Genomic DNA, 72,089 nt, shown 5'->3' with positions numbered 1-72,089 from the left:
GAAGGTGAGCGAGGAGCTTCCGGATGTGAATTGCCCTCACATTACACCATTTTTATTTCGTGAAAGACTGAAGATATCGAAACGAGGTTTTCGCCAAATGATAGTAGAGGGAGGAGCACGTAATTTTGTCGTGTGGGTTATGCTCTTATCTCAAACCGAGATATTGAAGAAGTTTTATTTGTTTTGTTTTATTATGGAAGAATATACCTTTTAATGGAATTCGAAAACACTTGAAATATGAGTACAGTGACATAACGCTTTTGGTAAAGGTATCCGAGAAACGTACAAAAGTTGAAAGGCAAGGCGACCGGAATCAGATACGGCTGTGTAAACTCCGCCACATGGAGGTCTCTTGTCAGGCTACGTCGTTATATGCTGCAAGAAGACGGGCCTACAGCACGGAGATAAAACGTACATTATCTGATCAAAAGTATCCAGACACTTGTTAGTGGACATTACTATGGGGTGTATTTTGTGGTGTCACCGCCAGACACCACACTTGCTAGGTGGTAGCTTAAATCGGCCGCGGTCCATTAGTACATGTCGGACCCGCGTGTCGCCACTGTCAGGATCGCAGACCGAGCGCCACCACAAGGCAGGTCTCGAGAGACTTACTAGCACTCGCCCCAGTTGTACGGACGACATTGCTAGCGACTACACGTACGAAGCCTTTCTCTCATTTGCCGAGAGACAGTTAGAATAGCCTTCAGCTAAGTCCATGGCTACGACCTAGCAAGGCGCATTAACCATATCTGGAGAGAGTCTCACTTGTATTATCAAGAGCGATGTACCGCAGAAGTGAATAAAAGTTAAGTATACGAGAAGCTCCGTTCTTTTCTTTATAGCTTTCATCACGTATCCTGTTTCAGACTTCACGCCAGTCGGCGTGTGTGTACGTGTGCCTTTCGGCTACCCGTCACTGTGGACTGGCTGCCTTGTCAGTCCACTACATATTTAACCTTTTCCTTAATGGCGGCTTGAATTCCGCTGGGTATAATATTTTGGGGTAACTCTTCAAGTCAAACAAAAGTTTTCAGAGTCAAAAAGCGTATAATAGGTATTATTTGTGGAGTAAATTCACGGACGTCCTGTAGAAACCTCTTCAAAGAACTGGGTATACTAACTACTGCCTCTCAGTATATTTACTCCTTAATGAAATTTGTCCTAAATAATATATCTCTTTTTCCAACAAACAGCTCAGTTCATACATACAATACCAGGAACAAAAATGATCTGCACAAGGACTTAAAAGCACTTACTTTAGTTCAAAAATGGGTCCACTACTCAGGAACACTAATCTTCAATAATTTGCCAGCAAACACAAAAAAGTTAGTTACAAATAGTTTAAAAGGAGCCTGAAAGACTTACTAGTGGCCAACTCCTTCTACTCAACTGACGAATTTTTTAATAGAAACAAATGATTTATTGTATATATTCATACTATTAGTATTGTTATTTCAGCTAAAAAAAATTACATGTTCCACATTGACGAGGATCTCCTCAGCACGGATCTATGGAACAAAAAACTAATCTAATTTAATCTAAGGGACATATTCTTTGAGGTGTCTCAATGTCTGGGGAGGAATGGCTCCTCAGAAATCGAAACCACATTAGTAGTGATGTTGGACTCTGACATCTGGAACGGTGTCGATGTTTTAACTCATACCAAAGACGTTCCATTGGGTTCAGATCGGAGCTCTGGGTACTCCAGTCCATTACAGGATTAATATTGTCTACAGACCATTGCCTCACAGACGCTGCTTTATGACAGGGAGCACTGTGCTGCTGATACAAACATCACCGTCTCTCAGCTGTTCCTCTACTGTACGCAATACACAATGTGGTAAAATGTGTTGATACCCTTCCGAATTTTGCGTTTTCTTAAGCGCAATAAGGAGACAACACCTAAACGACGAAATACAGCCCCGTACGGTAACACCACCTACTGCACATACCACTGCTGGCGCTACGCATGATGGGAAGCGACTTTCTCCAGACATTGGCGAAGCCCAAATCTTTCCATCGGATTGCCACAGGGTACAGCGTGATTCATTACTGCAAATCACTCGTTTCTAGTCGCGCACTGTCCAGTAGCGCCGCTATTTACAGTACCATAAGCATCGCTTAACACTGGCTAAAGAAGAATATGGCTTACTAGACGTTGCTCGACCTTTGTATCCCATTCTTTTTTACTCGTTACGCATAATATTAACATCAATATAATCAGAATATTAAAGTACTGTGCTGCACATTTTAGCCCTGTATTTAGCCATATTTGTAATTTTTCCTTTAGGAATGGTCAGTTTCCTGAACGATTAAAGTACTCAGTAGTAAAGCCGCTTTATAAAAAGGGAGAAAGGGATATTGTAGATAATTTTAGACCTATTTCTATGCCATCAGTGTTTGCAAAAGTTATCGAAAAGGCTGTGTATGTAAGGTTAATTGATCATTTTATATCACACAATTTGCTATCAAATGTACAGTTCGGCTTTAGAAGTCGTTTGACAACTGAAAATGCTATATTCTCTTTTCTCTGTGAGGTGCTGGATGGGCTAAACAAAAAGTTTCGAATGCTTGGCGTATTTTTTTGATTTAACAAAGGCATTTGACCGTGTTGATCTCACAATATTGCTCCAGAAGTTGGACCATTACAGAATAAGGGGAGTAGCTCACAATTAGTTCACCTCTTACTTTAGCAACAGGCAGCAAAAGGTCATTATTCACAATGTTGATAACGGCTGTGATGTGGGATCTGAGTGGGGTACTGTCAAGTGGGGGGTGCCCCAGGGATCAGTGTTGGGGTCGCTCCTGTTCCTTATTTATATAAATGATATGCCCTCTAGTATTATGGGTAACTCTAAAATATTTCTGTTTGCTGATGACACTAGCTTGGTAGTAAAGGATGTTGTGTGCAACACTGACACGGTTTCAAGTAGTGCAGTACATGACCGAAGTTCATGGCTTGTAGAAAATAAACTAACGTTAAATCACAGTAAGACTCAGTTTTTACAGTTTCTGACACACAATTCAACAAAACCTGACGTTTTAATCTCACAGAACGGGCAAATGATTAGTGAAACTGAACAGTTCAAATTTCTAGGTGTTCAAATAGATAGTAAGCTGTCGTGGAAAGCCCACGTTCAGGATCTTGTTCAAAGACTTAATACTGCCATTTTCACTATTCGAAGTGTATCAAAAGTGAGTGATACTTCGACACGTAAATTAGTCTACTTTGCTTATTTTCATACACTTATGTCGTATAGTATTATGTTTTAGGGTAACTCTTCCCATTCTATAAGGATATTTTTGGCTCAGAAACGGGCGGTTCGGGCAATAAGTGGTGTGAGTTCACGAACCTCTTGTCGACCTCTGTTCACGAGTCTGGGTATTTTGACATTGGCCTCTCAATGTGTATATTCCTTATTGTCGTTTCTTGTTACCAATATTAGTTTATTTCCAAGCATAAGCAGCTTTCACTCGGTTAATACTCGGCAGAAATCAAACCTCCATTTGGATCGGACTTCCTTAACTCTTGTGCAAAAAGGTGTGCAGTATACTGCTGCATTCATTTTCAATAAGCTGCCACTTGAATTTAAAAATCTTAGCAGTAATCCACGCGCTTTCAAATCGAAACTGAAGGGTTTCCTCATGGGTCACTCCTTCTATTCTATCGAGAAGTTCCTTGAAAAATTAAGCTGATTCTTATTTTATTGCAGATAGCGTTTACTTAAACTTATGGACTGACTTTTTTTCAGGTTCATGAACATTTATTTTTATCTGTTATTACTTTCATGTTGTAAGTTCATGTACTGACACGTTGCATGACCTTGGAGGTTTGCCCCTCAATTTGGTCCTACGGAACTTGACGTGTAAATAAAAATAAATAAAACAGTTTTGGTAGTGGACTGCTAATAGCACTTTGGAACTCACTACGGTCCATGTCAGGCAATACATGAGGTCTGCTCGGTCTCAGTGTAGCTGGGGCCGTTCCTTCGCGTTTCCGCTTCACAATCACATCACCAACAGTCGACATGAGCAGTTTTAGAAGGGTTGAAATGTACATGATGGATTTGTTACTGAAGTGTAATCCAGTTACTTGTCCGTGTTCCAAGACACTTGAGCTCTCTTGCTGTTACTGCTTCTCTGGTGACAACGCTATACTCCCCGCCACATGTTATTCGTCTGCCTCTCGTGACATCCAGCGGTTACTTCCGCATTACATACATGTATTCGAATACCTTCGATCAGATACTGTACTTCCTCGTGTCCCTACTAAGTACGACACAGATATAGACAGCTTCTATGATTGTTGTAAATTGAGCTATATGAGTCAATGGTATCAGAAGGGACTGAGGAAAATTATTTCAAATATCTGTTCGCACTCATATTTAGGTTAGCAACTTTTGCGAAAACAAGTACGCAGCCGAAAGGCACGGTAAAACGAGCAAGCCTCGTCACTATTCCAACGGCTATGCTGTACAATTTGTGCACATTCCTCGAACTTTTTTGTGACAAGTTTCAACACCAACATTAACAAGCGTTATATCACTGCTATCGTCTTTTTGCTACAGTTTTCGAATGTCATTCAAAAAAGTACTTCGTTCCATTTAACTTCATTCATTTACTCGTTCGGGAGCACACACTTGTGATTCTATAAATTTACAACTTTAGGTAAGAAGAAAAGGAATGTATACATACACACACATACAAAATTGAAATAAAGCAGTCTTTGTCCAGCAACGAGCAACTGCAACAGCATTTTCCTGTGCCTTGAACAACTCCTCCTTGTAGCAAGAGTCAGGGTAATGTGGTAATGTAAACAATGACACACTTGTTTCGTTATCTGTACATCCCCAACTCCACACAGTGTTGGTCCTTCTAAGTATCCCTATTTCATTAGGTTTCCATTCGCAGTTTACTTTTCTCCTGGATACCGAAAAACACTGGAGAGTTTAGAGGGTTCCAGGAGAGAAATAAACTGCAAATGGAAACCTCTGTCCAAAATCTACATCCACCGAGGCAACAGAGAATCCCATTTGTAGGAGACAAGGCCTGTCTATGCGCCAGCAAGCTCCATTATCTCCACGGGCGATAGTCGCAGTCAGCAGTAATCACTGAAGAACAAAAACATTGCGAGACGTTCCTCCTATAGTCCGTCTGCGTACAAAGTCACGTTATATGCCGAAGGGGTGGCCTAGCGGCCGGGACTGGCGCCTATAACTTCGATGCCCTGTGGCGTCGTCTGATGACTTTTCCTTACACAGGTTTCTATCCTCCGTTAGTTCCTCACGGCACCTGTAAAAACCCTTGAAGGTTGTTTCTATCATTTTGTACCTGTATACATACGGGGTGAACGTCAATAAAACCGACAAACTGCACAGACTGGAAATGAAGGAAAAAATGTCCTATGTGCATGTGTCCAGAAATGCATCTTTGCCACAGTAGATGACGCTGACGTACGAAAGTTCCTCTGACAACATGCCGTGTGTTCCTTGTGTGTTGCAGGTTACGTGGTTAACGCAGTGTACTGTAAGCAGCAGAATGGTCTAGTATTCATGTCAGGAACAAGCTAAATGATGCTCGAACAGTCCACGGGTATACTGCCTGTTCATAGTGTCCAATGGGCACAATATTTCGGCGATCAGACATGTCGCCATCGTCAGGTGCGCTGACGAACTGAGCTCCTGAGGGCGGGCGGCTCTCTTCGCCGTCCGCGCCCGCGCCCGCGCGCCGGCGGTCGCGAAGACGTGGGCGTCGGAATCTGTAATAGCGTCGATGTGGTTGCTACGTCCGCCCTGGTCGCCAGTTCGTACTTCTTGATTTCGATGTGGTTGCTACGTCCGCCCTGGTCGCCAGTTCGTACTTCTTGATTACAGTCTTCTTAACTACATTCAATGCCGGGTCCCAAGCCTTTTTGAGATTGTAGCCGCAATCTCGGTGGATAAGATCTTCCCTGGTGCGAATTTCGATAGCCTCCCTTATAACGCTGTCCCAATATTTAGAGGTCTGAGCCAGGATCTTGGTACCCGTGGACTGTTCGAGCAACAAATACGCCGGGAGCAACTGAAGAATCACAAGCCAAATGATGTTTGTGTACGGCAAGGATATATATATATATATATATATATATATATATATATATATATATATATATATATATATATGTGTGTGTGTGTGTGTGTGTGTGTGTGTGCTTGTGCGTTGTTGGCTTTATGGCTTTACGAAAACAGGTTCTTATTTACATTATGCCTCCCAGGCAGTGGCGACTGTTGTGTATAAGCACGAGAGCACGTGAACACCCTGACTTTTGACACCTTGCGGGTTAATTGGTTATTTTTCTTTGAATGCTGTTAAACGTAAAGTAGATGCGGTAATCTGAAATACGCAGTACTAAATCTACCGCGCTATGCTACATTGCACCTCTACACTCAGCAAAACCTGGTATCAGTACCAGGGTCGCGAGCACTCCTTGCACTTGTGCACGTTCTAAGGACCGCGGTTCTAGGCGCTTCAGTCCGGAACCGCGCGCCTGCTACGGTCGCAGGTTCGAATCCTGCCTCAGGCACGGATGTGTGTGATGTCCTTAGGTTAGTTAGGTTTAAGTAGTTCTAAGTCTAAGGGACTGATGACCTCAGATGTTAAGTCCCATAGTGCTTAGAGTCTATTTTTAAGCAGCTTTCGCGCACCCCCAGCCGGTGTGACGTAATTGCCTTATGGCTAGGTGGTAGCTTTAAATCGGCCGCGGTCCATTAGTACAGGTCGGACCCGCGTGTCGCCACTGTCAGTGATCGCAGACCGAGCGCCACCACACGGCAGGTGTAGAGAGACGTACTAGCACTCGCCCCAGTTGTACGGACGACGTAGCTAGCGATGCACACTGACGAAGCCTCGCTCATTTGCAGAGCAGATAGTTAGAATAGCCTTCAGCTAAGTCCATGGCTACGACCTAGCAAGGCGCCATTAGCCTTACATAGCTTGTATCTAAAGAGTCTCACTTGTATCGTCAAGAGCGATGTACCACAAGGATGGATTAAAGTTAAGTATTCCAGAAGCTACGTACTTTTCTTTATAGCATTCATTACGTATCCTGTTTCAGACCTATCTCTAGCCTGCGTCAGTAACGCGTGCCTTTCGGCTACTTCCGAGTGGCGTGGCTGTCTTGTTATGCCACAACAGTTGGCGACGAGGCTTAAAAGAGGATTTAGCGTTCGAATTGCTCTAATTTGCTTGTGTCATGGCTTCGCCACAATCTCCAGATGTACTGTCCGAATTTTATCGCTTGCAGAATCAGCAGACGCAGGCGTTATTGGATGCCCTTGGACAGCTCGTCCAGGGTCAACGTGCAATGCACAACGATGCGGCAGCCGCCGCTTCACCGCTACCGCAGCCACAACATGCAGTTGCACCCCCGTTCCGGCCATTTGACCTGGCCAAGGAATCCTGGACGGAGTGGTCACGCCAATTTGGATTTCATCTCGCCGCCTACAGAACTCAAGGTAATGAGCGGCAGCCTCACTTACTGTCGTGTGTAGGGGTGCAAACGTACCGTGTGATAGTGAAATTATTTCCCCGACGCGACGTAGCAACTCTGTCCTACGAAGAAATTTTGTCGGCATTAGATGCCTATTTCAAAGAAACAGTCAATGTCGTTGCAAAAAGGTATACGTTCTTTCGTACGCAACGTACGGCCGGTCAGACTAATAGGGAGTGGGTTGCAACATTGCAAGGCCTTACTAGGGATTGTGCTTTTGAGTGTGAATGTGGACTCCCTTATTCAGATACAATGGTACGTGATGCAATAGCACAGAACGTTTCTGATGTTCGTATACGGGAGCAAATTTTGAAACTAGTCAATCCCTCCCTTCAACAAGTGATAGACATATTGCATAGGCAAGACACACTTGACTTTGCTCAGGAATCATTTGAAACTTCGCCAGCCGTGTGTCACATTAACCGGCCCACCGGGCGCGCTGCACGGAACGATAAACAGCCCTCGCGCTCGTCCGCGCAGCTGCCGCCTCGCTCTCCACGTGTGCTGCGTAAGCGAGCAAATGCAGTGAAATCATGCCCGCAGTGTGCTACTAGACATTCGCGTGACAATTGCCCGTCACGCCAAGCTATTTGCTTTTACTGTCATAAGAAAGGACATGTTCAAAGTGTTTGCCAGAAAAAGCTTAGATCAGACATTCACAACCATTCCAGGCCCTTTGCTTCACGCCGGAATCGAGCCACGAATACTCAGGCTCGTGAACCTTCGCCCATGGACATTCATGTAGTTAATTCCACTCCGCCCAGTGCCACTTTCTCAAACAATGACTGTGTTCGTCCCACGAAAAGTGTGCGTCGACGTCGCCGGAAATCTCGTCAGGTCGCAAGTGCTTCTGTACCTGTATCAGTTCAACTTGCACGAGAAAGTCGCTCTTGTCGTCGGCAGGTCAATAAACTTTTTGTAGACTTGGACCTTGGAGGCAACATGATCCCATTCCAGCTCGATACCGGAGCTGCAGTTTCCTTGATCAATCACGACACGTACAAACAACTGGGCAAACCTCCGTTGCATGCCGCAAATGTTCAGCTCACTAGTTATTCAGGACAGCATATCCCTGTGTTAGGACAGTGCACTCTTCTTGCAACATACTAGGGACAAACAAAACTTGTGTCATTTTACGTTCTTCGTTCTTCTACTGCAGTGAACTTGTTTGGTTTAGATTTATTTCAGTTGTTTAACTTGTCAATAGTCAATCAGGTACTATCAGTGAACGAGACTGTGCCTTCAGACAGTGTTTCTCGTCTGTGTGAAGAATTTGCAGACATTTTTGCACCGGGCCTTGGTTGCACTAAGAACTATGAAGCACATTTGGAACTGAAAGTAAACGCGCAACCGAAATTTTTCAAGGCGCGCAATGTTCCCCAAGCATTGCGTGATGAGGTCGCAAGAACATTACACGATTTAGAATCACAAGGTGTAATTGAACGTGTGCAGGCTTCTCTCTGGGCCTCACCCTTAGTAATTTTGCCAAAACCTTCAAGAAAATTGAGACTTTGTGTGGACTTCAAGGCAACAGTGAATCCACAATTAGTGATTGCAACTTATCCTTTACCCCGCCCGGAAGATCTTTTTGACAAACTGTGCCCGGGTAAATATTTTTCAAAGTTGGACCTAGCAGATGCGTACTTGCAAATCCCAGTGGACGAGGAATCCCAGCGCGTCTTGGTGGTTAACACGCATCTTGGGTTGTATCGCTTCAAAAGACTGCCATTCGGGTGCGCTTCCGCCCCTGCATTGTTTCAGCAATATCTGCAAACTGTTTGTGCGTCGGTCCCTACGGCAGCAAACTATCTGGACGATATTGTGATCTCCGGAAAGACAGAAGACGAACATTTAGCCAACCTACGCACATTATTTCAGGTCTTGCGACAAAATGGTCTTCGCTTGCGGAAGGACAAATGTGTGTTTTTTGCTCGTGACTTACCATATCTGGGACATGTAATCAATGCCCAAGGCATACATCCGAGTCCACGGCATCTCTGTGCCATACAAGACTTGCCTTCGCCGCAGAATTTGAAGCAGCTACAGAGTGTGTTCGGAAACATTAACTATTATCATAACTTTCTCCCGCATGCATCTTCCATTTCAGCTCCGCTTCATCGCTTACGCCGTAAAGGTGTTCCGTTCGTCTGGACGACGGAATGCGAACGCGCCTTTCGCCAGTTGAAATCGGCGTTGCTTTCAAATACTTGCCTTACGCCATTCGATCCCCAGAAACCCCTTTTGTTGATGGTAGATGCATCGGATTTCGGGATCAGTGCTGTGCTTGCGCACAAAGATGGCTCGCAGGATCGCCCTATTGCCTTTGCGTCAAAATTGCTCTCGTCTGCGCAAAGCAATTATTCACAGATCGAGAAAGAAGCTTTGGCTCTCGTATTTGGTGTTACCAAGTTTCACGATTTCTTGTATGGTCGTCACTTTACCATCATCACAGACCACAAACCTTTGACGTCGCTTTTTCATCCGCACAAGCCTGTACCTCCACGTACAGCGCAGAAATTCATTCGCTGGTCTATTTTCCTCTCGCAGTACCGCTACGATATCTTGTATCGGTCCACTGCTAAGCACGGAAACGCTGATGCGTTGTCCCGTTTGCCTGTTGCTGAGGATAAAGCATTCGATTCTTCCGAACTTGCTTGCATGTTCATTGATTCGGAAACCGATGACGTGGCCGAATCGTTTCCGATTGATTTTCGTCGTGTAGCTACAGCCACAGCTGCTGACCCTGTCCTTGCTACCGTTTTGCGTTTTGTTGCCACACAATGGCCCTTGTCAAAGTCACGGATCGAGGATCCATTGGTTCGCCGATTTTTTGCTCACAAGGAGAGACTTTTTGTACGACGTGGTGTTTTGTTGTTGCGTTCCGATAATGATCAGTCCAGAGTCGTGGTCCCACGTTCGTTACAGTCCTCTGTCTTACGGCTTCTTCACCAAGGACATTGGGGTATAGTGCGAACGAAACCACTTGCTCGTCAGCACTGTACTTGGTTCGGAATCGATGCTGCGATTACGAATATGTGCTCTCCTTGCATGGCGTGTGCCGAACAACAATCCGCACCGCCGCGGAAATTCTTTGCATGGCCGACAGCCACTTCCCCTTGGCAACGCTTACACATCGATTTTGCTGGTCCCTTCTGGAATGCTAGATGGTTGGTTGTGGTCGATTCTTTCAGTAATTTTCCTTTTGTTATCAGGATGTCTTCCACGACGTCATCTGCCACCATCCAAGCGTTATCTGCTACTTTTTGCATTGAAGGTCTTCCACAGACTATTGTTTCCGACAATGGCCCACAATTCATGTCTGCAGAATTTCAGTCATTCTGCAAGGCCAATGGTATTCGACACAACCGCGCCGTTTTCGCCTCAGTCAAACGGTACCGCTGAACGATTGGTCCGGACTTTCAAGTCACAGATGTTGAAGTTGAAAGAGTCGCACTCTCGGGAGGACGCGTTGTTGCTCTTTTTGCCTTCGTATCGCTCTCAGCCCCGAGATGGTCGCTCGCCGGCTGAGTTGCTCCACGGTCGTCCTCATCGAACCTTGATGTCTTTGCTGCATCCGCCGCATCAGGTTCCTGTGCAGCGGCAGACTCCTGCTTTTGGTCCAGGCGACGTTGTATTCTATCGCAACTATAGCGGTTCACGGCGTTGGCTCGCAAGGCGCATTCTTCGCTGCCTCGACCGCGCGATGTACACTCCTGGAAATTGAAAAAAGAACACATTGACACCGGTGTGTCAGACCCACCATACTTGCTCCGGACACTGCGAGAGGGCTGTACAAACAATGATCACACGCACGGCACAGCGGACACACCAGGAACCGCGGTGTTGGCCGTCGAATGGCGCTAGCTGCGCAGCATTTGTGCACCGCCGCCGTCAGTGTCAGCCAGTTTGCCGTGGCATACGGAGCTCCATCGCAGTCTTTAACACTGGTAGCATGCCGCAACAGCGTGGACGTGAACCGTATGTGCAGTTGATCGACTTTGAGCGAGGGCGTATAGTGGGCATGCAGGAGGCCGGGTGGACGTACCACCGAATTGCTCAACACGTGGGGCGTGAGGTCTCCACAGTACATCGATGTTGTCGCCAGTGGTCGGCGGAAGGTGCACGTGCCCGTCGACCTGGGACCGGACCGCAGCGACGCACGGATGCACGCCAAGACCGTAGGATCCTACGCAGTGCCGTAGGGGACCGCACCGCCACTTCCCAGCAAATTAGGGACACTGTTGCTCCTGGGGTATCGGCGAGGACCATTCGCAACCATCTCCATGAAGCTGGGCTACGGTCCCGCACACCGTTAGGCCGTCTTCTGCTCACGCCCCAACATCGTGCAGCCCGCCTCCAGTGGTGTCGCGACAGGCGTGAATGGTGGGACGAATGGAGACGTGTCGTCTTCAGCGATGAGAGTCGCTTCTGCCTTGGTGCCAATGACGGTCGTATGCGTGTTTGGCGCCGTGCAGGTGAGCGCCACATCAGGACTGCATACGACCGAGGCACCCAGGGCCAACACCCGGCATCATGGTGTGGGGAGCGATCTCCTACACTGGCCGTACACCACTGGCGATCGTCGAGGGGCCACTGAATAGTGCACGGTACATCCAAACCGTCATCGAACCCATCGTTCTACCATTCCTAGACCGGCAAGGGAACTTGCTGTTCCAAGAGGACAATGCACGTCCGCATGTATCCCGTGCCACCCAACGTGCTCTAGAAGGTGTAGGTCAACTACCCTGGCCAGCAAGATTTCCGGATCTGTCCCCCATTGAGCATGTTTGGGACTGGATGAAGCGTCGTCTCACGCGGTCTGCACGTCCAGCACGAACGCTGGTCCAACTGAGGCGCCAGGTGGAAATGGCATGGCAAGCCGTTCCACAGGACTACATCCAGCATCTCTACGATCGTCTCCATGGGAGAATAGCAGCCTGCATTGCTGCGATAGGTGGATATACACTGTACTAGTGGCGACATTGTGCATGCTCTGTTGCCTGTGTCTATGTGCCTGTGGTTCTGTCAGTGTGATCATGTGATGTATCTGACCCCAGGAATGTGTCAATAAAGTTTCCCCTTCCTGGGACAATGAATTCACGGTGTTCTTATTTCAATTTCCAGGAGTGTATTTGGTTTTGGGGGCCTCTGGTGAGGTGCGTCGGCATCTCAATCAGCTGCGCCTCTGTCGTCGCCCGGGTTCTGCCGCTCCCCGTCTGCTTTCAGCGACGGGGCCGTCCGGTCAGCGCCCTGGGGCCCATCTACTGGATCGCCTCATCCCCAGGTGTTACCGACGCTGCCTTCCATTTTGCCTCATGGCGACGCGCCGCCGCCGCCGCCGCCGCCTGTTCTCCCGGGGGCGCCGCCCGCAGTGGACGCGTCGCTGCAACGGCCTGGCGCCTCCCTGGGTCACGCGCCGCCGATCGCTTCCCGTGACCAGCCGTCCTCCGCCATGGAACTCTTGCCCGCTCCGGACCAGACGTCGTCTTCGCCCGTCGGGTGCCCCGACCTAATGGAGGTCGACCCTTCGGCCCCTCCTGTCTCTCTACGGGCGCATACACCGCATGTTGACGTGCACCCTGGACTAGGTTTTCAGGCGTTTCCTAGCTCCCCTCGGACCGAATGGCAGGGTGCGGTTGGCACAGCCTCGCCTGTTGTTAGGCTCCCCACCTCGTCGCATACGTCAACATGGGGTCCTCCCCACGGCGGGCGGAACCCTTATAACACGACCGTTCGCCGATTTGCGGGGGAAGAATGTGATGTCACCGCCAGACACCACACTTGCTAGGTGGTAGCTTTAAATCGGCCGCGGTCCATTAGTACAGGTCGGACCCGCGTGTCGCCACTGTCAGTGATCGCAGACCGAGCGCCACCACACGGCAGATCTCGAGAGACTTACTAGCACTCGCCCCAGTTGTACGGACGGCGTAGCTAGCGATGCACACTGACGAAGCCTCGCTCATTTGCAGAGCAGGTAGTTAGAATAGCCTTCAGCTAAGTCCATGGCTACGACCTAGCAAGGCGCCATTAGCCTTACATAGCTTGTATCTAAAGAGTCTCACTTGTATCGTCAAGAGCATTGTACCACAAGGATGGATTAAAGTTAAGTATTCCAGAAGCTACGTACTTTTCTTTATAGCATTCATTACGTATCCTGTTTCAGACCTATCTCTAGCCTGTGTCAGTAACGCGTGCCTTTCGGCTACTTCCGAGTGGCGTGGCTGTCTTGTTACGCCACAACAATTTTGTTCTTGCCAAAAACTGTACTTGACTATGTATAAAATAACAAAATTCCACAAAAAAACAATTCTTTCTTTTTTCAAACAAGTTACACATACTATTATTATTATCACCCAGAATGTATACTTACGAGCCGCCATTTCCCCCAGGAAAACTGTAAAGATTTCATGTCATGTGTGTGTCTCTGTAAACTGTGGTAAAAATGTATTCCAAACTGCTGAAAATATTTCTGGTATCTCAACTGCAGATTTTTCAGCGCTCATTTAACATTAAGACTCTGTATCTCAGAATGAACAAAAATGGACTTGTGCAACTATTGAAATAAGGCCTTCATATAAGTGCTTCAGTACGTCGAAAACAAATTAACATTTGACCCCTGTTTGATATATAGTTTTTGCACACTGTTAGATTATTTTTTATAAGTATTTGATACCGTTTTGTACCTTGTTTTTCTGACAAAACGTATAATTATTAAGTGAACGGTAAAACTGTATGAACTGATCCTACTTGTGCGACATACACAGTAAAACTTGATCAAAGTGGAACGTGTATAATTTAGAAATCTGCCCAAAACGTACAACTGTTTCTGTCTCGACGCATTCAGTACAGTTTTATGCGCTATTTTTTTTTTTTTTTTTTATAAATCGGAACGTGCCTAACGTTAAAACGGAAGGCAAATTTTAAGACTTTATTAATATTTCATTGTATTATGTGGAAAAGAGGTTATACAGTACTGCTGTATTACAGTATGCATTAGTTATTCACGATTCTTTGTAGAGTCTAGTTTTAACATAAAGGTTGCAGTTAAACCGGCAAGATCAAGAAAAGAGGTTCGACGCAGCGTGGTGCTGCCGTTGTGGACATCAAACCGATGTTTCTTTTATCCTTCTTATACAGAGCAGTCCCTTGAGCTTTTTTCCAGTCGCTGGCCGCGGTGGCCGAGAGGTTCTAGGCGCTTCAGTCCGGAACCGCGCGACTGCTACGGTCGCAGGTTCGAATCCTGCCTCTGGCACGGATGTGTGTGATGTACTTAAGTTAGTTAGGCTTAAGTATTTCTAAGTTCTAGGGGACTGATGACCTCAGATGTTAAGTCCCATAGTGCTCAGAGCAGAGTCTTTTTTCCAATCGCTTGGGATTTTGCACTGGGTGAGAGATTGGTGATAATCTACTTTGTGATACTGCAATCATTCCACATTAACCCTTTCAAATAACTGTTTACCATATGACATTGCTAGACCACGCAATATGAAATTACACATGTTACACCTGCATTGCACACATCTTTTCTACAAGAAGCGAAGCATTTACGTTGCAGTAACAGTGTTCAGTTTTTTTCTGTATAAAATGGGATGTTATCGTTCTATAGGATCACTCAATTAAAATTGTTGTTGGGTTGAACGACTTCTCGGCAGACAGCAGCTGTCAGACTTGGCCTGGCAGGCTGCGAGACGGCTCAGCCCGGTCGTCGGTGGTAGGGCACAATGTCCTGCATGAGCTTTACCACCTTGAAAGGGACTCTCATTCTCTCATCCATTTTGTTCAAATAAACACACAACTGGCCCCACCATATCGTACTGTCAATGTTTAACATTAGATAAACTGAAGTGTGTGAAAAACTTTTAAACGTGCAATCGGTGTCAGTGAACTATGTGTCAGAGGGGTGGGCCAAACTGTTTAGACTTACGACACCAAGGCTACCACCAATTTAAACTGAGCACAAGTAGCCTAGTTCCCCAATTTCATCAGGGAAAAGCGAGTGACTTGCTCAGATCCTATACTTAGGGCAAGTGAGCTGGTAACCGTGAAGCCTGTGCTCCTATCTCCGGGTCCACCATCTCGGATTTAAGTGACCTGGCACCCATGCTCATCACAGTGGCGCAGATGGTCTCAAAGCCATGCTCCTATCCTCAGGTCGGCCATCTTAGATCGTCATCTTGGGATGTGGTGTCACAGGTCTGGATTTGTATCTCCATGTCCTCCATCTTGGATCGCCATTTTGGATTGTGAAGTCATAGAAACTGTGCTCGTATCTCCAGGTCTACCATTTTGGATTTTATACTTGGGACTACTGGGTTAGGCTAACCGTCTTGGATTTTTTAATATCCCGCCATTTTACACAGGGTCAATTGGCTTATAGCGTCACAGGAGTGGGATGGAGGGAGGGGGGGAGGGGAAACTCTAGTACGATTGGACTGTTTCAATTTCCCGCCCATATTGCGCAAAGTGAAACTGTACTAGGTCCACCATTTTGGATTGGAATACGTATATGGCACTTTGGACTGCACTCAGGATGGTAAATCGACGCTATCAATACCGTATTACTATATTATACATCACGCAAATGGAATCCAAGTGAAACAGTCCTGTTGGTCTATGACATCTTCGAGTACAAAAATTTCTTAGCTGCCCATTGTAAAGTTCCTGCAATGAGAATAATTTAATTTAGTGACCCAACACGTAAATATGATATATTATTTTAAGAAATACAACAACCAGCCATCTTTTACGTATTTTTACTCATGCCAATACGTGTTTCGTGCTTTCAACCATCGTCAGTCGGCGTAATACAGTACATATTTAAATCTTCAGTTAGTACACTGTTATAAACATCGACTCTAATTTGGATGCTGCAGCTGGCCTGTTTAGAATAACATTTTTTTAGATGGTGTATTTTGCGTGGTGCATATTTTCGACATAGGACACGTTACGTGTACTTACTTTCTTCTATGCTTGTTGTTGTGGCTTTAGGATTTATAGTTGTGGCACAATCACTTTTTATTTGTATGTTACGCAAAATCACAGCTGGATCCGCCATCTTGCCAACTGACACATTTGTTTGCATCGTAAAATTAGGTCTATTTTCAATGTTACGTTTTACTTACAGATTCGGAAAGTACTATTTCCAGTTTAAGCTTCTGAATGACTAAAAAACTGCAATTGCTTAGCATAGTTATTTCATAAGTGCAATAGTGACTGATTAACTAAACTATAGTTTTATAAAAAAATAATTAATATCATGTACATAATTTACTCACGGTTGGAGGGACATTTAAAAAGATTAAACTTAAAATAACTAACTTGCATAATGTAGAATTAATATATGCATTGGTTGGGCTCGCATTAGATGTGACAACAGAAACATATGGTCTTTTATTTATGATTAGAATTATGCTTTTCACAACTGTATTTAGTGTGTGGTTCTGTAGGTAAATTATGGAAGTTCCTCAGAAAAAGTTTTGTTATGTATCCCTGTTTCGTCATTTAGTATTTCATTTGGGATGTACATTTTTCAGAATAAACTTCAATTTCTTCAAGTAAGTCTATTCTCTTTCCTTTTTTGGCCTTGTGGAGTACTTTTAGGTTGTGTGCTATGTCTGTCACTTGATGTTCATCTGGGGCTACATGTACGGCAAATGTGGATTTGCTTAAGTTTTCTGAACGAAGACCATCCACTCTGAGAATTGTTCCTCCGAAAAGACTGCTACTTATGTACCAGTTTTCCTAAATTGGGGTGTTCCCACATTTTCTGTTAACTGTGATGTGGCGTTATTTGATATTGGTTTCTCTTTATTGATGGTTATGTGAGGATTTTTTTACTATTCATATCATCTATTAATTTTGTACGGTACCCATTATGTAAGCAGTTGCTTTAATTGTGTTTAGTTCGTTAATTATGTGAGCTGTTTCTGAAGGGATTTGTGAATTCTGTTGAACATTGATCTGTATGAAGCCATTTGTCTATCTGGTTGGCATGAAATTTTACTGTTTGTGGCATTAGCGTATGTTGGCTTCCTGTATTCTCGAAATTTATATCTGTTGTTGGTGCTATTTATGAAGAGCTTCAGGAAATTTAAACCTTTGACTGTACGGCTTTCAACAGTGAAGAGAACGCATTTTATTAATTTTTTTTGCAAGATTCTTAATTTCTTCTGTTGCACCATCAAATAAAAAAATACATCAAAAAGTGGCTGAAGCTGTATTTCTTAAAATAACATAACTCCACAGCTACGAAGCTCAACAACCAATAAAATGTATAAATGACAATTTTTGTCGATCTAATATCTTCTTTTGTGAGCTAAGATAATTAAATATTTAATGTTCTAAGAAAAGGAATCGATGCGGTTATTAATGATTTAGCGGCAATAAATTTTAGATTCTTTTTACTTTCAATTCAGAAATATTCTTTTGTGAGAGGTTAATACCATTTCTCTTTATACCTCGGCTAAGGCTAGATAGAAGTAATTTTGCAAACTTTCGTAATATAAAACTGTTGCGCTATATTTCAAATTTTCTTCCCGGCATACGACATGTTTTTGGACTAACAAATGAAACGTTGAACATAATTTCTATGGCGTATTAACTGAAGTGGTGAACTTGTGCAGAGTTCTCAAAGACTCGTGGAAAACTCCGTCTGGCTCAAGTAAGAAGTTTAACAAGCGCTAGCAATCCAACTCATTACCATACACGTTAGTGACTGTAGGAGACAATATGGGAATCCCGTACTGCTTCTCTGAGCAAGATCGTAGCGTATATTGATCGTTGTTGCCTTCCTATGACCTCTGCTGAAGTATCAAATGGTTCAAATGGCTCCGAGCGCTATGGGAGTTAACATCTGAGGTCATCAGTCCCTTAGAACCTAGAACTACTTAAACCTAACTAACCTAAGGACATCACACACATCCTTGTCCGAGGAGGGATTCGAACCTGCGACCGTAGCGGTCGCGAGGCTCCAGACTGAAGCGCCTAGAGCCGCTCGGCCACAGCGGCCGGCGCTGAAGTATCAAGTGCGTGTCTGTAACATGAGGATGACTACTGTGTACATACACACTGTGGTACGATAGCCGGCCGGGGTGGCCGAGCGGTTCTAGGCGCTACAGTCTGGAACCGCGCGACCGCTACGGTCGCAGGTTCGAATCCTGCCTTGGGCTTGGGTGTGTGTTATGTCCTTAGGTTAGTTAGGTTTAAGTAGTTCTAAGTTCTAGGGGACTGATGACCTCAGAAGTTAAGTCCCATAGTGCTCAGAGCCATTTTTGTGGTACTATGTTTTTTGTTTTGTTTTTACGGACAAGTATCGATTGACAGGGGCGTTCACCTTATATATAAATGACCTGCTCGATAACGTCCACAGCTGCGCGACGCCAACGATGTGATGTGATTAGCTAAATCACAAAGCATGGAACTGCAGCTGTGCGACTGTTAGTGTAGCGATTTGTAGTTGACCCTCAACATCAACAAACGTTAATTAATGCGAATGATTACACTGAATGATCCGTTACTTTATGGTTACATATACCTAAAAATCTCTACGAGTATGCGGCCAAATCGATTTAAGATGGCGTGGCTCCATAAAACTGCTTGTAGTTAAGCAGAGGCCGCACAGATTAATTGTATGAATCTTACGGAAATGTAATTTATTGATGAAAGAGAAAGCCCTTAAAATCCTCTTTCGACTGATTTTCCACTGTTGAGTTTTGCTCTGACATCCTTACCAGGTAACATTAATAGAGATGATAAAGAAGGTTCCAAGAAAAGCTGTATGTTTGCCACGGGATTATTTCGGTGCGAGTAGTAGGGTTGAACATTCCTTCAAAGAAAGAGCACCGAACCATACTCGCATGTCGTCTTTCAAATTCCAGTTCTGCGTGCAGTATCAGACCTGAGACACTCATCGCTGATACAGTTAGCGGAGACTGACATCAGTATTGCCAGCATCTGGTGGTTTACGACAGTAACTCATTAATCGGCTGTGTCATAAATTTGAAAATCATCCTTCCGTAACATAAGGCCCTCTATATGCTGTCAACAAAAGCGAGGACCTGAAATTCTGACGCTATATTTGGAACTAGTTGTAATACAATATGCACTGGAAGACACTTTTCGCTATTTTTTGATAATTTTTCGGATAGGAGAATAATATTTATTCCTGGAAGTTCTGATGAGGCTGGGTGCATACACTCGATTGTTATGGCGGTTAAACCTATGAGTCTCACGGTTTGAACACGACTAAACTGTTTAGCTCAGCTTTTACCTAACGTGGGTCACATTGGAATAAGACGAGTATTCTTGGGCTTCACGTAAAATGCTAGACACTAACAGTAACTGCTGAGGGAAAAAAGAAAAAAAAAAGATGGGGATTGTGGTCGCAAAAAAAGATAAGGGATGGTCGGAGATACGTAACATATTTCAGTAAATTAGAATTTGTTAATTTACAATTCTTTATTCTAAATAAGCATGATGAAATTAATCTGTCATTCTATATATAAGATTTCATTAACAATTATATATATATATATATATATATATATATATATATATATATATATATAACTACAAATCATAGAATTAATTTGATATTTGACTTTGAATTTGGGAAATGAATGCATGACTTTCGATCAAAGTGGTTCCAATTCTTAGGGTGTTCTCAAGGAGTTCATCTCAGATTTTGGCTCTACTTCTACTCGCTGTGTGCTTTATTCTTGAAAATAACTGTTCACAAACGTATGTGCTCCCAAACAAAGATGACATCCACAGAGTTTTTGCAAATTCCCGTTACAAACTTCAAGGAATCGGAGAGGGGAGTACATAATATTTTCCGATCTACGACGGTCTAAATTCAGATGTTTAACTCATCCACTTCTGCTTCAGGAACTGAATTAGGCGCGACGTAGTACTGTCATTAGGTAACAATTCGAAAGCCGGCCGCGGTGGTCTAGCGGTTCTAGGCGCGGAGTCCGGAACCGCGCGATTGCTACGGTCGCAGGTTCGAATCCTGCCTCGGGCATGGATGTGTGTGATGTCCTTAAGTTAATTAGGTTTAAGTAGTTCTAAGTTCTAGGGGACTGATGACCACAGATGTTAAGTCCCATAGTGCTCAGAGCCATTTGAACCATTTTTTGAACAATTCGAAAGGAAACAACGAAACAACCATTTATCCTTTAAGCACATTTGTCTTTATTGACACTTAAGCATTACGTGTTTACATTATCCCGAAACAGAAAAGAACCCAGCATAATGTACACTCTTTGACATAAAACTTGACCGGCGGCCGGCCGCTTCAGAGGCTAAGTCCGCGCCGATCGCGACATGGGACAAATAAACTGGCCAACTCGCTAATTCTCTATGTCCGGTTATCTGCACAATCTGGCAACACTGTAGACTGCAGCACTTCCTGGAGGAAAACTTGTCCCATGATAGAGAAGCCCTAGGCCGATTACGCCTGTGGTCTAGCGGTAGCGTGCGTTGTTTCTGTTCATAATGTCAGAGGATCGAGAGCAGCTGGCATAAAATACTTTTATAGCCTCTTCTGTCTGAATGCTGAAGACGTGAACGTAATGGTAGGGCAGATTCAATCTATTTCGCTTTCTGACATACCGATATCACAATTTTATCCAGAAACAATTTTGCGGCAGATTTCCTGCAGACTGTCCTCCTCTGGACGCCGTATGCGGCAAAGCCCCGGGATCCATTTGCTGGCTACCGGCAGCGGCCGTGGCGACAGCAGTGGGGCTGCACTCCCCCGTTCTTTATCGAAAGCGCCTTCTACCGATCATCGCTTTTGATGATTTAAAACGCTTTATTATTAAAAGTTGCTCCACAGAAAATTTCTACGATTTCCATTCACGTTCGAAAGCACCGGAGACAGACGTCGTGATTAGTAGGCGGGTATTATATTACATTAATCGGCAAGAGTTGAGTATGGCCCGAAATTAATTTTATAGACTGGGACGAAGTTAAACCACCTCACTACAATCGACGAATTTATAAATGATTCATATCTCGTTTCTTTTCCTTTCAAACTCAATTATTTGTGCAACTTTTGGTCAGCGTTCGGATGTTTTCGTCAAGCTAGAGTGAGCGTCTGTGGTGTAGAGTGTATTACAGTTCTTATTTCATTCCTTATGGTAAGTCTATGCGATAAAATGTGTGAATACCTTGCAATGCATGTGCATGTAGCAGTGCAGGAACACTGCACATTTGGAGTTCCATGTATGGATTCATGAAGTATTTAATGTTGATCGGAAGTGATAGTTAAGGTCATCAGATTTAAACCAGAAAAATTTATCGTTTTGGAGGTTTCAGAGAACGGCAAGGAATTGCTAATGCCGGTGTCAGAAAACGTCTACAGTTAAATGCTATTGCAAAAATTTAGAAGAGAGGAACTATGTTAATCAATATGTGCAATTCATAAACAACCTCCTGACATGTTAGACCTATATGACGAAGAAAGCTCAAATTCGTATCGTTGACAGTCCGTTTGAATCTTTTCAGGAACTATTTCACAGTGAAGCACCTTGGCATTTGCTAAGCAGACATCCGTGATATTAACATAATTTACTAAGTCGAAATCGTACGAAGATTGATGTTTAAAGGCATTCTTCAGATTTCGTATAAGGAATTTTTACTAGCAGTTAGCAACTCCATTAATTAAAATGGAAAATGAAAGGTTGTAGTCAGCGGCTTCCACCGAGATTGGAACTACTATGTCTTATAGTACGAGCACCGCAACGCACAAGGGAACCTCTGAGCTAACGAAACACTAGTGACAACAGGCGGACTATAGTCAGTGCGATGTTGTCTGAGCCTCGAAACGCAACCTTAAACACACAAACAGGTGTTGCTTATGTGCAGAACGCCGTTCTTGGAGTCCAGAAATTAAATATACTTTCTAAGTGTCTCACCTTACAGTGGATTATGTCGTATGAGTCTTCGATGTGGAAAACGAATGTCAAGTGAATTTAGCGAGGCAATGCCGACCTACATCCGGAAGTAAATGCACTATCACAGTGTTGACAAATACTTGCTACGACGCTGCCAATTCTCGGCTCTCTTACGAGGCAGCTCTCAGCGAAATGCTTGTCGTGATTGTCCGATGCCGTTCTTCAGAGTGGAGACGCGCGCACACGTTTGGTTTTTATGCGGCGTTCTTCCCTGATGGTTTCTGACGTCGCCTTGTGGGCTATATATACATTTGAGACATTCAATTAACATTAATCCAGAATGATACAAGTTTCAGGTTCCGGCGTGGAAGAAGGCTGTTGACGCCGAAATTATATCATTTCAACGTAGGGAAAGCAAAACGGATGATTCAATGTTTCTCATTCAACATAAAGAACGTGAGATAATTTACCGTAACGTTCATAATCATCTAAAAATACAAACGAAGTAAAAATAAATCGGAAGCTTATTTTAATTGAAAATAATGTAAGATATCAAACGCTTTGCACGTCGATGTCGAATTTGTCCACGTGCAATCTTTTGCAACATACATATAGAATGTCATGATTACCACGAGAATGAAGAAATATCTTGGTAAGGATGGAAGCAAGAAGAGACGCAGTCAACAAATATTCGATTCCTCATGGCATTCATTTCATTTGAGATGTAAGAAGAGGTAAAGCGGGATATTACTTTCGTTAACACGAAAGATAAGCCGCACATATTGATAACGAGGAAGTCTGCGTCTTCATACGTTTCCTCCTTGAAATCTGTATGCTCTGTTATATACTAAGTAGCCTGATCATTGTTTCAGTAATGTTACCGTCTTGTTTGACCCCGTAACGATGAACAGATTCCAAATGCATGTCTCTGCATGAAAGTAGTTGTTCGAACCCTTCGTGCGTTGTTTTTTGAGTTTTATTGCTTGGAATTCCTGAAGCAGACCCTTCTTTCATAGCTACTCTTCATGTGCATCGATACTAAATAGGGATGTGAAAATTCTTGAAAGTGAGAGAATGACAACAATAATCGTAACAAGAACAAGCAAATAATGAATGAAGTTTATTGCAATGCAGAATGAGAATGGCTGTGAATATAAAAATCTATAAAAATAGGTTGAACTTTGAGTTGGCACAATGCAAATATATTCTTAGCATTTTGTTACTGAATTTAGTTCTGGATGTTTGCAGAGAAAAAGGAAAAGTCGGTACTTCTCGCTAGTATAATACAATGTGAACCAGCAACTACCCTTTCCTTAGTACACGACTGAAGCAGGTCCCCAAGTAGCTACCAAGGCACTGCTGCATTCTGTTCCCTGACATTGCTCTGATGACGGTTAATGCAGATAGTTCCGATTATGAAATACAAAACGTATTGCAGGTTAGGTCCTAGCATCGCAATATTAAATTTGCGATGTAGATGGCACATGAACGTGATACGACTATCCAGATTACTCGTCAATATAAAAAGACAATATTTAGGGAATTGAGCATGGTCCTTCGGCACAAGTCCTGAAAGAGAGTGAATGACCACAGGCGTGCCAAACCCTTTCAAAACGTCTGCCAAGTACCAAAAACAGTAGCAATATGAGTAAGGCATTGGACAGATCAGAAAGGCCTCACAGCTATCCAAAGGCTGTTTCTGTCAGCCCTAGTGAAGCTGCGCTGCCAGACGCCAGCCCGATAGCACATTACACCGCTGAAATCTACCAATGAATTGTGTACTTATACTCATCAGCTTCAGTGAAATTTGTTATACATGACTAGGATATAGCTGCCATAGTTAATACATCAATAATAACCTCGTTTATTGTTTCAGTGACTGTTACCGTCTTGTTTGACACCGAGATGATGTAAACGACACAAATTCGGGTTCCTGACTGATAATTCTAGTCTCTTCAGGGACTTAGTCTTGTTTTGTTGTTGTTGTAAATTGGCATTCGTGAGGAATACTACTGTCGCAAATCCTGAAAGGTTTTCGAAACACATATGATACGGAGGGTTACGAATAGTCTCTCAGTTTTGACCTTTAGAATAGTAGTTGCCGCGCGGTGTGGCCGCGCGGTCTAGTGCGACGTGTTACAAATTTCACGGCCACTTCTGCCGGAGGTTCGAGTCCTCCCCCGGGCATGGATGTGTGTGTTGTCCTTCGAATAAGTTAGTTTAAGTTAGTATAAGTAGTTTCTACGTGTAGGGACTGATGACCCTAGCAGTTTGGTCCCTTTGGCATTAGAACTTAAAAAAGAGCACTAGCGGAAGGAATTGATAAGATCAAGCTTCTACAGAAAAACTGGAACTAATGAAACAAACAGCTGTAGTTATATAAATTGAGCACTTTACTGCAGCAGTGCCTTGTTCGTACAGTAGTAAATACTGCCCTTACCATAATCGTAGTTGACGTATACAGCTCCAAACGTGAAACATGAAGAGTACGACCACCTTTTACATGAAGCGACCATTTTGAACTGAAATACGTTTCCGAACCCAAAACCACTCCTTCTGTGATAATTATTGACAATATTTGATCGAGATGACAAGAAAATATTAAATGGATGTAGCAGGTACAATGTGGTCCCACAACTGCAAATCATTCTCATACCAACACAGTTGCCAAGAAAGGCGTACGACGTTGTGAGCCCTTGACTACGTTAGTGACAAGAAGATTCTGTTTCCTTAACAGGAATTCTTCACGAACGGATGCGGATACAATGCAGTCCGAATGACAGATATGGCAGTATGCCTACATGTCTAAAAAGAGCAGAAAACCTAATTGTTAACCCTTTGAGTAATATTCCCACGTCTGTGACTCGTATCATAGTTAAAGCCCATGTATTACCACTGTTCGTGCTTACCTACATCATCAAATAACAGCAGAAACGGAGAGAAATACTTTCGGAGTATACGCCTTGATATTTGAATTCATTTTTGGATGTAGCAGGTTTTCTTTTTCAAAAAGCTATTGTTTCTATTTCCAGACAACATTTCATATCCTTCTTACTTCTGCCGCAGCAGTTATTTTGCTGCCCACATTGGAAACCACGCCTAACACTACCATCGTCTCATTTCCTGACCTAATACCCTCTGCATAGCCTTACTTAATTTTACTGCTGCTCATTACCCTTTTATTAAAGGCTATACACCAAGGAAAGAGAAATAACATCTATATGTAATGGTTACCGTAATGAAATCAGAAAATTGTGCTTATAAAAGCGCTCAGAACCTCTGAACGAGCCTTTCAATTTGCAGCACACACCAGACCGAGTGAAAGAAAATAATAATAAGAGGAGCAAGTTGACCATAGCGAGGGTGGGGAGAATTTGATGTAGTGCCTTGAAGTTGGACCAGTTTCCGTCGAATTTAGTTCCTGATAGACCAAAATATGATATTGATACAAAAGCATCAATGTACTTGTTGTGTCTAGACCATACAGCCTAGACACAATGCTGTAGCCGATAGGGCACGCAATGCTAACGCAGACGGGCGTGAAGTCTGGAACATGAGACTTATAAATGAATAAGAAGAAAAGTACGTAGATGCTTGTTACTTAACTTTTAATTAGTCCTTGGAATACATCTCTCTTGAATATTAGTAAGCTATAGGCACTGATACAAATGGCGCCTTGCTAGGTGGTCGCCAGTTAACTTAGCAGAGGGCTATTCTACAGTCTATCTCTCGGCAAATGAGAGCAAGGCTTAGCACGTCCAATCGCTAGCTATGTTGTCCGTACAACTGGGGCTGAGGTCTCCTCAGTCTCTCGAGACCTGCCTTGTGGTGGCGCTAGGTTTCCTATCCCACAGTGGCGACACGCGGGTCCGACATGTACTACAGGACCGCGGCCGATTTAAGTTACCACCTAGCAAGTGTGGTGTCTAGCGGTGACACCACAGTACTCATATGGGAACTACTTCCAACGTGTAATTGAAAGAATACCTGGTTACGTTAGGTAGCGTTTCGCTTGCGGCCATCGTTAATTTTAATTTCAACCCATTCCTTGATGACACACTGAAATGTTTTCGAACTTTTCTCATTGTTTCCGGCCTCAGAGATTTCTTAAAGCGTTATACCGAGTGTTGGTCACATCGTAAGTTAGACACTCATAAAGCTCTAACTTGCTTTAGAACATCAAATCATTTGAGCAGCGATTCGAAAATACTGAAGACCACTTCTGAAGAAGGGCCTGCTGTCAGCAGGTCCTGGAATACAACACTGTGGGCAGTAACAATACCCATGTTTTACGTCACAAGATGCAGAAGTGATTTATATACTTTTCGAAAAACTCATTTCATAAATTCTTTCGAGTCTGGTAGTGTATGGGAAGGGTGTTTTATGATGATAAAAAGTCGGGTAACGCAGATTTCACTAGTTCCGTTGGATTTGAGACTGGGAATCAGTTTTTGGGTAGTCGAGTGATGTGATCATGGTCAAGAGCGAGTGCTGCTTCTACATCACAGTGGCTGCCGCAGCGTTCCTGTTTCATCAACACAAACACCACGTGTCTGGACACACTGCTCACCACGTCACGTGCTGCGAGTGTCAGTGTCAAGAGGGCGCAGTGTTTTTTCAACATGTTACTCAAGTAATAAGTCAAATGGATTACATGAATGGGACAGAAACCACAATTTACCTTTCATTGCTTATTTGTGGTCTGACCTAAATGAACAACAGCTCCGGCCGGTGTGGCCGAGCGGTTCTAGGCGCTACAGTCTGGAACCGCGCGACCACTACGGTCGAAGGTTCGAATCCTGCCTCGGGCATGGGTGTGCGTGATGTTCTTAGGTTAGTGAGGTTTAAGTAGTTCTAAGTTCTAGGGGACTGATGACCTCAGAAATTAAGTCCCATAGTGCTCAGAGCCATTTGAACCATTTTGAACAACAGCATCGTTTAATATCTTCCCTAATGATTATCGTTTCTTTCTTAACAGTGATTCTTGACAAAGCATTTTAACGAAGTTTATATTTTTGTGCGTCAGATAACTGAAAAATATATTATTTTATTTTGTCAGTCTTTGTTTCTCCACTGAGCTGTAAATGGTTCTCTTTATAACACGTGTGGTAACGTCACAAGTCTGCCGCTGGTGGCCGAGCGATTGTAGGCGCTTCAGACTGGAACCGCGCGGCCGCTACGGTCACAGGTTCGAATCCTGCCTCGGGCATGGATGTGTGTGACGTCCTTAGGTTAGTTAGGTTTAAGTAGTTCTAAGTTGTAGGGGACGTATGACCTCAGCAGTTGAGTCCCATAGTGCTCAGAGCCATTTTTTTCCTTCTACCTTGTTTTGGTCATTTTCCACTACATTCAGTATCCTGTTACCTGTAGGCGGACCATACTTCATTTTTTCAGATCCCATCTTTCACTTACAAAGAAGAGTACTCTACATAATCCATTTTGCAGTGTGTTTCTATATTGTACGCAGCTCGTGGTCGTGCGGTAGCGTTGTCGCTTGCTGCGCACGGGTTCCCGGGTTCGATTCCCGGCGGGGCCAGGGATTTTCTCTGCCTCGTGATGACTGGGTGTTGTGTAATGTCCTCCGGTTAGTTAGGTTTAAGTAGTTCTAAGTTCTAGGGGACTGATGACCATAGCTGTTAAGTCCCATAGTGCTCAGAGCCATTTTGTTTCTATGTTTCTGTGACTTGTATGTTTACTTGAAAGAACATTATTCGTAAACATAAATGGTTCGCTAGCGCTGTTCTTCGTTTTACTTTTGTTAAGCATCTATTTCTCTCTCATTCTGGTCCTGACGTGGCTGAAGTGCTATACTTGTAACGGTATCAGTTTTTATTGCTGTGTTCATATGTTTATTACCTTTTATCATTGCCATTACCATTTGTTGTTGTTCTTACATTCCAGTGTTATTATTTTCTCGATTTTCGGATAATACCTGCAAAATGTTGTTCATTTTGTCTCTAAATATGGAACTATTACGAAATTGTTAACAAATGTGATGCAGCGTAACTGTTAATGTTAACTGTTCCGTTGTCTGCATTGCTTCTGTAACACATAGACACACGGTGTTAAGGAAAGTGGTATTCCAGTATGGACTAAAACAAGACAAAGTGCATATCGTAAGAGCTACACGCACTTCTTCAGTACAAGAGAAGTGTTTTAAGTAGAACAACAGATGTGTTTTACAGTGGTAAAGGTGAAGAAATGCTCATTGCTCTTAAGATATTCATTTCAAACTCATTGCTCTTGTTTACTGGATATGTTTGTCTTGTTTCTGTCCATCGTATCAGCTCTCGAAATATGGACTACTTGTTTTTAATACCGTATATTCGAAGCAGATATGTAGACAAAGAACGTCCTCGCTTACTCATTTCCAGACGTTATATTCCTATTTTATTCCATTTGTACTGGTTATTGGGCTGTAATGTATTCAAAAATTGAAACTAATCAACTCAGTCCAGGCCAGTTTTTATAACAGTAAAATTACACCTTCCATTTCGAACCATTCCTAAATAAATGAAGGAATTATTTCTTTATCGGTTCATTTCTTCTCTTTTAACTAGCAGAACTTACAAACCTGTAATTGATTTGGTTGTTCTTACTTTGTTCCCGAATAGGCCTGCCCCAATAAACCGATCTATATTTCCTTTTATTAAAATTGTACGATATTCGTACGTTTCTTGGAGGCATGCTGTAGTTTTCACTATTGACTGCCTTGGCTGATTTTTCTTTTAAAGTTAAGCATAAGATAAAATATACTTCACAGTACTTTACTAACATTACAATCATGATCTATAACATATCTCTCAAGGTATACACTCTTTTTCTCCACGTCACTTCTCGTAACTTAGAATATAATTGTGCAGTAATGTCCACATGTAAAATTAAAATGTGTTCAGCGTTTTCGTAAGTGTATTTCCTCGCCTCCTGGCATGGGTGAATGATAACACAACTACGAAACAGGAGAGGCGAGGACTGTATCACCTAATCCCATGTCGTTCGCGCTCGTTTCTACCAGCCACTTTGACATGGGAAGTGCGTGGTGACGGGGCTAGGAATCAGTGTGTGAACGTACTGGTGACGTAGTTTGACGTTCCTGGTGTCTCAACCCAAAGCCGTCCACCCTAGTGTGCTTTCTGTCAGGAAATGTCCTCGAAAAGTGGACAGGATGGTTTTCTCATCCTTTGAAATTGTCAGATAGCCGCATCAGCACGTTTCCAGGATAGTACACAGTTGTTCCTGGGTTCGAGATTTGTTTCTTGTATATCTTCTCCTTTATTCCTCCTTTACATTCAATTTTGATATCAGCTGGCAACTGCCCGAATTGCCTCGATTAAAAATTATATGACAAAGAAACAAATTGTTTTCATGTTTAATATCCCGTAGGTGCATGCAAATATATGAATTGGGTTACGATTAACAGATTTTATGATCTTAGGCAAAACAGCAACGTTGCATAAACGATTGTTCTTGCCAATGAGCATTAAATAAAGATACGTACACGTAGTGGTATCTAGTTCTTACTAATATGAAGGGAAGACTAATTTTATTAACATTCCTGAAATCAGCTATTTATCTCAACTGCAGGCGTTTACTCCGAGCGCGGGGCCGCGTTGACACGAGGTGTGAGCAGGCGACGTCACCGGCCACGGTCGCCTTCGGTAAATGCAACACATTGAGTGAACGAGCACGTGTAAAGTCGCTATAAAACAGATTTGTTTCTTCTATATATCTTTGTTAGTGGAAAGATAGAAAAAAGAATTCCATAGTGAAGGCTAGCAATCGTTTTGAATAAGCGAAGCAGATTAGCTTTACAACCATGCAACAGAGTCTAACAGTTCAACAGACTGCCGCACTGTATTGAACAACTTACACCGCATCTCATCATTACCAAAGCATAGGAGGCGGTATATTCCGAAAGAAGGCCCACCTGCGTGTTATAACTGGCGCGTTAAATTGTATTACCATTCACTCTGTATTCTGATCTCCGTCCCAGCACCCTCCCCTTGTCAAAGTAGGTTTTTGTCAACAGCTGTCAGCAAAGTATTTTGGAATGTGGAATCCTCCGAATAATTTATAAACCTGTAGCTTAGACTACACAGCCTTTGCAGTTGTCGAATTTTTCACAGTATGATAATTAAGTACTCATAGTATTAGAAGTATTGAAATTTCTAAGTTAATGGATGATCATTTCTTTACAGGACCATAGCCCGATTCATAATAGCAGAGCCGTCCAGAACTGGTTCCAAGGTCAGCAGACAATAAAACTTCTTCCTTTCTTGCCAAAACCACCAGACCTCAACCGCATTGAAAATATGTTGGGGGAGGTTACGAGGTCGTTACCACCTGGGTCAAGGAATTCAGAAACTCTGTGGGAAAATATAGAGAATACATGGTGGGAGATAAACACAATCTCTCGAGGAATTTAGCCATATCACTTCCCAGACGCCTTCGAGCACTTATAGAAAACGAGGAAGGCTAGGTAGGGTACTGAAAGAAAAATAAAGGTCAAACCAGTTGCGAGGTCTTAAAGTGTTCCGGAAACCTACTAAAGCTAAATGGTCCTTGTGTATTCTCATTAAATGTGTCACTGCGTGATTCTTACACATAGGAACTACTAATTAAATACTTTACTCAAAGAAATAAATAAACAAATGTATGCGATACGGATAAAAGTTTGATTTTGTAGTATTAACCCCAAATTTTGTACAATGTTAATTACCCGACTGTGTTTAAAGAAAACGCGTAAGTAACCGGAATCGTAACTGGACCTGCATAATAATTCCTTCTCCGTTATGTAAGCTATTTGTTTTCATTCTGTCTTACTTTCATCTCTCAAAACATAATAACGGTATTACCAGTAACATACAGGATTAAATTTCCTAACAGCTGATCTTCTAACAGCACATATAAAGATATTTCTACTTCCTATGGTCTCTTACGAAAGTAACCTTTTTCTCACCCACGAGAAGGAATGAAGGATAGCCCACACTGCTTGATTCATAACGTCACAGCAACACACTACCACTCTTATTACCATTGGCCAAAGGAATTATCGTATCTCCACGCGGACTAGTATTAGAAATATTCTGTAACTTCTTCAATCACTGTCTGATCCCAGAAACACCTCTCACTTATTGACGTGCCTCGATGTTAACTAAGTCTCGCGTGGTTGGAAAGTTCGCGCGGTCGCGATTCTGAAATTTACGTTCCCCTCATATTCGTGCGCGGCACGTTATTACAACTGAAAAAAAACTCCACAAGTTACTTAGACTGATTTCCTAATTGTATCTCGGCACCATTAAATAATATACCATCCAAAACCTCCCCTCCAAAAGATACATAAATACACACACAGAACTTTTCAGAATACTTACAGTTCGTGTATAGCGTGCATAACATGGATACACGAATTACTACTATGCTGTTTCCCCTTTATTTAAGTCAGGAAAGCGATCTCACTGATTTCCATGTATCTTTCAAGTCCCGTGGTCTAAAAATCAGCTTCACACGTAAATTGCTACTGACTCATTTCACAAAAGGTGACTTCTTATTCTTTCATATTAAATTAGCAACCTTCCCTTTATCCATGAATTTCAGAAACTCGTCAAATTACAAACTAAAACACATGCAAGCTACAAATGGCTTCTTTGAAAACCAATTCTTTCAGATCAAAATTAAGAGCATTACTTTCTACCATGAATTTCTGTTAGCAGCTCGATTAGTTAAAGCCACGAGATAATATTTTCCTGCACTTCCAGATCAGTTAAACTCTGCCCTACGAAAGAAATGACGCATTTGATAGGCTACAGAAACTCTAGTGCGTGGAGCTACAACAAGTCCAATGCTCTGACTGGCGAAAAAGAAAAAGTGTGGCCACTAGCTTTGATGTAGGCAAAATACAGACAGAAACATTCTCCTCTTTTCTTGCAGCAAATCGTTGAGTGTTTGAGCAAGGCGACTCGCGGTGCGTTAGATGATTGGGAGAGTAATTATGAGAACACTTTTTCGCAGGCTTATCTTAACTCTTAAGGAGTCAAACTGCAAAGTCTCCTAGTACAGATAATTGCACTGAGCACTTTCAGTTAACGCTTACGAGCGATTTGAGGGCAACGACGTACTCGGTATTCCAACCAAATAGCGTGTATTGTGCCAATCAACTTAGCTAGGGAGCAACTAGGAATCTCGGCTTCACCGAAGATGTAGGAACAGTATCAGACCGATATTTAACAGTCGAGAAAGATTGAGAACAGATTCTCAGGTCCACAGTATACCGATGGCAGCTACTGCAGCCGCTGATCAAAGGTAAATACGCGCGCCACGCCAGAAAGTGATATTCAATTTCTACTCAGAACTGCGGTCGTCTCGTCCCTCATATTTTTTCCATACATTCACCGATGCCCTGTAGTCAAAAATATTCATGTGTCCTCGGAGTCTTTCGCAACGGCATACATTAATAAAACGTTCTCGGTTTTCCAGCCGCGCCAATTCAAATAAAATGCTCGAGCTTTCGATGGCCATCTCCGCCATCGTCGTCAGGAGTTGACTGACTGCCGGGAAAGTTACGGTCTCTCTCGCGCGCGCCACATTGGATCGATATGATTGGCTGCTGATGATGTAATCATGCCTATATAAGCGAGAGACCGTAACAGCCCCGGCAGTCCTGACGACGATGGCGGAGATGGCCATCGAAAGCTCGAGCATTTTATTTGAATTGGCGCGGCTGGAAAACCGAGAACGTTTTATTAAAAATATTCATGACTGTCAGGTTTAATGGAAGCAGAAACGCGAGATATCTGATTTAACGAAAAGAACTGTTTGGGCACTGAAGAGTACTTTACACACTGGAGTTACTGAATTGTTTTAATTGTGCACTTCTTTTTGATTGCTCATTACCGATCCCCATCCACTATTTGGTTATTTTAATTGTGCATTTATTTCAATTGATGTTTCTGGTCCCAATTGTATTTAATTTGTTTGTTTTCTACCGAGCCCCAAATATGGATAACCACTAGCTTACTATTAAAGAATTCTGTAGTTAGGAACTGATATTAAAAGTTTGGAAATACCCAGCATATAAATGTTTTACCATCCTGTATGTATTATAATTATGATTGCTATGTCATGAAGTCATACTGATAGTAAAAACAAACCTTAATAATGAAAAAAACCCTTTTAAATTGCTCTTTGCTAACAAGTAGTGACGCCTCGAACCCGTACACAAAATTGTGTTAGCGTTAACGTTTCTTTTACAGGGAGTGTAGTGGAACCGACACTGAGATCAGTGTCTGATTACATCACTCCCCGTACTGCTGCACTCCTGCATGCGTGAGCTGGTATCGTCCTACCTTGCTAGCCGCAGACTCAACACAAACCTCCAAAACACTCACAGAGAATCCTTGCGCAACTGTGATAGGAAGGTAGATCAGAACCAGTCTGACACATGTTGGAACATAAGTAAATGAAATATTCCACAAGATTCATTTCAATCTGCAGAAATATCCAGAAAAGTTTTTCAAGTTATAAAGAATGAGTGAACATAGATTCCATGAAAAACTGTCAGTAATTGCTTCATATGTGCAACGTCGTAACATATTACGGAAACACCTTGCATCACCACAAGAAATATTATATGTTACTGTACACAGACGTGACAGAAGTCTTGGGATAGCGATTTGCACATATACAAATAACGGTTGTATTGCGTGCACAAAGTGTAGAAGGGAATTGCGACGGTGTACTCAGGCGATTCACGTGAAAAGCTTTCCGATGTGATTATGGCCGCATGACGGGATTTAACAGACTGAACGCAGAATGGTAGTTGGAGCTCGATGCATGGGGCATTTCATACAGGAAATTATTAGAGTATTCAATATTTCGAAATTCGCAGTGTCAAGACTGTGCCGATAATACCTAATTTCAGGCACCAAGGGCCACGCGGTGGCCTATGGCCTCAGCTTAACAACTGAGAGCAGCGTCGTTTGCGTAGTAATCTCAGTGTAACAAAAAAGCAACGTTGTGTGGAAAAACTGCAAAAAAAGTGGAACGTGATAGGAGAGTGCCTTTGCTAAGAGCACGACATAGCCTGCACGCCTCTCCTGCTGTCGTGAGCATATCGGTTGGCCCCGAGACAACTGGAAAACCGAAGCCTGGTTAGATGATTGCGATTTCACTTGGGAAGAGATGATGGCAGGGATAGTGTACGGCGCAGACGACACGAAGCCGTGGACCCAAGTAGTCAACAATACACTCTGCAAACTGGTGGTGGCTCCGTAATGATATGCGTTATGTTTACAAGGAATGGGCTAGGTCCTCTGCTCAAACTCAACAGATCATTGACTGTAAATGGTAATGTATGGCTACTTGGAGAACATTTGCAGCTATTTATGGGCGTCATGTACCCAAACAACGATGGAATTTTTGTGGATGACAATGTACCAAGTCACGTGATAACAATTGTTCACGATTGGTTTGCGGAACATTCTGGACAATTTGAGCGTGTCATTTAGCACCCCTATCGCCCGGCATGAATACCATCGAACATTTATGGGACATAATCGAAAGGTCAGTTTGTGCACAAGCTCCTGCACTGGCGCCAGTTTAGCAACTTTCGACGACTAGAGAGGCAGCATGGCTAAATATTCTGCAAGAGACTTCCAACGACTTGTTGAGTCTATGTCACGTAGAGTTGCTGCACTAGAACTGGTAAAAGGAGGTCCGACACGATATTAGGGGGTATCCCATGACTTGTGTCATGAAACATATTTGTAGTCATTTTAGGTAGTGTTTTAAATTAAAGATACTGGAATCATGACAGATGAAGTGTAACACTCTTTGGTAGAAGGCTGGATTTCGTCACGTAAGTTCTACTTTCTTCATCCTGCTCCAACCAGCAAGATGCAACTTCCGAGCATCGGGCATCAATAGTTCTTCCTTGTAACTAACACTGGAATATTCTTATAGTCACTTCAAACACAGTGCGTGTTTCTATGCTACTCTCTCAATAAAAAAAAATTCGTTTTCGTTACTGAAAATTCCCACCGTTCTGACATCTTTGACAAAGAATATGACCCTCCCTTTCGATGGTTAAAGCGTGCTGAAAGATCGCGGTTCGACTGTTTAGTAGAGTGTATTCATCCGTCAGTGCACGACTAGATACAAATGTTTGACCGCAGTCCAATCAAAAGATGATCGAGGGTTTTTGCGATTTGTTTTCTGTCAAGCTATAAGATTTCTCTGTCCATTAACTATCGTGTCGAGTTTATGTGCACCTCTATAATGTCCTATTCAGCTTCGTATACAACTAAACAGTTTTCCGACTAGAAGTTTTACGTGTGCGCCTTGCCTGAGGGTACCATTTTTCATCTGGTCTGCTTACACGAATAGCTCCACCTGTTTCCATCCGAAGCACAGTGCTGTGAACCTCAGCAGGCACACACTTGCCTTACTGGAGCTGGAATTCCAGTCATGTGGACTACTTGTCCACACACCAAGCAGCAAGGTCGGAAGAAGGCAACAGTAATACATTTACCCTGGGGCATCGCCTAGCAAACAGTCTGAAGATTTCGTACTGTAGCACGCTCAGCTTGCAGTGTCGATCAGTCCTGACAATATGAAGAAGAGACTGTAAATGAAGTGAAGATGTTGTTAAGACACGTTTAGTTAATCGGAGACAGCATGTTCCTTTCTGACGGTTGCAGCGACCGATAAACAACTGGATTACATTCAGTTCATCTGCTTAACACACAAATCGAAGATACTACTAAAAAACTAGGACTATCGGACTATTTACGACAAATCTCAAGCTGAACGACCAGCATACGGTAGCGCCTGCATACAACCTCTCCCTCCAACTTCATATAACAACACAGACACAACATTACATCTAACAGCACACAGCCATATTTCTATATCTACCCAGACTTGTCGAGAGTACAGTGAGAGGGTTCCGTAGTTCTGACTACGGATAACTCACACCTTCCATTCACGTCAATCTGTCACCGTATTCAAGGCCGTTAGCGCACGCTATTAGCGTGGTGAATGCCCCAGAGTTAGGCTGCCGGACTCCTATGTTTTGAAGTAATTTTTACGAACATGAACCTCTTGATTGTCAGATGATGTACGAATGTCCCGTGTTACACCTAAAACCTCTTCGCAGTGTCTCGCGGACTGGAGACAGGTGTCACTGCTGATGTAATCCTTCGGTCGGAATGAGGGAGTTAAGCTCGGCTTCCGCCTAGGAGCTATTAGAACGTACCAGGCTACGTAGAAGTCCACAATGTCATTTTTCTAAAATCGCCATAAATACTACCAGTACGACACAACATTTTACATGAACTCATTAAAGCCGGTCGCTGTGGCCGAGCGGTTCTAGGCGCTTCAGTCCGGAACCGCGCTGCTCTTACGATCGCAGGTTCGAATCCAGCCTCCGGCATGGGTGTGTGTGATGTCCTTAGGTTTAAGTAGTTATAAGTTTATGGGACTGATGACCTCAGATGTTAAGTTCTATAGTGCTTAGAGTCATTTGAACCATTTGAACTCATGAAAGTTATCGCCACAGAGCAGCTTGTAAGGTGCCCACTGACGTCCGAGTAGAGGAAACCTTTTCGATTTAGAAGGCTCAATCCGCAATGGACATCAGTCAACAGTACCGGTGTAGTGGCCTAATATACGAACAACAGCTGCCCTCTGGGGTGAGCAATAGCAGCTCACCATTTTATCCCTTGTTGTGGTATAAGGTTTCATCAGTACCAGGGTTCACATGAAAATTCTTTCTGGGAACGGTCAATGAATTAAGCCTTCCCAGTTTATGAAAAATTCCATCTTTTGCAAATGAATTTATTTGTCTGTGCCAAACATGTTTCGTATATTTATGCTAGACATCTTCATTGGTCTATAATACAAAGAAAATGATTTAAATTGCAGTGGCAGCTCATTTAAATCTAATTGTTTCTATTTATAACTGCATGGCTGTGTTTTTTGCACTTACATTCATTTTATGTCCTGTTCGTACCTCCATTAAGAAATCTGTCTTATGTGCATGTATCACGTACAAAACAAGAAATAGAGGCATGAATAGGACATAAAATGAATGTAAGTGTCAAAGCACAACCATACAGTGTAAATAAAAACAATTAGATTACATCAGCTGCCAGAAACCAATACAGATCTCATATCAAAATAATGTATCATTAATTAATGTTCTTTGTATTGTAGACCACTGAATATGCCTAGCATGAATAGGCGAAACGTGTTTGGTTAATACAAAAAAATTCAGTTGCAAAAGATAGAATTTTGTTGTCTGTATGCTAAAACATAATTGCTTATATTCACTCGGAAAGATCTGGGAAACTCTGTAGCGATGCAACTTATGCTCAGGCCAAATATTACGATACACCACACGCCTTTGACAAAAATTCTAATGTACAGATGCACTTGAATATTGCGTAGCATTTACAATTTTTATTAAGTAACTAAGCTCAACGGTCAAGAAATTAGATGCCTTCCAGAAGACATCACGCAATACCCTAAACGCCGCCTCCAGCGAAAAAGTCTACACATTTTTGTAAGTGCGCCATATTTGACTCAATGACTATTAGATCGTGCAGAGCTACCCAACAGCGGGGAAGTTGGTTGTTATACTTAAGCGCTCTTCCTAATAGTTTCATCCATTCTCTATGGGATTAAGATCGGGTAATTTAGCGGCCTAATCGAGGTGCGATAGCGTGCCAGAATATTCGTCACACATGCAAAGAATGCGTGTAGCCATATGAACACGAGTGCTATTTTCTTAGAATACGTGTGCGTGTTTATACCATACTGATTACGAAGATGTGGAAGAAAGAGCAACACTTGATCATGTCGTGTGACTAGGGCCTCCCGTCGGATAGACCGTTCGCCAGGTGCAAGTCTTTCGATTTGACGCCACTTCGGCGACTTGCGCGTCGATGAGGATGAAATGATGATGATTAGGACAATACAACACCCAGTCCCTGAGTGGAGAAAATCTCTGACCCAGCCGAGAATCTAAGCCGGGCCCTTAGGATTCACATTCTATCGCGCTGACCACTCAGCTACTGGGGGCGGGCACTTGATCATCAGGAATGTTGAAATAAATATCCTGGCTGATCTTCATCAGTTAAAACTTCCGGGCTGAGAGGGCGTGGACTATGTATAAAACTGTTTTCTACTGTTTCGTCTCCAACTGTGGGGGCATCTTACGAGGAAAAGCGGCTACTGCCACTAAAACTTCAGGGGCTCTCGCATTTATAGAGGACACCACACGCATGATAATGTGATGTTTTGCTAAAACGCTCATCTCACTAAGTTTTATTTCGTGGCTCCCATCTCGAAAAACATGTTCTGCTATGGCTGATTATTCGGTAAGTCCCAGGCGGCAGTTCCTTTCTTGTTCGGTTATACACGTGTTGAAACTTCTTTTCATAGTTGCAGTTTACACTTGTCCGCAACTGCACAGAATTTTATATGCCCCAGGTGGTGAAGTTCTTAAATATTGATTAATCTTCTTGGTGTCTCTAAGGATCGTTCCGACCCCATACTTGCCACAAACATTCCCGATGAAGAAGGTTTGAAGTCAGATAAAATATTGATATCGACTTTGCGCCAACACAATAACAACCGATTATTTTTAATCGAGAGTGATGACGCTATTCAGAGACAGTCGTACAGTCGGCATCGCGTGATCTATGGCGGTGCCCTCTACGTGCTCTATAAATGCGAGAGCACCTCTAGCCTTAGTGGCAGTAGCCGGTGTACCCTGGAAGATGTCTCCCGCAGTTGGAGACGAGACGTTAGGAAGCAGTTTTATAAGTCCACTACGGCCTCTCGGCCCGCACGTTTTAACTGAAGGAGACGCTTGCCGTGAAAGCTTACATTGTATGATCATCCCAACGATAAAATTACTGGGCCCAAATCATGGTTCGAGAAACTCCACTAAAACATCACAGAACCATCTCCGATGCCGCCCGTTGTGGCCGAGCGGTTCTAGGCGTTTCAGTCGGGAACCGCACTGCTGCTACGGTCGCAGGTTCGAATCCTGCCTCGAGCATGGATGTGTGTGGTGTCCTTTGGTTAGTTAGGTTTAAATATTTCTAAGTCTAGTGGACTGATGACCTCAGATGTTAAGTCCCATAGTGCTTAGAGCCATTTGAACCATTTGAAACACCTCCGACTTGAAATACACCCTTCACACGTCACCGATTAAATACCCCATTGGGACGTCGCTGCACTCGACGACTTTCATCATTTGGGGCTTCATCATTTGGAAACAGGCAAAATCGCTATTGGCGCACCACTCGACACCACTCCAGTAGCCGCGCGGGGTGGCCGTGCTGTCTTAGGCGCTTTGTCACGGTCCGCGGGGCTGCCCCCGTCGGAGGTTCGAGTCATCTCTCGGGCATGGGTGTGTGTGTTGTACTTAGCGTAAGTTAGTTTAAGTTAGATTAAGTAGTGTGTAAGTTTAGGGGCCGATGACCTCAGCAGTTTCGTCCCATAAGATCTTACCACAAATATCCAAAAATTTCCACTCCAGTAAGCTACTGTGCAGTTTCCGTGTTGTTTAACCCGCTGAAGAAGTGCAGTTGTATTTGCTGCTGTAAGAAATGACCTTCTGCGAGGTACCCGACTACTAATGTCCATCGCATTTGTATTCCCTTCCAATATTCGATCGGCGGCTGTTTGTGATGGATCTGCACTGACTGACAGCAGCAACTCACGTAGGCCTTGACACCGATTGTCATTTTCTGACAATGGGCTATGATCCCTGCCGGTTAGACACGTTGGATAGTCCACTATGATATACCAACAAACACGTCAGTTTCATTGACGGAGTAGTCATGGGCAAATGCAAACACGATTACTCCTTCCTTTCGTTCCGATACGTTTCCACGTAGGAACATCTTTCTGCTCTGATTCCGTACGACCAACTGACAAGCACACACCGTAACTTGCCAGGACTTGGTTTTCTGTGCAACGTCACATGATCCACTTGTATCAGTTTACACATCTACAGAGCTCTAAAGCGGCCAGCGTGATTTTTCAACAGGGCGATCAATATTTTCTCCGGCGAGATTATTTGATAACACATTAATTTTAATCTGTGAATTTATTGATGTTTCCGTTCGGAGACAGAGCAATGAGAGCTTCTAACTTCGTCCCTAGGTACTGCATTATCTGTTTATCAAATTTGCTGAACGTTATCTTAACCTATATGGCTGACGGATGTTATAACGACTGTTTCCTGCCCATCTTTCCTGAACAAATACATTACTGAGAACCTTTTTGGTGCGTGGATTGATGCAGGGTAGGGTAACGTGAAAGATAGTGAACCGTTCTTGTCGGTTGCCTTCCCCCAGGGAGAATGTTTCATGGTACCTCCTGAGCAATTTGAGAACCAAACATAGTAGTCCCCGTCTATTTAAGAGCCGGACTTCAGGGTCCCAAACACTCCCATGTCCGATATTTAGTATGTGTGTGCGTGTGTGTGTGTGTGTGTGTGTGTGTGTGTGTGTGTGTGTGTTTGTGTGTGTGTGTGTGTGTGGGAGGGTTTGTGGGTTGGGGGACATCAATGACTAGGTATCAGAGCCCTTACAAAATTAGTAGAAACAAATTTCGTGAAAATACAGAAAATGCGATAAAAGAAATAAAAAGCATTCGGAGATAAAATCCTTTTTCTCTTCCACTTACCAAATACACGGATGAAGCAGCCACTCTGATAGCACATTAAAAACGCGCCCTAAAATTTTAGAGCACAAGTCGGACACTGCACAGAACTTAAAAAGACGTACGACATTCGCGTAACTGTCATTTAAAGTAGAGAGAAAATCGATTAACAAATGAGCTACTGTCTTCTTGCCTGAATACAAAATGCAATCGACTAAAATGAAGAAGAAGCAACATGTACGTCGAGACTGGTTAGAGACAACAGCGCCGCATAGTAAGACGATGAGTGAACGGTACGAGACGTGGTCTGAATGGAACCACATGCGTTGTCACCAACAAATGAGGTAATCACCTAGTGCCGTATATTTATTCCACTCGACCGAGTCATTCATCGCTTGATCTCTCATGAGGTTCCACTGTTCCTAAGTAAATCAATATTACTTCCATTCCATCACGTGGCAGATATAACTTTGTATATTTTTAATGAATATTCCTATTACTAATTCATGAAAGTTGTGAGAACGTAAGTACTGAATATCTATATGCATTAGCACGTTTGCTAACTGTCCGGTATATTTCCGCCTTTACGCATGCAAGGATTCTTCCTATCTCTACTTTGTCCTTTTGTATCGTTCTCGGTCTTCACTGTCAGGAAGTGTTACTTTATGTACAGGGTGACAATTATTGAACTATATGAAGAAAAACGTAAATTAGTTACAAACTACGGCGTGCACACACTTTATTCAAAACGTAAACGTCACTACAAATATTCGGATTTAGGTTATAACATGTTCGATATGCCTGCCATCATTGGCGATGATGTGGCGCAAATGAATAGAGAAATTTTGCATGACCTGCTGAAGTGTCGGAACATTGATGCTGTATATGACCTCCTGAATGGGTGTTTTCAGCTCAGAAATGGTCTTTAATATAGCCCCACAAAAAGGAGTCGCATGTGTTCAGATCCGGAGAATATGACTGCCAATCGAGGCACATGCCAGTGGTCTCTGGATATTCCAGAGGCAGAATGCGGTCCGCAAAGTGCTCCTCCAGGACATCAAACACTCTCCTTCTTCGATGGAGTAGAGCTCCGTCTTGCATGGATCACATCTTGTCGAAATCAGGGTCACTTTGGATAATGAGGATGAACTCATCTTCAAAAACTTCAGGTACCGTTCGGTAGTCACCGTACTATCAAGGAATATCGCACCGATTATTCCGTGACTGGACATTCCACACCACATAGTAACACGTTGAGGTTGAAGAGATTTCTCGTTGGCGAAATGTGAATTCTCAGTCCCCCAAATGCGCCAGTTTTGCTTATTGATGAACCCATCCAAATGAAAGTGGACTTCGTCTCTAAACCAAACCATACATATACATACTAATTCCAGTCATGCCCCGCGGCCAACCGTGAAATTTGAACGTCATAACGCAAACCATTCATAAGTTATGGAGATTTAATTTCACACAGTTCAGTAATTGTCACCCTGCATCTAGAATAATAACATTCGTTAAATGTATTAGGGTGGTGCACAAGTTCGTAATATTTTGGTTTTGCATGTCGGTATTCCGGTTGCAATAGGATTATTTACCGACTGTCATTTTCTATTTGTAGTTCATTGTTGCTATCTGAGTTTACATATAGTCATTTTGTCATTTGGAGACAGTGAGCGGAGCTGTGCACGCTAGAAAATGAAGTGCCAAGTGGAGAAATCGGAACATTCACGACGTACTGTTCTTTTTTAGTTCAATGGAGGCATGACAGCAGCGGAGGCAGCCAGAAATATTTGTGTGACGTGTATGGTGATAATGCCATTGGACAGAGCACTGCAAGAAAATGGCCTTTTCATTTTAAGGAGGATCGTTTTGACATTAGTGACTCCACGTTCAGGAAGACCTTCGGGATTAGACTCGTTTAACTGCAGAAATCCACAATGACTCACATCGGTGTACTCGACAACTGGCAAATGTGGATCATTCCACCGTCGTGCAACATTTGCATGCAATGGGGAAGATTCAACACTCGTGTTTAGGGGTACGCATGCTGTAAGTGAAAATCACAAAAATCAGCGGGAGGCCACACGTGCTCATCATCAATAGGCTCCTGAACAACACCGACCGCTCATCTCTTATACCGTTATTTGTCACTATAAATGGTGTCTTTATGTTAATATACGGAAAAGAAAGGAATGGTTGAGCACAAACAAAGTAGCAACTCTCCATACAAAGACCTGTGCGCATGCATAAGAGGTAACGTTACTCATTTGGTGGAAGAACAACTGTGTGGTGTGCTGCGAATTGTTTCCACGACGTGTAAGCATTACTGCTGGTGTTTACTGTCAACATCTGAGACGTCTGGCAGACGCTATCCAGGAGCCGCACGGGATTAGCCGAGCGGTCAGAGGCGCTGCAGTCATGGACTGTGCGGCTGGTCCCGGCGGAGGTTCGAGTCCTCCCTCGGGCATGGGTGTGTGTGTTGGTCCTTAGGATAATTTAGGTTAAGTAGTGTGTAAGCTTAGGGACTGATGACCTTAGTAGTTAAGTCCCATAAGATTTCACACACATTTGAACATTTTTTTTGCTATCCAGGAACAACGACCAGGAAGACTGCGTAAAGTGGTGCTACTCCACGGTAACGTCCGCCTGCATTCTACGAGACCATTGCTTCCCAACCTTTCTGAGAGCATTATCCCAGGACGACATCAGATATCCAATACCTCGAACAATGTTTAGGATCTAATTAAACATTAAACTGTTAATAATTAACACCCGTCTTTCAAGATGACAATAATGATTTTCCAGTCTTAAGTAATGTTCAAACAACTGAAACTAGCATGTTTTCTACGTTTCTCACTGCATCAAGAAATAACGTTAATTCAGTTATTCGATTTTGTTTTCATTGCTACCGTAGTCGAAGGTGTCCGTTCACACTCGTATGGAGTGAATCGAATAGGTGTTCTTAACAGTTCTACCAATAATAATAGTTACTAATTACCGAACTTTCGCTAAATAAATATCTCTTCCGCTTCAAGGAAATGTGTTTGGTTTGTTCTGCATTTTGGAGGTGGAAGAAATAGTGCTTTAGCTCGAATTTTATTGTCTGAAAAAATTACGTCAGTAATACAGTTTAATCTAAAAATCCAGATATTTACTTGCCACTTTTCCACCTCAGAATAATAGTTGCTATTAGAAGTTATTAATGACGACGAGTGATACCTGTTACCGCTGGATGGACAGCAAAAGAAATAGACAGAAAAGTTAAAAAGTTCTAGAGTGCTCATGAGTCTTTACAACGAGCCCTGGCCTTTTAACATGTAATCCATTCAGAATTCGAGGGCTACTTAGTGACGCATGGAGAGATGCACGTTGAATATTACTGGGAGAGACAGGAAAGCCAATAAACTGGTTAGAGAACAGACTAGAGTTGAAGCCGTAGTTGTGACAGAGATAGAAAAAGGTGGAGGTGGGGTGGACAGCAGCCAGGGAGGCGAATAGAACATGGCCAAAGAAAATTCTCTTATGGATTATAAGAAATAACCGAAGACTAAGAGAAACTAACGGAAGGTATGTAAGTAGACGGCAATAGAACGCTGTCATCCAGCAGTGGATGTCTTATGGCTGATGTCGATGCTCCGTTACATATTAGAGTGTATCATAATAGTGATTACTTTCAAAAAATCATTTTGAATGGTCACTAAATGGTCAATGAATCCATTTAGGTTCAAATGGCTCTGAGCACTATGGGACTTGACGTCTGTGGTCATCAGTCCCCTAGAACTTAGAACTACTTAAACCTAACTAACCTAAGGACATCACACACATCCATGCCCGAGGCAGGATTCGAACCTGCGACCGTAGCAGTCGCACGGTTCCGGACTGAGCGCCTAGAACCGCTAGACCACCGCGGCCGGCGAATCCATTTAGGTTTTACCCCTCAGAAAGTGTCATTGTACCTCCTCATGGGGTGATTACCCCTAGGTTGGGATCCACTGTACTAGACTGACAAAAACACTACACAACAGTTGGGTTGGGAAATCATTCCGCACCCACCTTATTCTCCTGATCTTGCGCCCGCAAATTGTCACCTTTTCCGCTCTGTATCGAACAACCTTCAAGGAACTTGCTTTCCGGATGAAAATACGCTCCCAACATGGCTCGACGAGTTCTTCCCCTCAAAACCACATGATTTCCAGAATAGCGGAATCGAAAAGTTATCCTAGCGTTAGCAAACTCGTAAATTGTGAAGATGATTATATTGTTGATAACTAAAGTATCTGTTCTGTGTGTCAGTTTTCTTTATTAAACTTATGAAATAATGCTAGGAACTTGTGCACTAAACCAATATTCTGATACGTTATCTATCCCTACAGCCTGATGGTGTATTGGTAAAGAGCGTGCGAGGAAACTGAAGTTCGCGGGTTTAAATGCCGGTAGGACTATGAAATATTTCAGTCTGCCTTCACCCTGCAGCTATGCGAAGATTCGTCACAAACGACACGTGGTTCGGATTTCAGTCGAATGATCTGTAGCTCTCATTTTACCGGTAGGATTACTTCGGAAGGTTAGGCCTCCACTTGAAAGACTTGCATCTGAGACACATGCAATGATTATTATTATTATTACTACCACCATTATCATTTCTATTAGAAATCCAAAGTCTAAATTTATTTCACCGTAAACGGCAAATTAACTAGTGCCAACTGTTAGGATAAAGAATAGCCGATACGACAAAGAAACGTCCCAAGAGTTCACCTGGATGGCCGGTCACGAATCTGAGTCCAACCCTTTCAGAATAGTGCGTTAGTATTTTCCTGCAGCAACATCTCCTTTAAGAAAGAACTACATCACATGACAGACATGTCACATAAGCGAAAGTGTACGCAATGCGTAGCGAAACGTAAAGGGAAACAGGAAGACGTTTTTGTGAATTTAGTTCACGTCTCAGAACTTGAGAAGTAACTTTGCACTCACCAGCAGTTGGTGTGAGAAAAGAGGTTCAAATGGCTCTGAGCACTATGGGACTCAACTGCTGTGGTCATTAGTCCCCTAGAACTTAGAACTACTTAAACCTACCTAACCTAAGGACATCACAAACACCCATGCCCGAGGCAGGATTCGAACCTGCGACCGTAGCAGTCGCACGGTTCCGGACTGCGCGCCTAGAACCGCGAGACCACTGCGGCCGGCGAGAAAAGAGGGAGAAGGGGGCTGGAAGAATTGGGATACATCCTGAACCGACCACCGGAACAGACTTCTGTAGCCCCATTGGTTTAAAAACCAACAATGCTTCCACATCTGGTTCCGATTTGACATAATTTCATAAACAGAACAAATAATGAGATTTTCACTCTACAGCTGAGTGTGCGCTGATATGAAACTTCTTGGCAGATTAAAACTGTGTGCCGGACCGAGACTCGGGACCTTTGCCTTTCGCGGGCAAGTGCTCTACCAACTGAGCTACGCAAGCACGACTCACGCCCCGTCCTCAGCAAGAGCCGTCGTCGTCGAGTTGTGATACTACTAAACAGGTGCGTAGGACATGCGAACCAAGGGCATGAAAGACAGCACAGGACATGGAAACTAAGTCGAGTTATTCTGCACGGCCTTTGGAGACGTTTTTACACTCACGGCAAGGTTCAGCGGCATACACAGTTTCTCAAAGCACACTTCAGATGTGAAACGTTCTTTTCGTTGGACTCATTTAAGAGTGCTCTTTATCGAAAAAAACAAGAGCTATTCCACCTTAAAATGCGTGAAGTTATACTAAAATACAGCTTAAATATTTAAATTTAAACACACAGGTGCACATCAAAAGAGTTAAACTGAACAGCTCTCTATCTGTCCCTTTCTCGCTGCTAATTCCGTAGTACAATAGTGAAATAAGGGCTCCGCAGTCAGCTCCAAATCCGGAAGGTGCCGCTTACTACAGCAGATACACTAAAGCGCTAAAGAAACTGGTAAAGGCGTGTGAATTCACATACAGAGATAAGTAAACAGGCAGAATACGGCGCTGCGGTCGGGAACGCCTATGTAAGATAACAAGTGTCTGGCGCAGTTGTTAGAACGGTTACTGCTGCTACAATGGCAGGTTATCAAGATTTAAGTGAGTCTGAACGTGGTGTTATAGTTGGCGCACGAGCGACGGGACAAAGCATCTCCGAGGTAGCGATGAAGTGTGGATTTTCCCGTACGACCATTTCACGAGTGTACCGTGAATATCAGGAATCCCGTGAAACATCAAATCTCCGTCATCGCTGCCTCTGGAAAAATATCCTGCAAGAACGGGACCAACGACGACTGAAGAGAATAGCTCAACGTGACAGAAGTGCAACGCTTCCACAAATTGCTGCAGATTTCAATGCTGGGCCATTAACAAGTGTCAGCGTTCATCGATATGGGCTTTGGGAGCCGCAGACCCACTCGTGTACCCTTGACTGCGCGACACAAAGCTTTCCGCCTCGCCTGCGCCCGTCAACATCGACATTGAACTGTTGATGACTGGGAACATTTTGGCTGGTCGGACGAGTCTCGTTCCAAATTTTACTGAGCGGATGGACGTTTACGGGTATTGAGACAACCTCATGAATCCATGTACCATGCATGTCAGCAGGGGACTGTTCGAGCTGGTGTGGGACCTCTGACACGTCTAGATACGACTCTGACAGGTGACACGTACGTAAGCATCTTGTTTGACCACCTGCATCCATTCATATCCATTGTGCATTTGATGGACTTGGGCAGTTCCAACAGGACAATGCGACACCCCACACGTCCAGAATTGCTACAAAGTGGCTCCAGGTAACACTTCCGCTGCCCACCAAACTCCTCAGACATGAACATTACTGAGCGTATCTGGGATGCCTTGCAACATGCTTTTCAGAAGAGATTTCCACCCTCTCATACTCGTACGGATTTACAGACAGCCCTGCAGGATTAATGATGTCAATTCCCTACAGCACTACTTCAAACATTAGTTGAGTCCATGCCGTGTCGTGCTCGTGGGGGCCCTACACGATATTAGGCAGGTGTACCACGTACTTTGGATCTTCAGTGTACACCGCTTATTATTTCTTTCACTTTGTACTGCTCTTCAGTGGTTACCAAACGGTTGTTAAATATAAAAGCGTGTGACGATTTTTTGATACAAAGTTCTGCTACAGCAGATGCCACGCCTCGCTTGCGGTGGAACAAAGCACTAATAATTAAACAGGATTTAGAACACTGTCATACAAGGCTCACAAAATCCCACTAATGCACAGAACCACAAACATGAACGTGATGTCATTACGAATTTCGCAATAAATAATGGTTCTGATCACTCCACAGAAAGTTCAGTACCACAACCTCTGAAGATCAAGCCAATCATCACAAAAATTCCGAATCCCATCACGTCAGCCGGCAACTAGATATGGCATTTCAAATAAACTATCCGGACTATTTAGGAACCCAAAAGTAAAATTAATTTCACCACTACCAATAATTCGAGTGAAAGCTATAGCTTCGGCCACAAAAAATGATAATTCTGCACTGTGAGGCGATACGTCATTGTGGGCAATTCTGTGTTGGAGAAATAGCAAAAATTGTAACTCTTAATGTGCACGTGCAATGGGGCAGACGAGATAAATATTAGATAACGGCGATAGATACATACCCAAAACACACTCAACGTTCCTACATAATACAGAATTGTTTCAAAATCCTCCACACTACAGTTAAATAAAAAGCATTAAATTTTATTAATTAATCAGAAATCTTCTCACATAATGCTAAACATAAAGACGAAGATCTCCATGAGAGTACAGAGTTTGTCAACTCGAAATGAGGTCAGTATTGGTGTGACTAGACTAAGGTAAATCACTGTACAAACTACAACATATTGAAACTTCCTGGCGGATTAAAACTGTATCCCGGACCGAGACTCGAACTGGGGACTCGAACTGGTCCCGAGTTCGAGTCTCGGTCCGGCATACAGTTTTAATCCACCAGGAAGTTTCATATCAGCGCACACTCCGCTGGAGAGTGAAAATCTCATTCTGTATACAACATATTGTTCTCATCGCCACGTCAACTCACATGTTATACGTAATTCTAACCATTAGTTTTGTTGACAATTTAGATGTACGTACGTTTACGAATAAAATAGGGTACTCGACGAAACTGAATTTGTGACCAGAAAAAGTTTATGTATTAAACAGGAATTCAAATTCATTTCTCGCACACAGTAATGGAAAGTAGAATAAAATAAATCCAGTACATAATGTCTGAGCAAAAGACTCCCATTATTCTTCTTCTTTTCCTTCAGCGTTTGTCCCACGTGGCTGCGGGGTCCACTACATGGGTCCGTTGTCTCTTTCGCTCTATCACGGGCTGCATCTGGGCGGATGTTCACGCATTTAAGGTCTTTATGAATCGTATCAGCCCAACGTTGCTTTGGGTCTACTGCCGACTACCTCAAGTGTGTAACCCGCCTTGGCAACAGAGTCATCACCGGATCGTAAAACATGCTCAAACCATCGAAGACGACTCTCATGCATCTTGTCTTGGATCGGTGCAACACCAAACTGTTTCCTAATGCTATCATTAGAAACGTGATCTAACTTAGTGAGGCCCGCTTCGTTTGCATTACACTTATACGGCGTTCTGTCTCCAGTGTAGTCGGCCAGCCCTCACAACCATACAAGGCGACTGGTCGGATGACAGTGCGATAGATTTTTGATTTTAAATTATCTTTCATCCTGTGGTCTAAAGTGACTCCGGCTGTTGTTCGCCACTTCATCCGCTGCCTGAGTTCCAGTGTTGACCTCTTCGGTGAGTCGGCAACCAACGGTGATCGTGGAACCAAGGTACTTAAACTTACTCACACGAGTCAGATGTTCACCATTAATCGTGATGGTTCCCATTTCATGTCTGTCTGATGTCATGTACTCGGTTTTCTTCCAATTAAGCCGCAAACCGTGTTGCGCCGATCGGTCACTCCATTCTTGAGTTAGCCTTTGCAGATCAAGCTTGTTTTCTGTTGCCAGCGTCACATCGTCAACATAAAGTATGTCCATGGTAATGGCCGGTGCAGGTCAGCTGTCACGGTGTCCATTACGAGAATGAACAGAAGTGGTGATAATGCAGAACCTTAATGGACGCCGACTGTGATGGGGAAGTCCTTGGATAGTCCTGAGGTTGCACCCAGTTAATAAGCTGCTCTGGCACGTCATGCTGTCGAAGTGCTCGCCAGATGAGACTGTGTGGCACCCGATCAAAGGCCTTTTCGGGATCCAGGAACGCCGGCCGCTGTGGCCGAGCGGTTCTAGGCGCTGCTGCTACGGTAACAGGTTCGAATCCTGCATCAAGCATGGATGTGTGTGATGTCCTTAGGCGAGTTAGGTTTAATTAGTTCTAAGTCTAGGGGACTGATGACCTCAGATGTTAAGTCCCATAGCGCCTCGAGCCATTTGAACCATTTTATCCAGGAATGGTAGATGCAGCAGCTTGGGCTTCTCATGATGTTTCTCGACTAAGAGTCTTGCAGCATGAATCGCATCAGTTGTGCCGCAGTTCTTCAGAAATCCAGCTTGGTCCTTGGAAATCAGTGGGATCTCACGGATCCTTTGGTTCACAACACGCTCAAAGATTTTCATGGCGTGGCAGAGAAGTCGAATTGGACGGTAGTTTGTGCACTCAGCGGGAATTCCCGTCTTCTTAAAGATACTCGTATGCATGGTGATGGTCTGCTGCCAATCAGTTGGTGTTTGTCCCTCGTCAGCGATCTTGTTGAAGAGTTCCGTTAACCATTCGCTGCCTTCCAATTATGGGGCCACCATAACTCTGCTGGAAGGTCATCTGGGTCGGTGGCTTTTCCAGGCTTCATTTTCCTCAAAGTAGTCTTTACCTCTTCGACTGCAGTTTCTTTTACGGGCCCTTCAACAGCATGGCCAGTGGGTATTTGTGGATGGGGAACTCTTCTGTTGAGATTTTCTTGAAGTAGCTGCGCCATCGTTCTCTGGATTTCTTCCAGTCAACTAGCAGATTACCAGTCTCATCATTGACTACGTAAAACCGATGAACATCTTCTGAATTGTCATGTCTTGCTTTAGCGAGTAGATATAAGTCCCGCTCTCCTTCACGTGTGTCAAGTTTTGCGTATAGATCAGCATAACGCGAGGATTTAGTTGCTCCTATAGCCTGTTTTGCATCTCTTCGGGTTGTTCTGTACGCATTCCATCGCTCCGGTGTTTTATCGGCACGAAACTCGTGATACAATCGTTTCTTTGTGTGTACCGCGTCTTTGACCTCTATCGATCCTTCGTCGTCCTCCTTTTGTTGCCCCAAGAATTGCATGTGCAGCTTCGTGAGCTGACCCTTTCAGTTTCTCCCAGCTTTCTCCAATTGTGGTAATTGGTGGCAGAGTAATTCGGGCTATGATGTCAGCTTCCTTATCCTTGAATTTCCACCATTTGATTCTCGCAGGTCCTGCGCGATCTACGTGCTTGTTTGTTGGCAACTTGTTTCGTAGCTTACAGACTCCCATTATTGGACATTAATAATGGGTGTGTCCACCATGAACTCTGTTGAGGAAGCTTTCAATGAGGTGTCTGAATGTCCATGGATGAATGGCAGCCCTTTCTTCCTCATGAGCCGAAACCAGAGAAGCTAGTGATGTTGGACTCTGAGGTCGGGACTTTGGGTAGGCTAGTCCAGTTCAGGGATGTTATTGTCCTCACGGCAGTAAAACAACTGGTTATAGCAGAAGGAAAGAGGATATAAAATATAGACTGACGATGGCAAGAAAATCGTTCCTGAAGAAGACAAATTTATTAACATCGAATATAGGTGTAAGCGTTAGGAAGTCTTTTCTGAAGGTATTTGTCTGGAGTGTAGCCTTGTACGAAAGTGAAACTTGGACGACAAACCGTTCAGACAAAAAGAGAATAGAAGATTTTGAAAGGTGGTGCTGAAGAAGATTACCGAAGATAAGAAGGATAGGTCAAACATAACCGCTGAGGAAGTTCTGAATAGAAATGGGGAGAAAAGAAATTTGTTGCATAACATGACTAAAAGGAAAGATCAGTTTCTACGACACACCGCGTGAGATTAGCCGAGCGGTTTGGGGCGCTGCAGTCATGGACTGTGCGTCTGGTCCCGGCGGAGGTTCGAGTCCTCCCTCGGGCATGGGTGTGTGTGTTGGTCCTTAGGATAATTTAGGTTAAGTAGTGTGTAGGCATAGGGACTGATGACCTTTGCAGTTAAGTCCCATAAGATTTCACGCACAATTGAACATTTTTTCTACGACACGTTCTGAGACATCATCAAGGGATCATTAATTTAGTATTGGAGGGAAGTGTGTGTGTGGGAGGGGGGGGGGGGCGGAAGGGGAATTGTAGAGGGAAATCAGGACATGAATACAGTAACCTGGTTCAAAAGGATGTAGGTTGCTGTAGTTGTTCGGGGAAGAAGAGGCTTGCAGAGGATAGAGTAGCGGAAGAGCTTCATCAAACCAGTCTTCGGAATGAAGACCACAACGACAACAACATTGTCCTCAAACCGTTGTCTCAGATATGTTGATGTATGATCGTGTACATTGTCATGCTAAAACAAACAGTCATCATCCCCGAACGGTTCTCCCACTGTCTGCAGTACACAGTGCTCTGAAATGTGTTCTTAGCTTTCCTCATTTAGCGTTCCCTTCAGCGCAATAAGAAATCACAAAAACAGCCCTCTTACCCCCTTTGTAATTCACTTTTCGCACTACACACCATGGCAAGTATCGTTCTTCAGACATTCGCAAAACCCATATCCTTCCATCGGATTGTCACAGGATATAGTGTGATTCACCCCTCCCAAAACCCTGTTTTCATTCACCTAGTGTGCAGTGGGGTCGCCGAGCTTCTCTTAGCACTGACTACAAAATGTGAGGCTAATGAGGAGCTGCTCAGCCACTGTACCATATTCGTTTTAACTTGCTAGGCATAGTCATTGTGTTAGCTGGACTGCTGGTACCACTTTGAAGTGATTTCATGCAATCTATTACGACCAATCTCCACAATGGTCGACGCTCCTTGACCGTCAGTATTTGGTGTCTGACAGGTCTTTGTTTAGCTGTGGTTTTCACTTCGCAGTCACATCATCACTTTGAGAATGGCTAAAATATTCTTGACTTATTTGTTACTCAGGTGACATCGAGTGACTCGTACCCGTTCTGTTGTTATTGCTTCTCTAATCACAACGCAATACCCTCTGCCTCCTTTTATAATGACGAGTTGGCGTCCCGTGTCACCTAGCCGTCATTTCCGCAATAAATAGGAATATATGGATACTTTTGATCGGACAGTGAACGTTCGTGGCATCTGTAGAGAACAGGAGTTGCACGATGTAACACGGGAGAAGACTGAAAATGTAGCGAACAATGGAGATAAAATACAGAAGCAGACGAATGAACTACGAGTACATATGAAATAAAGTCAAATAAATCTGTAACCATTCGTGCTGTTCTTCTTTGCACCTTGTCAATGAGCAGAAGGCAACCACTTGCTTTACCTACAACACAGCCTATGTAACTATTTAATTTCATATTCATACAGATTGTTATACCCAGGCAATTCTATGGGTTAACTGATTCCAGTTGTGACTCCTTGATGTTTTCGTAATAAGATGGTACGGTTCTGAGCTTTTAATGTGCACTGTTTTACATTTATGTACCTTAAAAGAAAGTTGCCAAACTTTGCAACATTTCTTCCGCTGAAAGCCAAGTATTGCTGATGAAATTTATTTCCAGCTATAGGAATCGAATCGATAACCTTCGGGTTAGGGTCTACCAATTCGGCACAGTTCAGAAATCTAGGGTTCTGAGAGGAGTCATAAATACAGATTCGAGGAAGATGTTTCTCATGCTGTGCGTCTGGGACAAAGGATTGTACCGAAATTAGACTAGATGGGAAAGAATCAAACGGTAGAACCTGAAACGTAGAGGAGAAAGTAAGCAGTAAGGGAGCCCAACGGAAAACCAAACGAGTCACATCGGCAAAAGTACGACAGAAGCGAAGTGCGTCTGCAGGAACGTCAGGCGAGATGAAACTCTTAAGCATCTGAAATGTTGTGTCACAGGAAGCTTCGGAAAATAACAGTAACAGATAACGTGGAAAATAGAGAACTCCTCGAAATAATATTCGAAACACCGTTCCTCTCGGGAACGGGGCCCATGTGTTAACGTCTACTCGATCTCAGTAGCAAGCGGAAGCCGAAGGGAAGTCGAAGCGTTGCCATTAGCGGAAATGAGGAGACACGGGGAGCTACGCGGGACGCTCCTTTCCCAACCCAATTACCACAGCCGACGAGCGTCGACTCACGAGAACACTCCGGTTCGGAGGACACCGAGTCACTGTAGTTGATGTCTCCTGTTACTGGTCAACGTTTGCCTTATTTTGCTACTATACAGCAACTCCACCGACAAAATTTCGGAGGATGTTATAGGATAATTTATAAGTATTTGCATACACGTCTCTGGTGACTCGTTACAGATTAATAAAGTAATTACTGCTTATTCAGTTTGTTACCCAAAGTATCCTTTCTCCGTTTGATTTTACAACCCTTTTTCTCTTAGAATCTCTATTGCACTTAAAATATAAGCGCAACAGTGCAAATGTCGAAGGCATGCCCCGTGTGTCTTGCTTAGAAAAAATTTGTTCCAGTTAGTCTCAGCCATTTCTGTTAACAATAGTAATGATCACTTTGCTCTTCGCCCTCAAGCTTGCATTAATTGCTGGTCGGTACTTAGTTGTGCGTCAACTGTGTTACACAGCAGTATCGATAGGAAGAAACAGGATGGAGAGTTGGCCGATATGCACTGAGTGGATGCTACCTATTGTTCTGAACACTGACGCAACAGACTGAGCACACTATTAGGGAAGTGTAAGTGCTGAATGTGAGGGTTGTAGCATTACTCTGTGCTTTGTGTTGCACGTTTCGGTGATTGTATATTACAGGCTTTTTCATCGTCGTAAAGGTCCAGTACTGCCAGTATAGAGTATAAGTAAATAAAGTTCGAAAATATTGTACAATACGCTGTAGACAGGTATGTGCCGAGCAAAGTTTTGAGGGATGGGGAAGACTCGCCGTGTTAGAACGCTGCTATGAAAGTAAAGAGAGCTTCACTGTAAATTTAAACGTAGGCAAAGCATTACAGGCAAATAAAACCGGAACGAAGCAAAAATTAGTGCAAGGAGAGGGATGCGTCAAGTGTTTACCTGTTTCGAAAGTAAAATTCTAACTACTGACTAGACAGAAAATCCTAAAAAGTTTTGTTATTATCAGTAAACGGATCGAAGCCATCTGCCCAGCAACTCTGTAACCATAATGGCTTCGAAAAGGAGGCTGACACAGAGAAGCCGGAAATACTAAACGTCTTTTTCCAAAACTGTTTGACTGTGGAAGATCGCACTGCGCTGCCACCTTTAAATTGTCGCACGAGCGTCAAAATAACATATCGAAATAAGAGAGCACTGGATAGAAAAGCACCTGAAACCGCTCTAAAGAGAAAAGGCCGCTGGACCTGACATTGGGTTAATTTGGGAACATTTTTTACGCTCGTACACTATCACATTTAAGGAGTCCGAAAATCTCCTCTGTAGGAATCAAAACCGGTTCCGAAAACAACGATCGTGTGAAACCCAACAAGCACTGTTCGTCCACGAAAGCATCCGATTCACTTGCGCAGGTTGACGCAATGTTCCTCGATTTGCATAAGGCGTTCCACACATTTCTGCACTCCCACCTAATGAACAAAATACGAGCGTACGCTATATCAGACGTGCTGTGTGACTAGATTGAAGAGTTTCTAGCAAACAGAACACAACATGTAATTTTCGGCTGAGAGAAATATTCAGACGTGGGGCATATCAAGGCGGTGTTATAGGACCATTACTTTTCACGATATACGTTACACAAATGATATAGTCAGAAGTTGCGTGAGGCTTTTCGCGGATGAAGCAGTTGTACACAAATAAGTGGCAACACTAGAAAATTATATGAAAGTGCAGCAAGACGTGCAGAGGATGACACTAAGTGTATGTATTGACTGTATAGCCTCGACATAAACAAATGTAGAGTATTGTACATTAATAGGCAGCCAGTCTCATTACTGTTTGACTACACCATTGCAAAGCATTCTGGAAGCAGCCACAGCCTAAAATACCTAGGAGAAGCGTACGGAAGAACTGAAGTGGGACGGCCACCCAAAAATGATCGCAGGTAAGGCAGACGCCAGACTGATGTTCATTGCAAGAATCTTTAGTAACTGTAGTGCACCCACTAAACTCTCGTTCGCCGGCCGCGGTGGTCTAGCGGATCTAGGCGCGCAGTCCGGAACCGCGCGACTGCTACGGTCGCAGGTTCGAATCCTGCCTCGGGCATGGATGTGTGTGATGTCCTTAGGTTAGTTAGGTTTAAGTAGTTCTAAGTTCTAGGGGACTGATGACCACAGATGTTAAGTCCCATAGTGCTCAGAGCCATTTGAACCATTTTTGAAACTCTCGTTCGGTCAGTACTTGAAGACTGCCCCTCAGTCCAGGTCGGTTCCAGATTGGATTGGTGGGGAGAACGGAGAAGATCCAGAGAAGAGCAGCGCGTCTCGTTCTAGGTTCATTTACCAAGCGGCAAGAGTCACCCAAATTCAGTGGAATCGCTAGAAGAAAGGCGTTCTGTATCACGGTGTGTTCACTGTAGATATTACGAAAGCGTACGTTCCTACAAGAGCCATCCAATACGTTGTTTCCTCCTTCGTCTATCACGAGAAAAAACCACAACAATCTTCTTTGCTCCATTCACGAATGAATGAAACAGGTTGACGGGGGGGGGGGGGGGGGGGGGGGAGCGCGAGGGAGTGGGTAGCTTGCGGAGCGCAGATGTAGATGTAAATAATATACGGGCGTAGATTCAAGTTTTTATCTGCCTTAAGTTGGTAGATATCAGGGTACTAGAAAAGTATGGTTTATAAGACTTAGGATATGAGTATCGTTGACATTACCAGCATTTCCTAGAATGAATTTCCAGCTTGTCGGTTGCGACCGGACCTGTGAAGCGGTTGATTTACATAATCAATTGCCGTCTATCTCGACCCGATTTCCAAGCATCTTTATCTATATTACTATCTTCTACCAATTTTCTTTCCTGCGTTAACTCTGCAATTCCTGCATTCGCATAGTCGTTCCTAGGTGTACATCTTTCCTGCCTTTCAGGACGTATCCATACACACACTATGTGGTATTCTGTTACGATTCACATGTTTCGTATCAACATACTATTTTAGTTGTTCCCTTTCTGTTTACTGAGCCGACGTTTGCTTTATTTCCATCAGTTGCTGGGTCTCTCCATTATTTGCTCTATCCATCATTGTTCTTGTGTAACACCTTCTCCAATACTTCATTTTCACTGCATGCAGACTTCCCTTGATTTTATAACTTTTCACACATTATTGTATAAACTATGCTGCTCATAAAATAACACATTACATAGACAGATGTATGTCGTATGTAACCTTCAAGATAAATATTGGTAGAATTACAACACTCAATTTTTTTCAGTTTTTAATTATCAACTTATTTGTTGAACATAATATCAGAGCTGAATTTAATTAAGTGTCCTTGACTTTGGGTCACATAATTACGTTAATATCTCCAACCTCCTAGAAAATAATATAAGAGTTGTTTAGCGTCAGTGAAACGCGAGGTAACAACGAATTTATCAAACCTGGCGGGTCCAGTATGTGCTGTGATTTGTATATGTGTTAATTTAGTAGTATCAAAAACAGCGAAAACACATATCTTCTTACTAAATTTTCTTCTCACTACATACAAATGATGGAAAATTAAAGATGTAAGACAAATTCTGATAATGTTATGTGTGTGTGTGTGTGTGTGTGTGTGTGTGTGTGTGTGTCTGTGCGTGAGGGCGGGGGGTATTTAACATGCCTTGCCGCACCTCATTTTGAAGTTGGCTGAAGGTAAATTCTGATTTCAGCCAACATGCAGATCCAAACGTGTGTACATAAAAATCGCACCATCCGGTTATGAGTGTCGACTCCAGAGGTTGGCCATGATACGCACAAATAGTAGTTACAGGTAGGATTACCTTCTAGTTATACGAAAATGCGCGAGCCGAACTGTTGGAACGATATCATTGACGAGAAGCAAGAATAATTGAGAAATAGAACGGAAATATAGAAATGAGAATTTAGAATATTCCTATCACAGATCGAGCATTAACCTCGAAAAAAGAGAATACAGAGTCAGTATTATCGTTTCATTGTTTTCGCGTAGTTGTTTTGTGATTTCCGCGAAACATAGAGAAGAAAGGACGCAAATTTCTAGCAAAGATAACAGTATCGACAGTTCCTCTGTTACAAAACTTTACTCTTATTTTCTGTTTACACAATGTGTCTTTGGTAGCAATTGGCTTTAGATAGTAATTGGAGGAAGTTTAGAAAAACGCCGCAGTCTCATCGTAAAAGAGCAAAGAAACAACGGTTAGCTTCCATTGATATCAAGCGCTATATTTCACGTCTCGAGTTTATCGTCTTCTACTGTGATCAGACCGGCGCACTGCCATACTTCCGTTTGACGTTCAGCCGCTTCTCTCGGACATTTAGTCGGAGGATAGTTTCTTCTGGATGACCTGTCAGTAGTTCTAATGAGCTCGTATATTATTAACTTCGTTCACTTTAACTCTTCAGTTTCTCACGGTTTCATTTAAAACATTACAAATACAAACTCGTGACACATCTCTCACTATAGTCTTTTGCGATACCCAAGGGGAGACAGGGACGCTAACTCTGCAAGGACCTCTCTGCATTCAATATGAAACTGACCATACGTCCATCTACAGTTAGGTTTTCTGTGGATTCCTCATCGTAATGCTACGCCCGTTTCTTTTAAACAAACAAAGCCGATTTCTCACTTCATCTTTGATACGTCCATGCTTGCACGACGTCTCGTCGTCTACGAGACATTATAACCCTGTGTTCCGCCTTCCCCACAGACAGCTGCAGCTGCGAATGAAGTATCACATACAGATGTAGTTTACCTCCGTCACCAGTAACAAATCAACAGCCTCAGGACAAGTTTCTTTTCCTTCAACGAAAAACCATACGTCGCCTTTTGCTTAGTAAACCTTCGTGGGTTTGTTATGGGTGGCCAAGGATATCATTTCAGACATTTCGCCGATCAGGGGTGACATTACAGGTGTCACTGAAACCACCGTTTTACTTTTTCTGTTGCCGTTTTTCTCAGCATACATCATGTCATCTGCAACTGTAAACAGGCGTTCACATAGAAACGACAACGTTTCTTAAAAGCGTGCCATAACGTACAATAAATAAGGTAATACGAAATCATCCACAGAAAACTACATATCCAAAAACGAACAGTAAAAACGTAATAATGTGTTTTAGATTTAAAGCACCCACTGATGATGGCGATATCTGTCGCTGAAACTAGTTTTGGGACTAAATAAGTAAACAAATAACAAAGTAGTTTGCATCAAGACGGACTCACAATTCCCATATTCTTGTCATTTAAATAGTTTTAGTCACTAATTACTTCATGATATTGAGAAGTCCAGTTATATAATCAGACATCATCTTAAGCTTAATGAATTTTCTTCCATCACTGCCCCTGTCTCCAAATAAGACATCTATTGATAACTAAAGCACATATCAATGCCTCATCAAACCTTTTTCCGCACATTAATTAAATTCCTTTTTTTTTTTCGAAAGCAGAATTAGAATATCTCATTTCAGCACTAATTCTCGCTTTCTTCACCTTTATACTGTTGCCATGAACGAAATACATGTAAACATTTATTACTTTTTACTTTTCGCGTTTATAAGCAGCTCTGCTGATATGTGAAAAAAAGCCTTTTTTTAACAGTTAATTTTGTTATACAGGTTCTCTTCGTGATACCTGCAACTTTTTAAACAGTTCAAAGTAGAATATAGTTTTAATGATCAATCAGTCAGCTATAATGTGAAAAAACTGTTCACAGCCACTGTTTGACCATAAAATGTCCGCAGCTCGTGCGGTAGCGTTCTCGCTTCCCACGCCCGGGTTCCCGGGTTCGATTCCCGGCGGGGTCAGGGATTTTCTCTGCCTCGTGATGACTGGGTGTTGCGTGCTGTCCTTAGGTTAGTTAGGTTTAAGTAGTTCTAAGTTCTAGGGGACTGATGACCATAGATGTTAAGTCCCATAGTGCTCAGAGCCATTTTTTGAACCATAAAATGACGAATTTCAAAATTAAAATCAAATAATGATGCTAGTACATAGAAATCGGGCAAACTTTTTCTCACAATATAGCTCATAGTCTAATGAAAGTATGAAAAACTAGTGCTATCACGCGGACATAATTTTGAGTGTGAACATTGCAGCGAGAGGACTTACACTGGCTTGTTCACAACATATGTGCAGCGCTTTAATCGCTGCGTCCCCTCCCTCTTTCGAATACTGCTGAATGTGGAGAGCCGGGTGTCAATTAAGAGAAATACATTTCTATTCAGTAAATATGTGAATCGTAAAATGCTACCACGTGGCAGCAGGACACCGCAACGGCTACAGAACATAGCGCGGGATTTCAATGATACAGCACTCAGTCGCTGCTGTGAATAGTAATTATCCTGCGGTAATATAGTGGCCCCTGAATTCCACAGGTAACTGATGAAAACTGTTGCAAATGAAGGGTACCGTACCAAAATGTTATATGTGCGGTGACGTTTCAAAGAAGAGACGGTTCAATCATCGCTTGGTTATAATGTGTGAGCAACTGCTTCGCATAGCTCTGTGAATGTCAGTTTTGTGAGCGAATGTTTCACATAGGTTTATAGATATCAAACAGGTTGTGAAAGCAGTGGGACCTATTGTCACCTGTCGACAGCGAGAAGCTGTGATTCTGCACCTGAAATTGACGGTAAGACGTAGCAAGATGAGGGCACTTTTTTTTATTTTCTCCGAAAAGAAAGAATTCTTACCTTTCAATTCACTTGTGCAGGGTGAGATGTATGACTACTCATAATACATACCTAAGTGTAAGTTAAGTTACATTTACTTTCCCAGAGACATTTACGATGGACAATGCAAAATATTATTGGCTTTCTCACTTAAAATAAATTTTGAAGTCATTTGTATTTACAGATTTATATTGCCGATTTTAAAACGTGATACATTTGATCTGTATAAATAACAAAATACAGTGCCATTTCTAGCTTGGTATACGATTTGTGTACTGTGAGGCGTTGCGTTAAATTATTTTGTCGGTAGTTTTTTTTATCAACTCTAAAATGACTGTGAAGTAATTAAATTAGCAATTAACATGAACGGTTAACAAGTTAGTGGAGTAATAACTGACTAGGTAGTTAACCTTTCACATTTATTGCTAATACAGTCATTTCAGATCTTATAAAAAGTTTATTACAAAATAACATGTGCTACTCATTATGGTACATACATTGCGCATTATGTAATAAATATGGCGTAATGCATTTTTTTATAAAGAAGGTATGACGTTTTAAGGTTTATAAACACAACTATCTTCCGAAGTAATATCGAAAGTACATTGTAACTGGCATTTAGGTGTAAAAGCTGGTGGAGGGAAAACCACATCAGTCGACTACATGGCGAATGCTGTGAGGCAGCATTGCATCATTGAAGCTAATTTTTTTTAAATGTGAGAAAAGAAGCTAAAAGATACAAATTAAAACTAAGTGCACCTAGCCACTAATTACACGACAACACGGGAAACTCGGGAGTTAAACGAATTATTTATCATACGGGAAGCGCAAAATTCAAAATTCAGTTGACTAAAATATAAATATATTATGCCAAACGAAGATGTTTTAAAACCGAAACGCGACTTGGCGCAAATAATGGTTACAAAAAGTGGCTACTAGTTGTATTTATTCAAGCAACTACTCATTATCTTAGTCTTATTAGAATTGATAATCAGGTGAGTCTTCCCGCATGGTTGAAATTAGCTGCACTAGAGGTACAGTACAAGAAATAACAGAGCTTTTACCGAGCGACGTGGCGCAACGATTCGAACACTGGACTCACATTCAGCAGGTGCAGGTTTCAAATCCCTTCGGCGATCGAGATTTAGGTTTTTCCTTGTTTCCCACAGTCGTGTCAAGCATATCCCTTTGAGAATGGAAGAACCGATCTCCTCCTCCATCCTTGTCCGACTGAAGAATGTGCTCCGTCCCTGTTTGAGAACTTCAAACCCACAACTAACTTCCTTCTTTTTGTACGAGAAGGCTTTGATTTTAGTGTGATGTGAAGAAGACAGCATGTGAAATTCTGCTCTATATTCTGTAGATTTAGACTGCAAGGAGTGTACCGGAAGCTAAAGAAACGCGTCAGTCAAATCTGTAAACAGTGTTCGCGCTGCAGTCTACTACATGTCGCTGTAAAGATTGTCATGAATAAGTTTGCTGAACATTTTGAAGCGTGACCTACTTAACAGCGATTTGCAAACCAAAAAGAGATATTTTCTACAATAATTTAATTAATTACGTAATTTTTAGTTATCCGTTCTCTAGTATGTTTATTTGTGATATAGTATGTAGGGTAGAGCTTCTCATTTAGTACATCGGCTTTGAACGGTGACGAGACAGTGTTATCGATAGGGAGCGGGAGAGAGGGAACAGAGTTATACAGAGATAGAACACAACACTGACAATATTTATTTTGCTTCTGTATATTTTTAGGAATGCGCGTGGTGATGACAGACTGAGGCGTAGCATAGCCCGAGACTTAGGTTAGGTTAGAAAGTGACAGTCTGGTTGTGAGTAGTCGAAGACAAGGAATGTGAGGTTAACGAAGATAACCGTAATTTTCTTTATGGCGTGCATTTTACGCATATTAGTGGTTTGAGTCCGCCATTTTGATGAGGTCTTGTATCAAATCCAGCTGGTTGCATCGGCAGGTTCAACATTTTGAAGGTGTATGTCAGAAGGTGACAGATAATTGATTTGTTTCTTTGTACAATACCAGAAACTAAATATGACTGCCGATGTTAAGTAACGCTTGTCAAACACAACGATATAAAAATTCTCCGCATAATGCAGCAAGTAGCTCACGTTAATTATATCGAGACATTCGGCTTTCCTCTTCTTTTCGACCAATCACTGGAAATTTGTCAGTTGTGTTCATTCCAGTCCGTTATACAAACACGGCAGATATCCGATGCCACTGACTCCACGGAAGAAATTATTTTAAACTTTTAAGTACCACTGACAGGATGGGTCGCGGCACCCATCAGTCTGTGTTTATTAGGTATGCTGGAGTTTATTTAGAGGCCAACGAACCCAAATGAAGGCCCCCGATGCACCTACACACTGACAGCGTTTCTTGTATTGACTGCGCAGCGTCTTCTGAATACCACTGTTCAACTCTGTGGACTGAGAAATCTCTCTGCTCCTTCTGGATGCAATCATAATCAGATAACACAAGAAGTGAAATCGTGATATTTGAACCGTTGGCCCGTACAGTATTCTTTACGGAGCCGGAAAGTTTCAGAGCGATGACTTTTCTTCGTTCCACCGGAGAGCATTCTCCTTTTGCGCTATTGTTCCTCAGTTTAAGTAAAGAAGTAAAATGGTATATCCATAACGTACCATCAAAGGAGGACACATAATTAGTAGTAATCTACAACTTCAGTCTAGACTTCCTATTTCTCACACGTTTTGATACTTTTCAGCCGCGCGGGATAGCCGCGCGGTCTCAGGCGCTTTGTCACGGTCCGTGCGGCTCCCCCCGTAGGAGGTTCGAGTCCTCCCTCGGGCATGGGTGTGCGTGTTGTCCATAGTGTAAGTTACTTTAAGTTAGATTCAGTAGTGTGTAGGCTTAGGTACCGAAGACCTCTACAGTTTGGTCCCATAAGACCTCACCACAAATTTCCAAATTTGATACTTTTCAGTTACGCACTGCATCTGAGGAAATCACAAATAATACAGGTGCAACAGGGGTACACGTGGTTCCACAGAAAATCCGAAACAAAGCGATGTATCACAGACACTACAACTATTGTATCGGTATCACAACACTTTTTGGTAACTGTTTCACACTAACGCAGAATACAATCCCTGAGTCACAAATGTAAACATGATCCCATCTGTTGTTTAGCTCTTTGGGTCTAAAAGAGTGTATGAGAGTTTTTTTGGAGAAAACTGGGTTATAGGCAAAAAGATTTAGCTTTAATTGAATTGTTGTTGTTGTTGTTGTGGTCTTCAGCCCAGAGACTGGTTTGGTGCAGCTCTTCATCTATACTCGATGTTAACAAATTTCTCTTCTTCAGGAACGCTTTCCTTGCCATTGCCAGTCTACATTTTACATCCTCTCTACTTCGACCATCATCAGTTATTTTGCTCTCAAAATAGCAAAACTCATCTACTACTTGAAGTGTCTCATTTCCTAATCTAATTCCCTCAGCATCACACGTCTTAATTCGACTACATTCCATTATCCCCGTTTTCCTTTTGTTCATGTTCATCTTATATCCTTCTTTCAAGAGACTGTCCATTCCGTTCAACTGCTCTTCCAGGTCCTTTGCGGTCTCTGACATTATTACAATCTCATCGGCGAACCTCGAGGTTTTTATTTCTTCTCCACGGATTTTAATTCTTACTCCGAGTTTTTCTTTTGTTTCCTTCACTGCTTGCTCAATATACAGATTGAATAACATCGGGGATAGGTTACAACCCTGTCTCACTCCCTTCCCAACCACTGCTTCCCTTTCATGCTCCTCGACTCTTATAACTACCATCTGGCTTCTGTACAAATTGTAAATAGCTTTTCGCTCCCTGTATTTCACCCCTGCCACCTTCACAATTTGAAAGAGAGTATTCCCTTCAACATTCTCAAAAGCTTGCTCTAAGTCTACAAATGCTAGAAACGTAAGTTTGCCTTCTCTTAACCTATCTTCTAAGATAAGTCGTAGGGTCAGTATTGCTTCAAGTGTTCCAACATTTCTACGGAATCCAAATTGATCTTCCCCGAGGTCGGCTTCTACCAGTTTTCCCATTCGTCTGTAAGGACTTCGGGTTAGTATTTTGTCGGTATGACTTATTAAACTGATAGTTCGGTAATTTTCACATGTGTCAACACCTGCTTTCTGTGGGATTGGAATTATTATATTCTCTTGACGTCTGAGAGGTTTTCGCCTGTCTCATACATCTTACTCATCAGATCATAGAGTTTTGTCAGGGTTGGCTCTCCCAAGGCTGTCAGTAGTTCAGTAGTTCTAATGGAATGTTGTCTACTCCCGGGGCCTTGTTTCGAATTAGGTCTTTTAGTGCTCTGTCAAACTCTTCACGCAGTATCATATCTCCCATTTCATCGTCATCTACATCCTCTTCCATTTCCATAATATTGTCCTCAAGTACATCGCCCTTGTATAGATCCTCTATATACTCCTTCCACCTTCCTGCTTTCCCTTCTTTGCTTAGAACTGGGTTTCCATCTGAGCCCTTGATATTCATACAAGTGGTTCTCTCTTCTCCAAAGGTCTCTTTACTTTTCATGTAGGCAGTATCTAGCTTACCCGTAGTGAGATATGTCTCTACATCCTTACTTTTGTCCTCTAGCCATCCCTGCTTACCCATTTTGCACTTCCTGTCGGTCTCATTTCTGAGATATTTGTATTCCTTTTTGCCTGCTTCATTTACTGCATTTTTATATTTTCTCCTTTCATCAATTAAATTCAATACATGTTCTGTTACCCAAAGATTTCTACTAGCCCTCATCTTTTTACCTACTTCTATCCTCTGCTGCCGTCACTATTTCATCCCTCAAAGCTACCGATTCTTCTTCTACTGTACCTCTTTGTCCCATTCCTGTCAGTCGTTTGCTAATGCTCTCCCTGAAACACTCTACAACCTCTGATTCTGTCAGTTTATCCAGGTCTCGTCTCCTTAAATTACCACCTTTTTGCAGTTTCTTCAGTTTTAATCTACAGTGCATAACCAATAGATTGTGGTCAGAGTCCACATCTGCCCCTGGAAATGTCTTACAATTTTAAACCTGGTTCGTAAATCTCTGTCTCACCATTATTGAATCTATCTGAAAGCTTCCAGTATCTCCAGGCTTCTTCCATGTATACAGCCTTCTTTCATGAGTCTTCAACGAAGTGTTAGCTATGATTACGATATGCTATGTGCAAAATTCTACCAGACGGCTTCCTCTTTCATTTCTTACCCCCCCCCCCCCCCTTCCATACTCACCTACTACATTTCCTTATCTTCCTTTCCTACTATCGTATTCCAGTCACCCACGACTATTAAATTTTCGTCTCCCTTCACTATCTGAGTAATTTCTTTTATCTCATTATACACTTCATCAATCTCTTTGTCATCTGCGGAGCTAGATGGCATATAAACTTGTGCTACAGTGGTAGGCGTGGGCTTCGTGTCTATGTTGGCAACAATAATGCGTTCACTATGCTGTTTGTAGTAGCTTACCGGCACTCCTATTTTTTTATTCATTATAAAACCTACTCCTGCATTGCCCCTATTTGATTTTGTATTTATAGCCCTGTATTCACTTGACCAGAAGTCTTGTTCCTCCTGCCACCGAACTTCCCTAATTCCCACTATATCTAACTTTAACCTATCCATTCTCCTTTTTAAATGTTCTAACCTATCTGTCCGATTAAGGGATCTGACCTTCCACGCTCCGATCCATAGAACGCCAGTTTTCCTTCTCCTGATAACGACGTCGTCCTGGGTAGTCCCCGCCTGGAGATACGAATGGGGGACTATTTTACTTCCTGAATATTTCACCAAAGAGGACGCCATCATCATTTAACCATACAGTAAAGCTGCATGCCCTCGGGAAAAATTATGGCTGTAGTTTCCCCTTGCTTTCAGCCGTTCGCAGTACCAGCACAGCAAGGCCGTTTTGGTTAGCGTTACAAGGCCAGATCAGTCAATCAACCAAACTGTTGCCCCTGCAACTACTGAAAATGCTGCTGCCCCTCTTCAGGAACCACACGTTTGTCTGGCCTCTCAACAGATACCCCTCCGTTGTGGTTGCATACGGCTATCTGTAGCGCTGAGGCACGCAAGTCTCCCCACCTACGGCACGGTCCATGGTTCATGGGGGTGGGGGGTTGAATTGAATAGTGAACTCGAAATAGCTATGGATTTGTTGGAAACTACACGACCAGTGAGCAGCGTCACAACTGCAAGCGAGAAACGCGAAAGAAGGAAAATTAGGATTTAACTTCCCGTCGATAACGAGGTTATTAGAGACGGAGCACAAGAGCACAAGCATGGAGTGGGGAAGGAAATCGGTCGTCTCCAGGGACACTATGGACCAAAAAAAAAAAATCTGAAAGGGCGGACGGGGATTTGAACCAGCGTCCTCCTAGTGTCTTAGCACTGTGATCAAAGGTAGCTCGGTTGAATTGAGCACTCAGACTCGAACATTTTCTGTCCAGAAAGCTTTATGGCATATTGTGCCGATTATATGATATCAATTACACAACTTCGTGGCGTTTACTGGCTGTAAGAGGATTAAGGAAGGAAACAAATTACGCAGGATAATGCATATGCCTCGAAATATATTTTTAATAGTACACAGAACAAAATCAGTTGCCTACGCTCCCTACTTAAAATAAAAGTTTTCTCGAAATTTTAAAACCGAGCGACTTGGCGCTGTGGTTGGCTCGCTGGAATCACATTCGAGAGAGGGACCGTTCAAATCTACGTCCGGCCATCCAGATTAAGGTTTCCCGTGATTATATATATTTTTTAAGGAACACGTCGCTATTTGACTGTTTTATTTTTATTTAAGTACAACTCAGGTTTCGGCCTTTTACACTATTTTCAAGTATTTGCTAAAAGCAAAAATTGCATACATTAAGGCCATGTAAACTTACAAAATATGTAAAATATCTTAAACAATGAATGTAAATTGGTGTATAATTACGAAATATGTACTTACATTTTATGTCTTTGACCTATATTGCAGAACATTTAACATGTTGTCAAGTGCAAAGTTGGCCATAAATTAAGAAAAGTATTCGCTCCTCACGAAATACCAGATGTAAATATGACCATCTTGTAACAGATCAGTAAATAACTGTGGGAGCACGTCATATTTGGTAAAAACAGACTTACGTTGGTAAATAAAAGATGAGCACATATTCTTAAAACGTAATTACAGTGAAATCAGAGAGTATGAGTAATAGAATAACTGAATACCAAAATGACATAGTGTCATAGATGTATGACTATTAATGTTAAATATCTTCAGACTATATATAATTATCTTTGGTGTGGCACTGTGCACCATCATCTTTGCAATAAACATGTGTACATCATATCGTCAACAACTGTAAGTGAACTTACATTATGTTGAATGAGGAACGAAAGTCTAAAAGCAACAAAACGAAATAAAATTCAAAGTCACTGAATCACATACAAGAATATAGTAAGTGCCATTGATGATACAAAATACGAAAGAGGGGTGGGAGGGATACAGGAATATACATTGTTAATCCAATATCTATAAAATTAAGGAAATGAAGACGGTTAACAGCGTAACGGATTCCAAACCCGTCTCCATAGAGTGTGCCCTGCTGGCTGATGTGAGATGAGCCATCAACCTGTCTACCACCCAACTCCAGACACTTGCTGGCGGTAGGGTAGCAGCTAACAAAGTCTTACGATTGCTGTGGGAAAGTACATTTATAATAAATGTAATGCACCTGAACGTTCGGTGGCAGGGGTGGATGTTGGGTTAGTTACTCTCGATGCAGCTAATGCCCAGCGTGGCCTGCCACTACTTTCTCCCTTTGCTAAGTCTTGTTTTTAATTTCTGCATACGTTATTAATTTATCTAAGAGTTTAAGCTAATCGACTGTCCACTGCGTACAATCATCTTTCTCTCACTCCATTTTAGTATTATTGGTTATGGTGCCTCTTACTAAAATCTTATTTCAGCGACTGGCTTCAGTTTTCAGCGACCTGGGTTTTATCTCACTTTTAACCATCATTAATAAGCTACTGTCATGCAATTTTCAACCAAGACAAGGTGACAGACCCTATAGTCCCCATTCTGGTTTTCTCGTTCCACATCGCTTTACGTGAACTTACAGTTTTCGAGTGGCTGATAACCAAGACATCTAGTCCCTTTAAACCCAAATCATCATCACCATCACCACCACCACCATAAAGTCGTTCAGCACTACGATTTTCGGTCGCAGGTTCGAATCCTGCCTCGGGCATGGATGTGTGTGATGTCCTTAGGTTAGTTAGGTTTAAGTAGTTCTAAGTTCTAGGGGACTGATGACCACAGCAGTCAAGTCCCATAGTGCTCAGAGCCATTTGAACCATTTGAACCACTACGATTTTGACCATAAGTCTGCAGATACTGGAATTGTGAGCGCGTAAATGAAGGGAATGACGTTTATTTCAGTCGTTTTCGCGTAAGTTTGGGAAGTCAGTCTTTCGGTTTTTTCATTGTTTTTTTTTCCTGGTGAAGGGTATTTCGTTTGTGGACTCACGAATCTTGTACAAACTGTGACAGCAGATACCATCAATCTGTGAATGTGCATCTTTGCTTGGCTAAAATGTTTCTAGTCAGGCCGTAATCAAATGTGCATGGTCAGGCCCTTACTCAAGCCACTGTGTTAGTCGTAGTTTTCAGTTTTTACAGTTCCTCGCTATTTCCGAGAAACTTTAGTTTTAGTGGTATTTTTTCTTCGAATATTAGCTGTCAAATTGGAAACTGGCGTATGTGACCATATTAATGCTTCTACTAAAACGTTATTCGGTGGTGGTGATAGCAGGTATATATCCCCAACGACGTCTCCTCCTACTCCCCCCCCCCCGCCCCCCCCCCCCCCCCCCTGTCTCTGAGATTCGTGTGTCTATGTCAGTCGATGGAAGACGCTAAGATACAGTTGGAAGAATGTATCTGAGTTCAACGATACCAGCAGAATATAAATAGGTCTGACTGTAAAGTAAGACACAGATTGCTTAGTCCGACTGTTTAACTTTTTTACGTTTTTAAAATACTGAACTTTTTTATAGATTCTTGTATATACACTGTCTGAAAAAAGAAAAGGTTCACCTGGAAATACGACACCGATTTTGATCCGATGATGGAATATGCCACCTGGGAGATAGCAGATATACCGATAATGGTTTCAACGTCGTTCGCGAACAGATAGCATAGTGGCATAGCTAGCAGACTGCCATCTGTGTCTATCCTTTCGCAGGGAATCCTCACAGGCAGGAGGTTCACGTCAGTGTAGAGCGAACGTCTGTAGCAAGTTGGCAACCATACTACAGAGATGCACTAGTGCTTCCTGCAGCCAAGTGAGCGAGTTTGAAAGGGGTCAAATTACGGCCTTCCGAGTGGCGAGATGGTCCATTCGGAGAACTTCCACACAATGTGGACGTGCTGCGTGAATTGTGCAACAATGTTTGTACCAGCGGTCACGCAAACATTCCCACACCCGTAGACGAGGCTCTGGACGTCCACGCAGCACAGACGCCCGCGAGGATTGGCGTATTGTAAGGGCAGCAGTGGTAGATCGTACAGCTACCACAGCAAAGACAAGAGGGCTTGTGAGCCCAGACGGATTGACACGGATTAGCAGTGGGACTACGGGTACGCACACCTCAGCATCGACGTGCACGGCTCAGCTGGTGCCACCGGAAGGTTGCTTGGAAGATGGAACGGCGCGCCGTGGTCTTCAGCAATGAAAGCAGATTCTGCCTGGAAACAAGTGATGGTCGTTTGCGCGTACGACTTAGATCTAGTTAGCACTGTCTCGTAGAGTGCATTCGTCCAACACAGACTGGCCCCTTCCCAGGCCCTATGATCTGGGCTGGCATTAGCTACAACACTCGTTCACCTTCGGTGTTTATGGAGGGGACTCTAAATAGCGCTCGGTACGAGCAGAATGTTATCAGACTCGTGTTTTGTTCGTACTTGCAACAGGAAGGTAATCTGTTCTTCAAACAGAATAATGCTGGCGCTTATACTGCCTGTGAAACTCAACGTGCTCTGCAAGATGTACAGCAACTTCCCCGGGCCAGCACGATCCCCGGACTCGTTTCCCGCACTCGTCTGCAATCGAGCACACGTGGCATACGATGGGACGAGAAGGGACTCTTGTGACTCGTCAACCAAGAACTCTTGCAGCACAGGTCGGGCAGACGTGGAATAACGTACTCAAGGATAGTATTTGCTATCGCTACGATCGAGTGGATGCTAGAGTCAGCGCCTGCATTGCCGTCCGTGTAGGCTACACCACGTACTAATATCAGCGTTGCAGCACGGTTAGAAACCTGGTACCTCAGAACCGCTTATGCTATTGACCTGTAAATGTAATAATTTCGTGTACTCCATATACACTGTTGCAGCAATAAATCTTGAGTGAACTGGAAATCTCTAAAAGGGTGCACTAATTTTTTCCAGCAATTTACAGGGTGTCCGAAAAGTCTTTCCCTGAATAGATAAATTGATAACTCAGGCTAGAAGTAAGATACAAATATGAAACTGTTGTCTAATTGTTTAGAAACTATCAAAGTTTTTTTCACACATCAGTAAACTTCCACATGAGCTTCCTTGGTAGCACGTAGCACATCTAGGCGATATTCAATTTCCGTCCACACATTAGCCAACATCACCGGAGGGATCGATTCAACGACTGTGGTTATCCGTTGCCGCAGGGTTTCAAGATCTGGTACCCGTGTTCGGTAGACCTCGTCCTTGACATAACTCCATACAAATGAGTCCAATGGAGTTATATCAGGAGAGCGTGGAGGCCAAACCGTTGGCCCATCACGATCAATCCATCGTCCAGGAAAGGTCATATCGAGATAGGCACGGACGTCCAAACCCCAATGAGGCGGTGCACCGTCTTGCTGAAACAAGACATCGAGGTGATACTGAAGCAGCTGAGGAACAGCATACAGTTGCAACATGTCCAGAAAC

The sequence above is a fragment of the Schistocerca nitens genome, chromosome 3 (assembly GCF_023898315.1).
Source record: "Schistocerca nitens isolate TAMUIC-IGC-003100 chromosome 3, iqSchNite1.1, whole genome shotgun sequence".
NCBI classification, from domain to species: domain Eukaryota; kingdom Metazoa; phylum Arthropoda; class Insecta; order Orthoptera; family Acrididae; genus Schistocerca; species Schistocerca nitens.
The sequence above is the reverse complement of the archived record's forward strand: the minus strand, read 5'-3'. Positions refer to the sequence as shown.